Below are 63,988 nucleotides of genomic sequence, written 5' to 3'. Positions count from 1 at the left end.
GCTGTCCGACGGCTACGGGCCGATGATGGGGATGGTGGCGCAGAGCTGCCGCAGGGTCAAACAGGAGGGCGAGGCCTCGTGCGCAATGGCTTTCGAGCAGCAGCCACGGCTCGCCGTGTCCCCGCAAGGCGCCGGGAGCATGACGCCGCCGCTCAGCCCGGACGACAGAGCGCACGGCCAAGCGCGCCTCTGCCACATGTTCCCGCAGAGTTACTACCCCCCCGCGTACCCACAGTGCGTGCCCCAGCAGTACACACAGCCCCAGCACGCGCAGCAGCAGTTCGTGCCGTTCGAGGAGGGGCTCGCGCTACAGAGAGGTCCCGCGCACGGCGCGCTCCTCACGCCTCCTTCCTCCCCCCTCGAGATGCTCGAGGCCAAGCCCAAGCGAGGGAGACGTGCGTGGCCCAGGAAACGCGCCGCCACGCACACCTGCACGTTCGCCGGGTGCGGCAAGACGTACACGAAGAGCTCGCACCTCAAAGCACATCACCGCACTCACACAGGTAAGAACTTCCACAAGTACTTTAAAAACATCTCCTCACTCTCAGAATTACAGTGTGCAGTTTCACAGAACACGTCTGTGGTCCAGCAGCGTTTATTCTTAATGAGCAAGTGTTGATTGAACACACAGTGGTGTGTGTGTGTGTGTGTGTTAATTCTGTGCCTCTGAATTAATTCAACTCAGAAAAAGAGCTACGCTTTTAAAGATTTAAAGCATCAGATGTTTACAACTAATAAAGTATTAAGAAGTTACTTTGTGACGGGTTAAAAACAGTTTCTGGTTGTGTATGGAATAATGTGCAGTTCCATTTTCCTGAAGCATAATAAACAAAATTAATTAGGGTAACGAGGCAAAGAAATATGTATATATTTCTCTATACACACAAACACACACCTAAAAGACATAGAAATCACACTGTAGGTGTTCACTATGTCAGCAGACTCTTGTTGTAAGCACCCTGTATCTCCTGAATCCTGGCCTAAAGCTGTATCCTCTTTTCATTTTCCTCTGACAGGAGAGAAGCCGTACCACTGTAACTGGGAAGGCTGCGGCTGGAAGTTCGCTCGCTCCGACGAACTCACCCGTCATTTCCGCAAACACACCGGCCACCGGCCATTCCAGTGCCACCTGTGCGAGCGCGCCTTCTCCAGGTCTGACCACCTGGCCCTGCACATGAAGAGGCACATGTAATAGAGGAGAGAGAGAGAGAGAGCAAGACATACCAAAATAACCATCATTACCGCCTTATTTATGTACTCTGTTAAAGACCAAAAGACTGTTTTCGATAAAGATTTATATTGTTCTTATACTTATTTTGTAACAATGTAGCTGGTACTACGGATCCACAGAGCCGTTCTTTTAAAGGCCGCATGAACTGTTTTGGGGCAAACAGCAACCTTCAGGGCTGGTCCTAAATATAGATTTGTTGAAACTGGAAATAGTGTGCAGGTTTATAAAAAAAAAACAGTGCCTTTATGGTGACGCGCTGCCAGACGAGTGCAAGCCTGACGACTAGCAAAACCTGGGAAAAATTGACAAAGAATCAAAGCCAAGAGGGAAAACAACCCTAGAGACTGTTCGTGTATACGCAGCATGTGCAGTATGTGCATATGGAGTATGCACAGCGACAATGTTTTGCTCTTAAAACTGCCTCCAAATTGTTTTTCGACCAGAACTGTAATGCATTTTGATACACAATTTGACATGTTCTACAGCCATTGTTTTGAATTGTATGGAAATATTTGTATTTGTATTCCAACTTGTTGTATCATGAAGGTACAATAACCTGTTCAGGCCCCGTTGTACATTAGCACATACGCCAGGGCTAGATGTCCTGAGTGGTTTTTTTGGTTTGTTTTTTGTACAGACGTTTTATATTGTAAGTACTGTATTTATTGTACATATTAAACTAAATTTGACTATATTCCCGTTGCCTCGTTTCTGATGTTCTTCTTCTTCTAAACCTACGCAGAGAACGTTCCTAAAAAGGCCCGCATATTAAAGCTCGGCACACGAACGCCAGCCTCTTATTATGGGCTACTTTGAAGTTTCTTTGGAAAACGAAGTCCCCAGAAACTCAAGCTGCAACACACAAGGCTGGTCACGGTAACCATGGGCCATTACACGGCGTTTTGGTTAAGTCGAGGGTATGAGGCTGCTATTCCTGAACCCCCACTCAGGCTTATGGGAGTCGGGTATTATAGTCCGGGCCAAGATGCTTTCCAGCTGCTGCGGCTTCTGCCTATAAATACAAACATTACATTTACATAATTACAGAGAGAGAATTTAGATATGTCTGGACGGAGGGGCGCTGAAGATCCCAGCGCTGCAGGGATAAAGCTGAATGATGGCACGTTTACAGAAGCCTTTGATGGAGGCTTGTTGCAACAGACGTCTCAGTGTCTTTTCGCTGCTGATGAAATTTAGAAATCCGTTTCAACAGTGACGTCAACTTAAAGCTTTACAGTCAAATTATTACCACAAAGATTTACTCTCGTTCGTACTAAAAGTTACAACAGAGAAAAACCGCCTGCTCATTAAATAACCTTTAAAAGTCCTACACCGGTGACAGCTTTCACAGCCAAGAACATAACACCCAAGCCAAGGTTTAAGGTTCACTCTCTTCTGACGCAGGCAGTCAGTTGGGCTCACACATGACCCGCTCTCGAGTAGCGGCACATGAGCTGAAGTTATCCATGTTCTATGTTAAGTGTCGGCTTGAGTGTGTAACACGTCCCAGCACTGGACTGTGGAGCACCGTCCACTACTTTTGGGACAAGTTGAAGAGGTGTTCGTTAACCAGAACTAATCACCCAACATCAGCACCTGACTTCACCACTGCTCTGTAGCTGAATGTGATCAAATCCTCACAGCAATGTTGCAATATCGAGCAGAAAACCTTCCCAGAAGAGTAAAGGCTGTTAGAGCAACGACTCATTCACAGCGTCCACAGACTTTTGGCAATAGTTTCTACTTTAACAGCGCTGGACATGTACAGAATATTGAGGCTTTTATTGAGGATACATGTAGCGCATTGGGAACTGAAAATAGAATAAAAAAAAGAAAGTGTGTGAAATAGTCCACTGCAAAATCAAGATGCAACTTTCTGCACCGAAATTTCATCAGCTTGCTGAAAATCTTCAGTTTTCTCTGGTTGCGCAAGGTGCCATACGTGTGAAAACGAGGTCACACTCGCTGCTGGTCAACGCAAATTCTCATATGAGAAAAAAAGAAGAAATGCAAGTGGTGCTATTATTAGCAAACTAGCGAGGTGTAAAAGTCTCATTTCACTTTTTCTGTTCTGAGGATAGTAACTTCTACTACCAGGGCACGCATCAGCAACAATATAAACTTCTCATTTTTCAAGATCCTCTAAATCCACATTGAGATACGAGCACGCTTTTAAATAATGACCCCGGGTGCTGCTAATGTAGATGTGGTTTTGAGCCATTCGTCTTCTGTAACAGCTTTTGTCCCGATCAGTGTCACAGAGGGTTCAGAGTCTATTTGGAATAATTGGGCGTAAGGCACGATCACACCCCAGTCTGAGCACTAGTTCATCACAGGGTTAACACTGACAATAATATAGCAACACAATTCACAGTGAGATCAAGCAATAGCATTGGTCCAGTCAAAATGCCCATAAAGTACATCTGAGATTCGATTTAAAACAAACCCATTAGGAAGGAAACTGTCCTCATTAACCGTCAGCACTTAAAGCTTCCATCTGTGAGAAACAGAAGAAAAATCAAGCTTTCCTTATGCTCCAGACGCAAAAAGATCTACAGGTGTTCATGCCCATTCTTCCACTGTGAGAAAAGAACCCAACACTGGGTCTGAAAGGATATGTAGATGTTAAGGAGCAGTTACAGAGAAAAGGATATGGACAAAATAGAAGGAAATATGTAAATATGTAGCGTTTTGAGAAACGAACCAGCCGCCCCAGAGCCCACACCGCCGTATCACTGAATGTGTTTGAGATTACCTGGATGCTAAAAGTCAGAAAATTAACTTCCCAAAATGAAGGGAAGACGGGATTTATGGATAAAGCAAACATTTATTCGTCATGGCCACTTTTATTTTGGCGTCTGACTTCTGCACTGTAACGGAACAGCTGAAACGATTGAATCATTCATTGTCTGTAACCTCTTATCCAGGGCAGGGTCGCGGTGGGTCCTATCTGGAATCATTGGGAGCAAGGCAGGAACACACCCTGGAGGGGGCACCAGTCCTTCACAGGGCGTGACACACTCACACCTCTGGACACTTGAGTAGCCAATCCACCTACCAACGTGTGTTTTTTGGACCGTGGGAGGAAACCGGAGCACCCAGAGTAAACCCACGCGGACACAGGGAGAACACACCTCCTCACAGACAGTCACCTGGAGGAAACCCAAGCGGACACAGGGAGAACACACCTCCTCACAGACAGTCACCCGGAGGAAACCCAAGCGGACACAGGGAGAACACACCTCCTCACAGACAGTCACCTGGAGGAAACCCAAGCGGACACAGGGAGAACACACCTCCTCACAGACAGTCACCTGGAGGAAACCCAAGCGGACACAGGGAGAACACACCTCCTCACAGACAGTCACCTGGAGGAAACCCAAGCGGACACAGGGAGAACACACCTCCTCACAGACAGTCACCTGGAGGAAACCCAAGCGGACACAGGGAGAACACACCTCCTCACAGACAGTCACCTGGAGGAAACCCAAGCGGACACAGGGAGAACACACCTCCTCACAGACAGTCACCCGGAGGAAACCCAAGCGGACACAGGGAGAACACACCTCCTCACAGACAGTCACCTGGAGGAAACCCAAGCGGACACAGGGAGAACACACCTCCTCACAGACAGTCACACGGAGGAAACCCACACAGACACAGGGAGAACACACCACACTCCTCACAGAGAGTCACCTGGAGCTGACCTTGAACCCACAACCAGGTCCCTGGAGCTGTGTGACTGCGACACTACCTGCTGCACCACCCTGCCACACCACGATTGATTAAAGAGAAGAAAAATAAATAAAAGATGACCAATCGTCCAGCTCCATAAACATGCAACAAAAAAATAACGTGGCCACAAAGGGGGATTTGAAATCAAAACCTGAGAAAACTCCTAGAGAAATGTCTGAACTCATATCAGAAAACTGTCCAGTACGAAAATATGAAGCTCCACAGCAATCACAGAAGACAGGCTCTTATTAGCCCACTTGATACCGGAGCCGAAGCGTAAAAGTGGACAAGAATGTGGCCGAGCAGCGCAGTAAATTAGCCGCACATGTGGCGGCTCAAAGCAGAAGGGCGTCGCTGAACGAGAAAAATAGCAAAAAAGAAGAAAAAGAATTTGAGCCCGTGTTGCTGTGTCACCTGAGGCTGCTGCTCATTTGTCCTTGTTATGGAGAATCTTTAATTCCAGCCCTTCACCGACTTTTGTAAATAAAAAACTCACTCAAGGAATTTCCTGTTATTTCAAATGGCTGTAATTGACATACCAAACCACAAACTCATGCAGCTGCTAAACTATTTTCACACTCAGATCCCAATCTTTCCAAGATGGATTCATTTTCGACCCACTCAGCCTGGGCTCGGCTTACCAGCCGATCCAGAACGATAACAATAACAATGAGTGGATATGAGGGGTTTCTGAGGAGGAACGTGTCTTTTTTTTCTAGCCTCTGGGTTATTAATCACATACAGAGTGGCTCAGAGAGGTTCTAGGTTCCAAAACTGATCAGAGGTCATTTTCCGTCCCCTTTAGTAGCTCATCTGGAAAGGCTTCACACTAGCGTTGGGATCACGGCAGGGTAGTGTCACTGCAAAACTTCTCCAGGGTCTTGGGGTCCTGGGTTCCATCCCCACTTCGGATCACTGTCTGTGAGGATTTTGACATGTTCTTCCTGTGACTGCAAATGGGTTGCCTGCAGGTGTGTGTGAGTGGAATGTTTAGAAGAACACAGCAAATATCTACGGGTCATGGCTGAAAAAAGAACAAAAAAAAAAAAATTGTCTGTGTGTCACTGAAGGAACGTTTAAGAAACACTGCCCCAGACGACTCTGAGGAAAGCTATGCCACGTGTTACGGCAGTAAAGCTCTTGCATCATCATCATCATCATCATCACTACTGCAATTACCATCATTTTTGAAGGTGCTGAAGTGCTCACTCATGCTGCATGGTCTTTAGTTGAGCTAAGATTTCAGGTGCTCTAAATCAGGAGGAACAAAGGAGAAGGTGGCCTATGACTCACAGTGAAGTGATAACATAATAACCGTCTTCTTTTCAAAGTGTGGTTCTGTAAAAGGTACTTACCTCAATTGTGGGTGATGCTTCATTTCTAACACACTCTTGCTCTCTTATATTCAAACCCACGACCTGCAGAACACTGTCTGTGACCTTGCATGACCCACAAACTGGCAGGGTTTAACTGTAGGGGCCACCTGGCGTTAGTGAAATACATGACAGCCAGGTCAACTGGAGTTCAGAAACGCTCACAGGTGATAAGGGACGATCGACTCGGTGGCAAGAATTTAATAATTGCAGCCGGTTTGAACGTAGGGTAAAAGGTCAAAATACGAACACGAAGGCCCAGTCCAGCTGTGCAGCTGAAGATGCCTGTAACAGAGGGATGACGACAAACTTAGAACTGGGTCCATTCATGTGTTCAGTTCCCCAATGATTATTAAGTGTTCACAGAAAGAATGGTAATATTATTCATTGGTAAATGGTCCCAGAAAGCAGACATCTGGGCCAAATCTGTGTCATTTTTGGCATTTACAGCACCGGCAAAACTGTGTGGACCGGATGTGGGTCAAGTGTCATGAGCTGGGATTGACCCGAGGTTTGTCACCGTATTGTGTGTCAGACACGAGCCAAATGTAACTGTTTGGCCGAGGTTTTTTTCCACAACAGACCTCACATACGGTTCATAAGGTGGCCTTGTGGTTGATTCAAGAAAACCAGATCCACCTGGGGTCAACAGCGTCATTCAAGGCCAAACGTGAGCCATAAGAGAACTGCAGATGTACCACATTTTTGCCAAATCTGGAACTTTTTTCAGGATGTTGTGCAGACATTTGGAATAAAAGTATATGTCTGTATTACTAGCATTTCACGGTGTGTCCAAACTCGCTTGCATCTGGGGTTTCTAAGGTGGCAAAGTTCAGTCTTGTTCATGAATGAGTTCATAAAGCAGAATAAAGCTAAAGGGGAAAATCAGCCATCTCCAGCGTAAAGACTGTTAGTGCTCTCTCATGGTGACTGAGATCAAAATGGAGAACTTCACACGAAGTATCTTTTCTGAGAGGGATCCAACCGAGAGACTCCATGTAATAAAACAGGTCTGAGAACTGCAATTACAGACAATAATGAAGACTACTATAATAACTCTGGAAAAGATGTGAATAAGACGTCTGCACAAAACAATCCTATCACAGTCTGCACAATTCCATGATTAAAGGGTCTGTAGCCTACATTATTGTCTTTTACTTTTCCTCTACTGAGGTTTTAGGCTGCTATTTTCAGCTTCGACGTTTCTAGGACTTCAAAGTATATGGAATATTTCTGTAAAGATCTGATGGACTCAGTCACAAGTTCATTAGTGAGGTTACTTCTGGATCATAAAATGTCACCAGCTAATCTCAAAATGAAGAAATAGAGCTCCATCACTCAAGAAAACCGTTCCACTGCTGCACGACCCAACGTTGGTGGATTTCTTCCCCTGCAGCCAACACTTGGTTTTGAACATGTAGAGAGAAGGCTTATGTGTGACTGGTCCAGATCGTCCCATTTCATGCTATGGAAATTAGTCAAGCTTTATGAGCACAAATTAAATCATAATTTTGTAAATATAAGGCATATAAAGTAATTGATAACTTAAAGGAACACTAGGTAAGATTATTTACACAAAATACCTCTTTTACCCGGACATGTCCTCTTTTTTAGACTTAAAAAAATGTCCGGGCGGAATTTCACAAACATCCGGGAGTTTGTTTTTCTACAGCTTACATAGAACTTCGAGAAGTTTCGTTCACAAACTAGTCCCGCCCTCCCCTACTCCGATTGGTTCGCTTGAGTGAGAAGGGGGCGTGGTGAAGTAGCCTAAAATCTTCTGATTGGACGGTCTGACTGTAGAGCTACCGTTATTGGTCGATATCCTTCTCTGTAAACATTTAATTGGTCAGTCATTACGTCAGTGGTCCTTGTTTACCTCAGGCAAAGCTCAGGTACCTACCCTCATCTCGAGCAGCAATGCCGAAAAGTAAATGTAAGTTCTCGGATGAATTAAAAAAGAAATTCCCATGTTTTGTGTAGCAAATAAAGGTGTAAAGGACCTGAATGCACACATAGGTTCAGCTAATAACACAACGAGGGGCGAGAGCTCATCATCCTTTTTCTGCTTCTCAGATTTGGTCACCCTAGATTAGGTATTTTAGCTCTTGGCCTCCCCCTACAGTTGCAGAGTGCGATTCACTTTAACACTGCTGTCTTGCAATTAACCAGAGGGGAAGAGAGTTGATTTCCTATTCTCCTCCATAAGTGACATAGTGCCGTTTCTACAGAGGCTCTGTTCTCCGTACTACAGCTCACTGAAGCATCCCAATGATTTTGAAGTTGTAATTTAATGATTAAAATGCTACCTAGGCTCGGTTTAATTTACATTTGTAATTTCATGAACTGAAGAGTGCACAATGAAAGAGTTTATAGCATTTTAAAAAAGCAAATGAAAAAAAACAAACATGAACCCTGTAAATCATGTGTAAATTACCAAATCCTAATGCTCTGATTATATGCAGATTTCACACAAGTGATGGTCATTAGTAAAGAACTTGGCATCTCAGGTCCATAGTAATTCTGGCAAAAGATCTGTTGAATTCTTAACAAAACAGATAAATTCAATTTAACTGGAAGTACAAGGTTTACTGGTTGTTTTGGTTTAATGTCAAAACTATGCAAATACAATCCATTTCCACCAATCCATTATTGAGATTTCGGAGATATGAGACATTCACAAAAGCAGAAGAAGCCACAGAAGTGATTCAATCTACACCAAACTCCAGTATAAATAAGCATCTGTAAGCCATATAGATATAATCTGTAAACAGCAGAAGGTAGTGTACATAAGAGCAATAAATAGAAGAAAACATAAAAACGTAACAACATATACAGTATAAGGCAACGGCAGAACATCCTAAAACCACAATAAAACCTCAGCTCTCCTGAGGGCAATGAATCAATGTGCTGCACTTGGGAATGCAAAAAATGTATTTTAAAAGTCTCTAAACCGTTTGTGCGCTAGTGCTAGGTCTGCAGCATTTATGGGACACGTCTTTAGATGTTTTATAGTAAAAGCAAAGAGATCAGCTTAAAGGGTCCACTGCAATCCAGCACAGTTTTTGGTACGTTAGTGAAAGTGTTACTTCATATATTCTCCCTGCTCTACTTCATTTCCCCAGGTATTTATCAAGTCCTATAAATATGCAAGGCACAGGGTCCCATAAACTGAGCCTGAGAAGCAAATCTTTAAACATTTACACTGAATTTCTGCTGGTTATGCTCATGTCTAGCTCTGATTTATAGTTTTAACCTTTAAATAGCTGCATGCAAACCTCCATTGCAAACCTTTAATTCTAATAACATAAAAGTAATAGGACTTTCCTTGTATCCAATAAACCTGAGTGCATCATTGTGTTGTCGGTTGTGTTTTTGTCTAAGGGAAAAAGAATTACAGATTCATTCAAGAGAATGGAGAGGAAGGGAGGTTACGACATAGCAGTTGGGAAGAGCACAAAACGCTAGACATAGCACTTGGTCATTAAGTGGAAATCCAACACTGCAAATCATTTTTCATTACCACACACACGCTAGCTACCAGTTAATTGAATTCACTCGGTTATATAAAGGCACATCTAAAAGTAACTACACAGCACAACTGCTCAGTCACTCTGAATGGCTTAGTTTATATCAAGTTAAATAGGCGTAATTACTGCGAAATTCTCCATTAACAGCTATATCATTTAAATATTGCTGTTTTTCTGGGTATTCATATATTGCATATGTATAACCTTCCTTCACCAGCTCTGAGAAGAGAACTCAGTATTCTTTGGTGGCTGAGAAACTTGTGCTTGGGTTAAATTCAGTTATAAACCATGCTGTTTTAAACGGAAGCACTGATGAATGAGCTCTGTTTTATGAAGTGGGATTCTTCTAATGCAGCGGTCTTTAGATGAAATATAGTGCATTCAGAGGCCTTCATCAACCCTGTATTTACATCCTATGAAAGAAGGGATTGTATGTGGTGGGTTTAGGAGAATGGAGTAAGAAAAGGCTGGGGCTTATTCTTGGTCATCAAGTGGAAAGCCAACACTGGCCAAATTTAGCTGACATCCTAAAAGCACAGCGATGTCACCAATGCTGTGTGAAGCCCTTGTGAAGCATTAGATAAGTATCTGGTGAGAAACTAGTGCAAACGTGGTGTGCTATTCCTGCAAGTTCGCTGTGGGTGGTTCCTGCCACCAATGTGGCCATGAACCTGTCACCTTACACAGCATTTAAAAAGAAAGTAGAGGTTACTCGGGACTGAAATTAAAACGAAGACATAGAGCAGTGTACTTTGTAAGGCACCAGAAAAGTGACCATGGTACCCTGGGATATACGAAACAAGGGTGGGCAATATGCTGATATTTATCAATATCTTGATATATTATGTCTCAAAATTTACTGTAGCAGTTTCTTATTGAATTTCCAAGTTTCATTAAAAAGAGTATAATCTTTTTGTGTAATCTAATGTGTAAATTCGCAAAAGACTTCTATGCAAATGAGCTTTCGATATAACCACTCTAAGCGCTAATGCATTTTCTTGTGGTGAGGCTAACTGGCATATTACTGAGATGTGGATAATATTTTGTAAGTCATAGAGTATAGGAAAATGTATCAGTGAAATCACACCCGTGAGTTTCATCTGCAATTTTTCAAAACAGTTTGACTAAGGCATAGGAGGAGAGTGTGAAATGTTTAGCAGCAGAAACTACTGAACGACACAAGGCTCATAGTTCAGGGGAATTTTGTACTGAGAGTCTCAGTGCATCCCTTATTGTAGGTCTTTGCTTAGCACAGGAGGAAGAGGTGTTCTTATATATGTTTTCTTTCATTTTGCAGTGTTGGGCGTTGACGTGAAGGAGGAGTGGGGACTCATCTCACGTTCTGGACATGTCAGCCCTGCTGAGAGCCAGTGCCAGCTCCAGGTCCTTCTGCTCCTGGAGGCGGAGCCTCCTAAGACGCTCCGCCTCCTCCCTCTTGCTCTCTCGCTTGGCCCACTCCATCTGGTCTACCTCACTTCCGAACTGAGAGGGACAGAAAATGAGACAGAACATGAGAGACAGGTTTACAGTAGACTTGTGACTTAATATTTGAATGTCCCCAGCCCAGTAACAAGCTTTGCTGTGTTTTTTTTAAAATTGAAAATAAGTTAGCGCCTCCACTGCAAGGAACAAAATTAAAATTAAACTGTCGGCACAGGTCCAACTGTATGTTAAATGTGTATCCCCAAATAAAATATATTTAACAAGTAAACAACAGTTGTGACCTTATACGTTTAGACATGCGCCGTCTATAGGGGAGGTGCACTATTCCATACCGGGACATCAACAAAACTTGTCAATTCTAAAAGGGTGGCAAAAAACATTTATATGGCTGTATGTACAGTGCCTTGCGAAAGTATTCGGCCCCCTTGAACTGTTCAACCTTTTGCCACATTTCAGGCTTCAAACATAAAGATATAAAACTTTTATTTTTTGTGAAGAATCAACAACAAGTGGGACACAGTCGTGAAGTGGAATGAAATTTATTGGATTGTGTCAAACTTTAACAAATAAAAAACTGAAAAGTGGGGCATGCGTTATTATTCGGCCCCTTGCGTTAATACTTTGTAGCACCACCTTTTGCTGCAATTACAGCTGCAAGTCGCTTGGGGTATGTCTCTATCAGTTTTGCACATCGAGAGACTGAAATTCTTGCCCATTCTTCCTTGCAAAACAGCTCGAGCTCAGTGAGGTTGGATGGAGAGCATTTGTCAACAGCAGTCTTCAGCTCTTTCCACAGATTCTCAATTGGATTCAGATCTGGACGTTGACTTGGCCGTTCCAACACCTGGATACGTTTATTTGTGAACCATTCCATTGTAGATTTGGCTTTATGTTTTGGATCATTGTCTTGCAGACTCCAACAGGTTTTCTTCCAGAATGGTCCTGCATTTGGCCCCATCCATCTTCCCATCAATTTTGACCATCTTCCCTGTCCCTGCTGATGAAAAGCAGGCCCAAACCATGATGCTGCCACCACCATGTTTGGGGATGGTGTGTTCAGTGTGATGAGCTGTGTTGCTTTTACGCCAAGCATATCGTTTTCCATTGTGGCCAAACAGTTTGATTTTGGTTTCGTCTGACCAGAGCACCTTCTTCCACATGTTTGGTGTGTCTCCCAGTGGCTTGTGGCAAACTTTAAGCGAGACTTTTTATGGATATCTTTGAGAAATGGCTTTCTTCTTGTCACTCTTCCATTAAGGCCAGATTTGTGCAGTGTATGACTGATTGTTGTCCTATGAACAGACTCTCCCACCTCAGCTGTAGATCTCTGCAGTTCATCCAGAGTGATCATGGGCCTCTTGGCTGCATCTTTGATCAGTCTTCTCCTTGTTTGAGATGAAAGTTTAGAGGGACGGCCGGGTCTTGGTAGATTTGCAGTGGTCTGATACTCCTTCCATTTCAATATGATCGCTTGCACAGTGCTACTTGGGATGTTTAAAGCTTGGGAAATCCGGCTTTAAAACTTCTCCACAACAGTATCTCGGACCTGCCTGGTGTGTTCCTTGGTCTTCATGATGCTCTCTGCACTTTGAATAGAACCCTGAGACTATCACAGGGCAGGTGCATTTATACGGAGACTTGACTACACACAGGTGGATTCTATTTATCATCACCAGTCATTTGGGACAACACTGGATCATTCAGAGATCCTCACTGAACTTCTGGAGTGAGTTTGCTGCACTGAAAGTAAAGAGGCCAAATAATATCGCACGCCGCACTTTTCAGTTTATTTGTTAAAAACGTTTGACACATCCAATAAATTTCACTTCACGATTGTTTCCGACTTGTCGTTGATTCTTCACAAAAAAAATTTAATTTGACATCTTTATGTTTGAAGCCTAAAATGTAGCAAAAGGTTGAACAGTTCAAGAGGGCCAAATACTTTCGCAAGGCACTGTACACAAAAACCCCACCCACATTTTCCTAAACATTTAAGATCATGACGATTGTGGATTCGAGTAATCAGAATCAAAACGAGATCAGAATGACATGTTCATTCCACAGTCTGATTCCTTTCAGCAACTCCAGAATCAAACACAGCTGTGCTGCCACCCAAGCGCAAAGCTTATGCTTCAATGCAATTTAAACCTTCATCTCAATATTCTCTTCTCTATTTTAATATCAGAGCTGCTAGTACAAAGTGATTTCATTAAAGTAACTTCATTAAAATTAGTAGAAAAAAAATCATATTTTGAATGATTTGTGAAAAATTCATAGTGAAAATCTACTATCATGTGTGAATGTAACTGACCTGAACCCCAACTCACAGCACTAAATCTCAGACCAGCGCTTTATTAACTGGCTTTAGAAAAAAACAATGGTCTATTGTACTATTCAGACACTAATGAATCCCCATGATAAAGGGAGCATGTCTGAAAATTTGAAATAATTCATTACATTTACATAACATCTAATATAATACACAGACAGGGATAAAATCCCTGAGAAACATATATAATTATGATATTATCCCACATTCCCATGTAGGACTAGTCCTGTTTGAAGAGTACTATATTACTGTACAGCTAGTGTTGTGCCTTATAACCTAGTCAAGACTGTATTACAGTTTCTGGGGTGAAATAATTCCACCCCCAGTTATCATCTTTATTCAAATGCATATTTGCAGTAATCTCCAGGGCAAAAGGAAGATGTATTGATCAGCACTGGTTTGAAAGCCATGGTTAGGGGCAGTGGTCATACATCGGTCAGCAGGAAAACTGCCTTTTTCCAATGCTCATATCTTTGATTTGACACTGTATGAACTGAAAGAAAAATCTGTTTTCAGAGTGAGGGCTGAGAGAAGTGGATTTTGACTGTTCACTGGGTGGAGTAGGTGCTCACTGCGGTTAACACACCACACACACACACACACAAGCAGTGAGCTAAGTTGTGGTTACAGAACCCATGCTGCCTTACCTTTGAGCGTTCAGGGCCTGGGAAATAAACACATTATAACACAGTTCTAGAGTAAACAACACAAAACAAAGCAAGGTGCAAGCTACCGTGAATATTGAGAATGTGCAAATGCATGCAAACACTTCAAACATTAAAACAATGGCATGCAAAGCTGGAGCTATAAGCTAAAGACAATGATATGGATGTGAGGTGTAGACTACAGTGTAAATATGACTACTACATTACTATCAATTCAACGTCATTCTGTTTCCTTTAATTTGCCTACTGCATGAGTAAAACACATAGCATCAATGAAACAGCTTACATAAGCAACCACACATGGTCATTTTGTGAACTAACTGTGTATTAGGCTTAATTTTCTTCTTTGGTTATAACGGTGCTGTAATTTCATGTTGTTTTCATCTTCCCTGCATTTTGCAGATCTTCCTCAGTCTCAGGTTTGTAACTGACAAAACCTATAATTATTGTTACAAATATTGACATTATTACATGGTGCACCATGAAAAGTCCAAGGGCTAGACGCCTAACACGGTATTAGCCTTCCTTTGTGGCATTTGTGCCAAATACTAGGAATATAAACGTTAAGTGTTGTTATTACTAAATTCACAGAAGTAAATAAACCTAAAATCATCACCCAGCACTTTGGCTCAATATCTTTCTTGCTCATTTTTTTTTTAAACCTTTCTAAGAACACACTATCTATCCATCCCCAATGCAGCTTTAATTTCCACTGAAAAACAGCTGAAGGAACTGCACAAGCAGCTTTTGAAGTGATTTCCAAAACAGAATTGAGAAAACACAGAGGTGGCACATTCGGATGTGAGCCTTCACCAATAGCTGCTTGAAAACAGGAAGTGCACTTGGTAAACCACCCACTCATCCTGACCTCACCTTTGTGTCAACCAGAGGTCTACAAGTCAAGTTTTCAGTAGATGCAAAATTATGACCAATTCTGCAGAACATGCTAAATTTGCACGTCGGGTCAAATGTTATACGTAGCTGATTTTCTAAATGTAAATAATTACAAAGAACATACTCATGTTTTTTTAACTTCATATTTTCTGAATTTAACATATTGTCAGTATCAAATGAAATTGCTGAATAATGCCATATGTGCCTTATTTTCATTTCAATAAAACACTCATCTGACTAAAGCTGTTCAAACCTTTCCCAACGACTTTAAAAATGTGTGTTGACCCTAACACCCTGTATATCAAATTTATGCATTTAAAAATATGACTATTCTTCCCTGATGGACCAGCTGACCTCAGCACTTATGTCTGATTCCACTCTGCCATTTCCACTGATATTCAGAGGGTAGACGTTTGACAGCTCAGGGGCAGCTCAAGCAAAGCCAAGGATACACAACAATGGGCTGGATGCAGGGTGAGCACATCATGACATTTTGGACTAGTTGTATCCTTTAGGGATTGAAAAATGAGAGTTAGCCACAAGATGAAAAATTAGCATGCCAGAGCTACAGCTACAACGAGACACAAGCAAAAGGAAAAAAACGTCTGAAGCTACAGAGACAACAAAAACTTGGCAAAAGCAACAAGTGCACAATAAAACACAGACGTCGCCTGCTAGCTAAGCCGAACCGGGCGGAATGACTGGATCCAACTTACAGCTCTAAAGTCTGCGAATGCAGGGGAGGCCGTTCTATTGGCAGATCTATTGGACAGGGACGAGGAGAAAGAGGACTCGTGTGGCTTTCGTATGAGAGGGGCACCTAGTGGTTGGCTATGAGCAGAAAGCCCTGTATGAGCTCCTGCTGAACTCGTGCCTAAAACAGTTCAGAGAAAACAGCTATTACCATCACAGTAGAAATGCACATTGTTGCAGGTAGCCCCAAGTAACATGAGTACAGAGCCTGAGTACTTGTTAAACCATAAAATTAAGCCTCCAAAAAAAGCACTGTAATTGTAATCACAAGGGAAATCCAGAGAATTACTGCAGGGCTGGTAAACAGATCATAGGTTTGGTTTAGAAGAGCTCCGATTTATTATTTTTCAATAAGAACGGACTGATTTTGGGCCAAAATTAAATCTTTTGGCTCTTAAATGTAAATATTTGTGTTATTTACCTTGTAAATAATTTCTTCATTCAGGATAAAAAATTAAATATAAAAAGTTGAGGACCTGAATTGCTTCCTACTACAAATCTATTTTAAAGGCTACATGACACTTATATAATCATGACAACTGACACAACCATTCATAAACATTTATAAATGCTTATTCCAAAAGGCATCAACTGTCATAAAGGCCAGTTTGTGTCATTCTGTAAAGTGAGTAACATTTTACCCTTTTTAACCTTCTTTGAATTTTAATTCAAATACCATGACGCTCTAAAATAAACAAATATTTGAAAATTACCATAAAGTCAATTGTATAAACATTGCATTCAATGCCATGACACCAAGGGTCTATGTCACCTTGACATCAAAGTTGAAAAACTCAGCCTTTATGACATTTGACGTGTTGTGGAATGAACATCTATAAATGTTCCTTTGTGTCAGTTGTGAAGGGCTGAGGTAGAACTCGTGTAGCCTTCAAAACAGTGCCCTACACTAAAGGTTTACCAAAATATTTCACTAAATACGGGAACTCTATTGCCCAGATGTAAATACCTGACCTCTGAGAAACTCAATATGGGAGTTTATTAAAAAGCTGGCTTGCGGTACACCAAAACCAGATCAACGGTTTCATTTCTGCAAATGCAAAGAAAAACTTTCAATACTCATTACAACGCCCAAAAGCAACTGAGGGAACTGTTGACAAACAAAAACAAAAGACAACAGTTTGAGGCTTGTATATACAGATGCTGAAACAGAACAAAAGTACAGAGTTCAAATCTGCAGCATCTTTTCTGAGGTATAAGAACCTTGGCCTGCTGATGTGTTTTGAAGCGGCTTGAAGGAAGGTGAAGCATGTCTCTCTAAGATCATGTACAGATGCATGTTGAGTGCAAAAGGTCAGATAAGAGTCGCTCTGAGCACTTGAAGGCCGTCCTAAGATTTCTCACGACCAAAACAGAACGAGAAAGAGGGGCGTTATTTACCGAAAGTAAGAGAGGAAATGGAAAGCAGAGAGAGAGAGAGACAGAGAGAGAGAGAGAGAGAGAGAGAGAGAGAGAGAGGAGAGAGTGTACGCTGGCATGGACGCTTTTAGCCAGCCGTGGGAACCTCACACTGAGTACTGCTCTGGAGGGTGTGAAGTGTGTACTTCGGTCAATCTCTCACACTCTCTCTCTCTCTTGCGCTCTCTCTCTCTCCCCTGCTCCACCAACACATTTCCTTCAACTCTAAGAGCACAGCACCGCTCGGACCCCACCCATGTTTAAACTGATACCACAAAACCACCAAAAAACAATCTGCTGAACACGGCCTGTGGCCAACATTGGTAACAAGTAAGACAATGACTTTTTGGGGTTTATAACAACACGGCCTTTGTAGTATCTATCCAAGGAAGGGCCGAGGAGTTGGGGTGAAACATACTCTTAAACTATTTTACAATACAGGGATGTCATGTGTGTGAGAAAGTATATTTCATACATAAATGTGCTACAGAAAATGTGACTCATAACAACTGCGCAAGACCTGTGACACCACCAAAATTCTCACCTTCAGCTAAGAAGTGATAGAACACACACACACACACACACATATATTAATCTATATCTAAAGAAAATGAATTCTTGTGACTCCATTGGGCCAATGCTTTAAGCCATGACCCCATCGTCTGGAGATTGCAGATTCAATCCCACGAGACAGTGCTAGTCAGGATGGGCTTCTGTAACCTGATGTGCCGGACCTGGGCATTCAGCGCTCTCCAAGCAGCTTCATGGTCTTGGGTGTTTCTCCAACTAAGGAAACCCAAGAGCTGAAAAGTGATTTTCAAAGGCATTTTAAAAAAAAACTTACATATCTGAATTGTTCCATACAGAGGAGATCACATTGTTATATTTGTATTAGAAACACATTTAAACCGAAGGCATTACATGAGAATATTTTAACATTATTTTAAAAAGCTCCATATGTTCAGTCAGGTGTGTGCAAGCTTTTTTGCACTGCTGCTCTTTATAAACATGCGTTTTCATATACTTGAGCACACACGTATACTCTCATGGGTTTGAGGTGCGATAAGTTGCCAAAACTTTGGTCGTAAGGGGCCGTCCCGCTGACTTTAAAAAGGGGAAATATTGCCTGGCAATTTGTTCAGAGAGAAACACCTGGATTTTCTTCAAGAAGATTCACATTCTACTGGAAAAGAGAACCAGATCACATTGTGCTCATATCAAGTTTAAAGGTCAACTGAGTGAACTTGTTGGATACGGTGTGAAAGACCACAAACACATTAAAGAAACCACTTCTTGTAAGTGCTTGCACGTCACATGATTCTTGTGGCTCAGTGGGTTGCCAGCTAGTACGATGCCAGTGTAAACCTTGGGTGGGGAACAGAGCTTGCTGACTAAGAACAAGAAGGTTGTAGTTTCTAGTGTCCTGCCCTTCCTCTCCAGCAAAACGCTTCACCATGAGTTTTTTTCTAGAGGCAGCACCTTTGTGGCACTAGTGCCGTTTAAAAAACTGACAATGCTGATTGAACTGCTTCAATTTTTTGTACATATTTCTAAACGCTAAAAATAAAACGATGCACATTAGATGTTTCTTTTATTTTGTCCACGCCTTTCTAAAGTAATGATGAATTACTGTGCATTTGGCAAATTATTTATAACTGTAATTAGTTTAATGATATCCTGCATTTTATATTGGACACAAACATATGGCAGACCTTTTCAAATTTATATTAAAACTATAATAATATAATAATAATAATAATAATAATAAGGCATCGTGGTGCAGCAGGTAGTGTCACAGTCACACAGCTCCAGGGACCTGGAGGTTGTGGGTTCGATTCCTGCTCTGGGTGACTGTCTGTGAGGAGTGTGGTGTGTTCTCCCTGTGTCTGCATGGGTTTCCTCCGGGTGACTGTCTGTGAGGAGTTGGTGTGTTCTCCCTGTGTCTGCATGGGTTTCCTCCGGGTGACTGTCTGTGAGGAGTGTGGTGTGTTTTCCCTGTGTCTGCATGGGTTTCCTCCGGGTGACTGTCTGTGAGGAGTGTGGTGTGTTCTCCCTGTGTCTGTGTGGGTTTCCTCCGGGTGACTGTCTGTGAGGAGTTGGTGTGTTCTCCCTTTGTCTGCGTGGGTTTCCTCCGGGTGACTGTCTGTGAGGAGTGTGGTGTGTTCTCCCTGTGTCTGCGTGGGTTTCCTCCGGGTGACTGTCTGTGAGGAGTTGGTGTGTTCTCCCTGTGTCTGCGTGGGTTTCCTCCGGGTGACTGTCTGTGAAGAGTTGGTGTGTTCTCCCTGTGTCTGCGTGGGTTTCCTCCGGGTGACTGTCTGTGAGGAGTTGGTGTGTTCTCCCTGTGTCTGCGTGGGTTTCCTCCGGGTGACTGTCTGTGAGGAGTGTGGTGTGTTCTCCCTGTGTCTGCGTGGGTTTCCTCCGGGTGCTCCGGTTTCCTCCCACAGTCCAAAAACACGTTGGTAGGTGGATTGGCGACTCAAAAGTGAATGTGTGAGTGTGTGTGTGTCACCCTATGAAGGACAGGCGCCCCCTCCAGGGTGTATTCCTGCCTTGCGCCCAATGATTTCAGGTAGACTCACAGCGACCCTTAACTGGATAAGGGTTACAGATAATGAATGAATAATCATAATAATAATTAGGTGCTGGCCCAAGCATCATGAAATCATTCAGAGGCCAGAAGTCCAAGCTGGATATAAAATTGGATTTAAAATTTAAAAAAGCTCCAAATGTACTGTTCCTCTTCTCTACCAATACTTTATACTGCACTAAATTTATAACAGACTGCATAAAATGCATGTGGAACACTGCATGCTACTCTGCATTGTTGTATACACATCAACGTGGACAAGTGACACCCTGTGCTTCATGATCACCTTCTAAATCCCTTTTCAACTTTGTAATCTGAATCTTTGTAATGTCATGTCAAAAGCCCCATGCCAGAAAAAGCAGTTCATTTTCCACAACGTTGCTACACTTTGAGTATATGGCTGACAGTCACACAGTTAGTCTACCAAGCACATGCTTATCTGAGTCCTACAGTTGCTCAGCTATGTGCAGTGACCTGAAGATGTAGATACCCCCCCTCCTAAAAGGGGAAGTGCTTTTACTTTCAGCTATCAGATGGAGCCCAGCATCAGCTGGTGGGGTGGATCTCTGATCGCAGATATGGGTCGAGGAAAATGAACCTGAAAGGGCCGGGTCTAAAGATCTAGTATGAAATCACTTTCACTAATTTCACTTGAAAAGAATTTTAGTTTTGGGCTACGATGAACAAGAAATTAAAGTGTAGCATTATGTAAATTGTAAAATTCTGGTTGTTAATATTTTAGTAAAGTTTTATCACTGTAGCCATTTTTTGCCCATTTTCTTTAAAATCCCCTTTTACACATGTATGGTAACTCCATTATGAAGTTTACCCAGTAAAATCTGGGTCAGTGCATGTGAGAAAAGTGCCACTAAAGTTCAGGTGTATTTCCACCACACGCTGCACTTGTGTCATCCCATGCCTAAAGCACAAGGCACATTTCCCACCATGAGAATGCATCTGACAAAAAAATTCCCACTGTGTAGTACATGTGAAGTGACCACTCCAGCAACTCTGTGGACCTGATACTCCAGGGTTTCGGTAGAAATTCTCCAGGATTCATTTATGAAAGGGGCTATAGATAGATGTCATATAGCATGAAAGACTCGTAGTATAAAAGACAGCTTCACAGGTAAAAGCTTCAATTACATGTTAGATGTGCTTACTGGTAAAGACACAAAAACAGCTTTCCACCAACATTTACACAATAATATCTCTATTAAACATACACACAGGAATGCAGTAACATGCAGGTCTACCACTTTCCAAATCTTTGAGATTATTCTAGGGACACTACTCTTTTAATTTGGTTCCGCTGTAATTCTGTTAATGATGTACTGCACTACTTTGAAGAAAATAGTTTTAGAACACTAAACACCTTAGAAGTGTACAGATACAGAATATATCTATTACACAGTTACACACACACACACACACACACACAAACACACACACACACAACTCACCATATGGTGGTGGTGCTGGTCTGGCTGGGACAGGTTTTTTGGGAAGGGGCAGAGGGTAGGTCGGTTTTCGGCCTATAGCATGCCCACCGGAGCCCTTCAGGGACAAATATTAATGCAGTCAGAATACTACATCATATGGGTAATCAGAAAATAAGTGTCTTATAATAAAGCCATATATCCAAACCTCTCAGAGCAGAGACTGATAACACACAAGAGTGAAGATAAGGGTTGACAACACAGGAATGTATGTTCTGATTTATTATGATAGAAACCAGTTGGATATTCAGTAAATGGATAAACATAAGGCTGTGACTTGTTCTTAGACACACTCTCAGTAAAACTGTCTCTACGGTGGTGCCCTCATGGGACCAAAGTTGTGCCATATTCTGTATTAATTGTAGATTTTTAAGTCGTATTGATTTTATACCACCATTTTAACTTCCAGAACTTAAACTATTTTATTTTTCACTGTAGGTGAAATGAAGGGAAAGCTTAAGAAAAACTGACACAACAACACTCTCATCTTGTACAAGAGGCCTATTTTCCTCAGTGAACCATGTCCCAGCATGTTAGCTTGTTAGTAATATCTTCTAAATGCATCTGGGCATAGTTAAGATTGGCTAGCTTAGATTTCCCATTTGGTAAAGACGACATGTAAAAACAGTCAGCGCAAATCTGTTTAACTTCTTGTAGCCTACATCACCCAACATTGTTTACAGGAATATTTAATTACTAATGACAAAAAATGTTACTCTGAGACAACACTTCATCAAAAGGCTCCTAAATATTAATGTTGATACATTATGATTCCATCTAATGCCACAGTGGGCTGTTCAGAGCGATGGCAGTTACAAAGAGGTGCGTAACTGCTGCTGGTTCTGAGTGTACTTGTGCTTTCCTGTGGTCAGATGAATGAATAGTCCATTTCAGCAGTGACCTCCCTCCTACCTTTGACATATTTCCAAAGTCTGCAAAGCCACTCTTCCCGCCAAAAGAGTCGCTGCCGAAAGGGTCCGTTGTAGCAAAGGGATCTAGAGAGAGAGAAAGAGAGAGAGAGAGAGAGAGAGAGAGAGAGAGAGAAACACAGTATTTTATAAATTCTTACAAAGGTAGAGTGGCATTTTTCTGTACGATTTTTCTCCATTATGGAAACATCCACAAATGCAGCCATAGCGTCAGTTGAGCGCTGCACACAGCAGCTGTGCAGCTATTTTAGGACCTTCACTGAGGCTGCACTGTTTAGTTTTCCATGACTTTTTCTCCTGAAAACTCTGCTTTCTGTTCTCTGTGCAATGCTCATGACGTACGTTTCTAATTAACTCATTATGGTGTTAAGTGGGGGCAGTGTTCGATGGACCATGCCTTTATCTAACACTGTGGTGTGCAGGTTATGACTTCATTAACTTACTTGCAAATGAACAGGGGGAAAAAAAACAACAAAAATCACAGTAACACAATGCTGTGGTTGTTGTAACAACCACAGGAGTCACATTCAGAGCAGGCTTTTTAAAATATACCAGAAAGCTGTGTGTGTGGGTGTGTGTGTCTATTTCAATTCAGGCCACATGCCAAGGATATGAGAAGGTGTTTAAAAATTTGAAGGTGGTACTGAATCGTTAAGCAGTATGACATTTGAATTATCTACACAATTTACAGTAAAGGGAAAGTATAAGGACTGAAAAATAAACATATGAGACAACAAGGAAAAGGACCGTCTAAAAACTGTGCAAGATGTAAACAGAACTTAATGGAACACTATGTAAAATGTTGGTATTGTTTATCCTGGGCTCCCCCTACAGCTGCGTAGAGTGTAATTCACTTTTACAGCATTGTACTGACAGCAAGGTGTGGGGTGTTTGTGGTTTCCTATTCTCCTCCAAACACTACACAGTGCAGCTTCTGCAACGGCACGGGCAGTGGTGCATCACGATGATTTTGAAGCTGGAAAGCTTTCTCATATATATATATATATTTGCAAATGCATTTCCTTTGGACACCTACAACTTGTGTTTTATTACAGCACATCAAAATGGCTACAGCAGATTATTGAAAAAAACTAAACCAAAAAGTGCACACCTCACATATATAAAGTACCCTGAAATCCAGCACCACACACACTTCCCTCTTTCTCTGCTTTATGCTAAAAAACACAGAACACACACACACACACACACTAGTGTTCATAATAAACAAGGTATTTCTGGAGTGTGTATGATTGTGTGTTTCTCATAAATTGACCCTACTTCCTCAGTAAGGAAATAGAAAGATAGTACCTGTTAATTATGTAGTGTATGAGATAAAGAGGACAGAGAGAGAGAGGTCTGTGTGTGTGTGTGTGAGAGACAGAGAGAGTGTGTAAGAGTGGTGTGTGTGTGTGAGAGAGAGAGAGAGAGAGAGAGAGAGAGAGGTGAGAGAGAGAGTGTGAGAGTGGTGTGAGAGAAAGAGAGAGAGAGGTCTGTGTGTGTGTGTGAGAGACAGAGAGTGTGTAAGAGTGGTGTGTGTGTGTGAGAGAGAGAGAGGTGAGAGAGAGAGAGAAAGAGAGAGAGAGAAAGAGAGAGAGAAAGAGAGAGAGAGAGAGAGAGAGAGAGAGAGAGAGAGAGAGAGACTGTTCCTCCTGGAGAGCTTTTCTGCCACAACACGTTAACACCACTTCGCCAAGGTTTTCCGTTCTGTTTGGCCACAAAGCCAAGACTGTTTTTGCTGATGCTATTTTAGGAAGAGCGGGAGTTATTTGTGCAGGTAAAAGCTCTATAAATAGCCTCAAGCCACAGGAAAAAGTGAAGCTATGCAGGTAAAAATGACAGACCACCACAGTTTAAAATGAAGACTATGAACTCTACACTTGTATGAACCTTAAAAAAGTGAGGGGTGTTCCATCGGTGGAAACTCCTTGCTCCATATTACGTACATTTTAAAAATAATGAGGCTACAAAAGATTCTTTGAGCAATGTCACAGTGGAACCACTTTTTGGTTCCATGAGCCATACTTGCTAATATATTTAAATGGGTAAAGAACCTTAAGACTGTGGCACTGGTCGGGACAAACTTATTCTCGACATTGGGACAAAACCGTGTACTTTTTTTTCCTGACTCAATATGAAAATTCCAACTGCCCTTCATTTTGTCCAAATTTCATGAAAAATAGATCAATAGAAACGTGCCAACATTACTTTCCCACTCTTCTGAATCCACTGAAATTTAAGTTTTTAAAATTTGAATTTTTAATTTATCAAATTGATCATTTTGGAGATACAGATTTTTTTCTGAAAGTGACATTATATTATAAAACTAATATGTTACACTTTCTGATGTTCACTTACGTCAGTGGCTTTTTTAGCCACTGTTTGATGCAATCAGGTTGTTTGTTTTGTTACTCAGGCTTTAAAAAGGGCCCATATCTTACTCACTACACTACACACAACAAGTGGTCATGTAGCATGGGGACACACTTTGTGTGTGGGTGTGTGGGTGTTTGAAAGAAAGAATGTGTGTGTTACATTTTGTTATGAAACTCTGAGTGTTTTATCTGAGATCTTGTTCTGAAACATCACCTCATTACGCAGAAAGCATCAGAGCTTCCCCTAACGGACAACTCTGTGAATCCTCACTACAGACTTGCCTTGTGTTGTAAAAGACAGATGACCAGTAACAAACTGCAGCAATAAAAAATTAAAAAAAAAGGAAGCTTATCGTTATATTCATCTGTTTTCCTTTTATATTAAAATGAGAGGTCAAAAGGTCTCACATGACTTCAAAGTAATAGTGTGTGCAGAATTCGCTGGCCAGCTTAAAATATACAGTCTGCTAAATCTGTCTCACACCTTGGAAAGTTTACCCTGAAAGACCAAAAAGTTGACACAAAAACTCAGTAAAAAGGACAGCACCTTCCCATTAACTTTTACGTTTTGAGCCAATGGGATTTCTGCTATTTTATGAAGTACAGAGAAACCATCTGTAAATATTTCTCATAGCAATAGGCCATGTTACACACACACACACACACTGCAAACAGAGACTGCAGAATACTGGTGTTTTCCTTTCAGATTCATCAAGAGTGATGTTGATCAAGGAATACAATACCTGAGACTCTGAAATTTGAAGAACTAGATGCAAGACTCCCCTGCCTTGTAAACGGGCTGGTCTGCACACACAGAGAGAGAGAGAGAGAGAGAGAGAGAGAGAGAGAGAGAGAGAGAGAGAGAGAGAAGAGAGAGAGAGAGAGAGAGAGAGAGGTAACAATTTTATGCTTCAAAGAATACAAACCGTAAGTCTGGTAGTTCCCCCAGATGAGTTTTCAAACAAAAAGAAAATATATTTTATTTTATGCAAATTATTTCACATTTCCCAATAACCCTGCCACCTGACCCGAGACAATCTACAATCGGTAGAAACATTTTTAATCATTAAAAAATATAATCAATGTATCCAGTAAAACTAAATCAACACTGTCCATGTATTAACTTTTAGGAATATGTATTTGGGCCATTTCTAATGATTTTTTACCAATATGTCTGCATGGAAATCACTCCCGATTCAGTAAAATATGCACTTACATTATACTACAGCATGTAATCAGCATCCTTATTTAGAATACTCCGATGTAATTACTTTGCCATATATACCGCAATGTTATGACAAGTGTTATATAGTATTACAGTTACACTGAAATACATTATCTGAGCAACAACCTGAAAAACCATGACCTAGCTCATAGTGCAGATTTAGAACTAGATTAAGATGTTTCCACATGTGTTTTAAGAACTTCTTCTTTCTTAGAATGCCTCACGAAATGAAATGACTGGGCATAAGTGGAAAGGGAAAGAAAAACAGGCATCTGAGATGATTGAGCATTATCGGAGTATAAAAATACAATTCAAAGCCATGTAGTTGTAAACTTCCAATCTTACATCACACAGGTTTAAATAAAATGATCAGCGTCCTTATTTACAACATTCATTCATTATCTGTAACCCTTATCCAGTTCAGGGTCACGGTGGGTCCAGAACCTACCTGGAATCATTGGGCGCAAGGCGGGAATATACCCTGGAGGGGGCGCCAGTCCTTCACAGGGCAACACACACACCTACGGACACCTAGTGTTTTTGGACTGTGGGAGGAAACCCACGCAAACACAGGGAGAACACACCACACTCCTCACAGACAGTCACCCAGAGGAAACCACACAAACACAGGGAGAACACACTCCTCACAGACAGTCACCCAGAGGAAACACACGCAGACACAGGGAGAACACACCACACTCCTCACAGACAGTCACGCGGAGGAAACCCACGCAGACAGAGGGAGAACACACCACACTCCTCACAGACAGTCACCCAGAGGAAACCCACGCACACACAGGGAGAACACACCACACTCCTCACAGACAGTCACCCAGAGGAAACCCACTCCTCACAGACAGTCACCCAGAGGAAACACACGCAGACGCAGGGAGAACACACCACACTCCTCACAGACAGTCACCCGGAGGAAACCCACGCAGACACAGGGAGAACACACCACACTCCTCACAGACAGTCACCCAGAGGAAACCCACGCACACACAGGGAGAACACACCACACTCCTCACAGACAGTCACCCGGAGCGGGAATTGAACCCACAACCTCCAGGACCCTGGAGCTGTGTGACTGCAACACTACCCTCTGCACCACCATGCCGCCCTTTTATTTACAACAATTACATTAAAATCACTTAATCTCATTGTCATATCAGTTCACCAGCAGCAAAATAAATACACTGTATTAACTAAAACTTACGATTTAGACCTAGATTAAAGTGTTTTCTCAGCAGGTCCAAGCATGTCCAAGAATGTCACAGTGGTTATTAGTAATAAATAAGAATAACAATAACAGAACCTGCCATGTTTACCTTTTGATCTTTAGCGAATGGATCCGAGTTGCTGAAGGGGTCTTTGAAAGTATCATTCTGTTTGAAGGGATCACCACCAAATGGATCAGCTAAAAGAGGGAACAAAAAATTTGAAAAAAAATGTTTGACTTTATTGTTCTTTGGGTTGTTTTTGATGAAGTATTATTTTTACTGGGGTTTCACCCTTAACAACATGACTTTTTCTAGCATTAACCCTCAGATATGATGTTTAAACAATTAACTATATTCTATACTCAGAGTCTTTCCAATCCAAACTTTTACCCCATGTCACCAATAAGCACTTGACAGTTTCTCCTGGATCCTGAAACACTCAAATGTGACTGCTTTGGACCACATTTTGTATGCTTTTCTGCAAGTGATTATCTTGGCCAAACAGACATCTGACATTGATCAGGAGAACTAAATCTGATCTTAGTTAAGCAGGCTGCTTATAGTGACTCTCATCCAAGACTGCAGCGTTACCTGAATGGCTTTTAACACATACAACATTATATTTTCACTGTATGAACAAAACCTGGTAATTTTTTACCTGTTTTTATTTTGTTTGAGAAAGTCTGCTTCCTACATAACATACTAGGGTTCAGTTCCCAGCTTAGACAGGAACAGCACAATATCAATTCAACTCCTCATTCAAAATAGCTTACCACTGTAACTGTACATTTCTATCATAGCCCCAGAGCAAAAATAAAGCCAGTTTTAGACACAAAACAGGTGTTAGCTCTTGTAAATGTATTTACTTGCAAACTATCAAGGTTGCAAATACAGCAAAAAACAAAATCATAATAAAAGTCCCACAAAACTAATGACTGAATCTCAGTTAAGCACAGCAGTGCATTTTTGACTGCAATAAACATAGCTGGACCACAACACATAGACAGTGAAGTATGTTACAGCACCTTTACTGAAGGGGTCACTTTTGAAGGGGTCCTCGGTGTGGAAGGGGTCTGCACTGAGGTCCTGAGTGGTGCTGGTGTTAAACATGGCCAGCTTCGACCTGAAAGAGTCCTCCTGAAACAGACACACCATTCAGAGATGTTGTTTATTCTCCTGCTCAGTGCTGAGAAAAATATTATCATTGTAATGAGAAGGAGGAGAATAGCACGTGGCTCAATTAACCTTGCTGCCTGCGTCACAAACACAGGCCTCAACCACTCATTTCCTGAGCTAGATAGGGGAGAGTTTATGAAAGAAGCAACGTCAGAAGGTGTGTACTTTCAGAAGGAAAAAAGCCCAGTTTACACTGGGCCACTGTGTGCTGTACCACACAGCCGTGCCGGTACACACTATGATTAATTAATTATTAATAGTGATGCACTGAAATGAAACTGCTCTGAATTTTCCCAGGCACCAGTACGTCACTGTTGCTCTATTTCCAGTGGAATGGAAAATCTGAATAAAAACAAGCAAACACAAACTCAAAAACACTGACTAGAGCTGGAGGGGGAAAAAACAAAACAAACAAAGCGAGCATTATGTCACTATTATGACATATTTAGTCTGTTATTTTCTGTCAAAATGATTTGCCTTTATTTGACTGAAAAACAAAAGTACCCTTTTTGACCACAGAGTCACAAAACATTGTAAAGGCATCTATTAAACAACTCCTGAGTGGCCCAGCGGTCTTGTGTTGGCCCTATCATCAGGAAATCAAGCCATCCAAGGCCAGGAGTCATAAACTATTTTTCAAAAATGACCTCGGGAATCAGGTCAGACATTTTCTAGAGTTATCTTTCATGCATGGAGCATACAGCTGGAGATGGTCCATGTCTAATGCGTTCTCACTACAGGGAAACGTTCTGCATGGTTTAGACACTGTGTACAGAAGGCACGACATGAGTTCACTGTGACTTATATGGAAAATAATCTGCTATACATTGTACTGAGGGCTGGTGAAGTAATATCGGGTACAAATAATTCAAACATTTGTATTCACACATAAATACAGCTCCCCTGGGTAATGTCCAGAAACCTTCTGGGTTAAAGTGCATGTTTAAAAAGGGCTCTAGAAAGAACAGCTGGCCTTGCTTTCTGGGCGAGTAGGATGGCCATTGTCTGGTACATTAACACTCTCCTGTGGTGATGTGTTCAGCAGCGGATCAAAAAGAAGCAATGGTTGGCTTCTCATGCCTTGGACAAACCAAATGCTAGCTCTTACGTTCCTGGGAGACTAGCTAGCGGGCTGAGATGGCGACAACAATTAATTAGTGTGAAAAAAAAAAAAAAAAAAAAAAAATTAAACATTAAAACCACATGTTAACAGTAAAAAGCCATTTATTTCACTTCAGATAAACAGCAGAATGTGTTAATATAAATATTTCTGCATGTTCACAAATACCCTCACTTAGACTATCACAGCACCATTAATTAACAGTACATTTCTCACCGTATGGGTGTTACCGGTACTGGGTGTTAAGGTCTCTTCACTGAGGAGCTGGTCGATCTCGGCCAGGTTGCTCATGCTGCCGCTGAGAACTTTGTTGAAGCGATCAATGGTTTTATTCAGCTCCTTGTGGCTCTCCTGGATTTCAGAGAGTTCACTCTCTCGTGTCTGTAAAGATACCCCAGAGAAACAATACTGTCATATAACACTAATAAAATGCAAAGTACTGCATTTGAGTTTTAAATAAATAAAAAAATGTAGTTAATAGTAATGTAATACAGTTCCTTCATGTGTGTTTTTTTTTACAACAAGCACAATAAGGCAGGGAGGTGCTTTTTGGTTCTAAATACAGGGGGTCCTCGACTGATCTGTTCCTACGTCGCGTCGTAAACCGTTTTTCGGTGTAAGTCGGAACATACGTACATACTGTACATAAATAACATACTGTAAGCACTTATTGTATCCTAACACCTATCCTCCTCAGTCCCGAGCCGCGTAACCGTGTATTCTTCCGCCGCGCACACCACACACGAAGTTCGCGTTACGACGTTTACGACGCAAAACCACTTACGTCGAAACAAGGCTTTATACAGTAAATGGGAGATGTGTCGTAACCACGAAACATCGTAACTCAGGACTGACGTAACCCGAGGACCTCCTGTAGTGGCAAATGCACATCTACAGTTCTATATAATCATAAAAGCACAATTTTTCAAGTGACAGTTCCTATGGGAAATGAAAGCCACTTTCACACATGAATTCTGGAGAATTTCTAGAGAAACTCCCAAATGTCTGTACAGAGATGTTCCGGAATGTTCATTCACACATACAACGCACACAAAATGGAGACTGCCTCAGCCACGCTCTCACTGTGAGAAATAAAACATACAGCTCCTCCGGGTAAACTGGATTATTGTGCATTTGTAAAAGGGGCTTAAGTAATAAACTACAAAATACAATATAGAAGCATTTTTTCAGTAGGTCATGGAAGCCAAAGCTCAGTAAGAATAGCTAGCTGTAGAGAAGGGATGCATAAACACCATTTTATCACCTTTACACTCACTGCTCTCGGGTTCTCCCTGCAGTCCGCTTTGCTTGGGTTGCCATCATAGATTGTGAAATAATTGCAGATCGCTGACATTTTAAATTGCCTGCTCATTAGCGCAGGAACGTGCACCAGGCACAAGGTATCGGATGTTGGTATCGGAGCCTCATTTGCGATTACAAGTACGAGTAAATGAACACGGTATCGGACAAATACCTGATACCAGTATCTGTATTCATGCATCCCTACTTTAAACTGATTGTTAGGGTGTTTTTTTTTTTGTATCACTGATTTTTAGAAGCATGTGAATGTGCCCAATATTGGCTTCATAGCAGATACATTATTCAATAGATTTTGTTATTTATTATTACGGCAACTCCAAACTTTTGAAAAAGTGTATGAGCGTGTGTTCCCTTCCAACCTCATCCATCTCATTCTGGGAGGTTTTCAGCAGTTTAAGGATGCTCTCTAGTTTGGCTTTGCCCTCGCGGAGTTTCTCTTCCAGTAGTTTTTCCTCCTGTTCCAGACAGTACAGGTCTGTTTTGGTTCGGCTCAGCTCCTTTTCTTGCTTTTGCAGATCTGCCTCCTGAGAAAATATCTGTGTCTGCATAGAAGAGATCTACACACACACACACACAAAATGGTGAAGTCGAAATCTATATTCCAGTTCAATCCTCAGGTATTGTTCATTACTGCTATCTCTCCACAATGTTCTCTCTCTCTTACTTTGCTGCTCTCCTCTGTGTACTTGCTCTTAGCTTCGTTCACCACTCCCTCAAGCTTTTTCTTCTGCTGTTCCATGTCCTGCAGTCTGTCCTGAGCAACTTGCTTCTGTTGATCCATGTCTTGCAGGCTGCTGTTTTCATGCTCAAGTTCACTCTGCATATTCTGCCACAAACACACATAATCTTGTTTACATCGGATGGTTTTACACTTAGTAGATAAATATCTCTCCTGTTTTTATTTGGTGTGAAATGTGAAACTCAGTTCCATAACGAGCTTCTTCCCATCCATGTATTATGCATGTTGTGACTAAAGCCAAAATTTATATCACAATATATTTCTTAATGTCAGTCAATATGAATTAATTCTGATATCGATATTGAATTCTGATACCGAGCCCTTTAATGGCCGTCAGTCAGTGACAGACACTGCAAATATTTAAAATGTGTATAAAAATCAATTGTTATGAAAACATTTTATATTGATACTGAATTATTGTCCAGCCCTAGATGTGACATACTGTAGCAGGGGTTTCGGTTGTACTGGACCAGTTTTGATAGTGGTCATACCGAGAGCGGTTGTGGTTGTATTGGGTGGGGTGTTGATTATATTGAGACTGGTTTCGGTTGTTGTGTAACAAACAAGTTAAATGCTTTAAGGGCAAAAACACATCTTAAAGCACCTCCTGAAGTCGTGAAATTAATCAGATTTAAATCTGTTGAGGACATTGCAATCTGAATTTAATCTTCATACTCAAGGCAAATTAAATTTCCAGGAGGAAAATGGCCAAACTAAGTGCTAACCATTTGAACAAAAAACTATAAAATTACAAACAGAAAACAAAGAACATCATAGGTGACTGGTTATGAGCTGGATTTCATGTTTTGTGCCACAAAGAATTTCGCTTTCAATCACATAAATGAAACACACACTTGTGAATAAGTGTAAATACATGTAGTCAAAACTGCAACATTATTCATAATAAATCAATTAAATGTCTGGATGAATCCAAGACTTACATGAACTTGGTTGTTTTTCTGTCGAAGGGCCTCTTCCTTCTGTCTGATCTCCTGCTCTATGCTCCGCTTCTCACTTCCCCAGCAGAGAGATATTCAGGATTTAGAAATCATAACATTTAAAAATTATTAAATTAAATCATTTTCTGTGTTTGTACCAAATGTAAATCAAGAAAACCAACTGCAAATTAAAAATAATAACTCCCACAACACCCATAAAAAAATGTAGACATTTTATGGCCTTGATGGAGACATGGGCTTACAACAAATAAACCTTAAAAAGAAGCTCCTCAACAGCCTTCTGGTATTTACAATAATAAATTTATAAGCTTTATATATATATATATTTCTTATGATAAAGCCTTCAAACTGCTATTTAAAAGATATGGGAACATTAATATAATGAGAATTAAAAAAACAGATTTGACCCTTGTGGCCACTAGATGGCTCTTGTTCCTTCAAAGATGCAGAACATTCATTCATTATCTGTAACTCTTATCCAGTTCAGGGTCGCAGTGGGTCCAGAGCCTACCAGGAATCATTGGGCGCAAGGCGGGAATACACCCTGGAGGGGGCGCCAGTCCTTCACAGGGCAACACACAAACATTCACTCACACCTATGGACACATTTTGAGTCGCCAATCCACCTACCAACGTGTATTTTTGGACTGTGGGAGGAAACCAGAGCACCCAGAGGAAACCCATGCAGACACAGGGAGAACACACCAAACTCCTCACAGACAGTCACCCGGAGGAAACCCACGCAGACACAGGGAGAACACACCACACTCCTCACAGACAGTCACCCGGAGTGGGAATCGAACCCACAGATGTAGAACAAAATACATAAAAGAAAAAGAAAGCAAGAATCCTCCATCTAACCCTTTCTCCATAGTTCATATTTTCCCTCACCTTTGCAACTGTGAGATTTCCTGGTTTATGTTGTCCAGCTCTTTATTTCCTGTCAACTCCACCGGTGCCACCACTGTACTACTGCTCTCCTGTAAAAAAGTGGCTCATTTAATAAATTATGATAATACAAACATAAACAAGTACATAATCAATAATATAGAGCTGTTTATATCTGTGGTATAGAACAGTATATCACTGATTCCCCATGTACTTAACTGTTCATTATCAGGTGCACAATGTAAACAGGCTGCAATGTATAATGCTGTACATGTGTTTAAACACCAGGTGGCGACATCGCGTGCATTTGAACAGACAAAAAAAAAAAAGTCAGTCTAAATCACTTACTCTGGACAGGGTGGGTATAGACAGTCCAGACAATTCAAACCCTACTGAGGAGGAGAAATCTGATGGTGTCGTCTGAAGATGTGAAGGAGCGAAGGCAGGGACGGGAGAGAGGGAGAGCTATAGAGAGAGATGGAGATAGAGAAACAGACACAAAGTGAAGGAATGAAACGGAGAAGGAAGAGGAAGAATAAAATATAATTATTAAGTAAATGTGGTTTGAGCAACAAAAATATTTCACAGAACTCTGAGAGATAAGGAAGTAGGTTAAAGTGCCTTGATATCACTTGCCATGTGAACCTCAATCTCATTTGCATATGGTCTCTGGTGGATTTATAGGAAATCACATGAAAATAGTAAAAACACAAGCTAATAGAGTATTAACCACCAAAGCAAAACAATAATATGAAAATGATGTGGTGATGTGGTTCCTATGAGACATTATTTTTATACAATATACAATATATACTTTTTCTTGCATTTTGTGAGTGTGTGCATATGCTCACGGTAGGGACACTAGAGGGAACAGAGCCCCTTTCTGAAGGGGGAATCATTTCAGGGGTCAGACTCCGTGGAGGCTCAACTCCTTTGACTTTTTCCTGGATGAGGTGCATAGCCAGACAGAACTGCTCTTTGGTCAGCTTGCCTGTAGATTTAGTGTCTGCCAGAGACCTGAGAGAGAAATTCATCAATAATCCCAGGGATAATTCAAAGTACTTTTGAAATGTCATGGATAATAATAAACTAATAATATTCTAATGTATTCTTAAACTGAGCAGAGAAAAGAGCCAAATCTACAACCCTTACGAACTGCATTGCACTTACAAACCGGATTCCAAAAAAGTTGGGACACTAAACAAATTGTGAATAAAAACTGAATGCAATGATGTGGAAATGGCAAATGTCAATATTTTCTTCGTAATAGAACATAGAACAATATGTTGATTCAGAATTTCACAGTGTCAACAAATCCCAAAAAAGTTGGGACAAGTAGCAATAAGAGGCTGGAAAAAGGAAATTGAGCATATAACGAACAGCTGGAAGACCAATTAACACTAATTAGGTCAATTGACAACATGATTGTGTATAAAAAGAGCTTCTCAGAGTGTCAGTGTCTCTCTGAAGCCAAGATGGTAAGAGGATCACCAATTCCACCATTGTTGTGCAGAAAGATAGTGCAGCGATACCAGAATGGTGTTACCCAGCGTAAAATTGCAAAGACTTTTCATGTTTTCAAAGTTATCATCATCAAACGTGCATAACATCATCAAAAGATTCAGAGAATCTGGAACAATTGCTGTGCGTAAGGGTCAAGGCCGTAAAACTCTAAGGGCCCGGAGATCACGAGCATCCAGTAAACGTCACTGCACCTCAAACAGGAATGCCAATGTCAAGGAAATAACAGAATGGGCTCAGGAATACTTCCAGAAAGCATTGTCAGTGAACACAATCCACCGTGCCATCCGCCGTTGCCAGCTGAAACTCTACAGTGCAAAGAGGAAGCCATTTCTAAGCAAGCTCCACAAGCTCAGACGTTTGCTCTGGGCCAGGGGTCTTTTAAAATGGAGTGTGGCAAAATGGAAGACTGTTCTGTGGTCAGATGAGTCACGATTTGAAGTTCTTTATGGAACACTGGGACGCCATGTCATCCGGACCAGAGAGGACAAGGATAACCCAAGTTGTTATCAACCCGTTCAGAAGCCTGCATCACTGATGGTATGGGGTTGCATGAGTGCTTGTGGCATGGGCAGCTTGCATGTCTGGAAAGGCACCATTAATGCAGAGAACTATGTTCAGGTTCTAGAACAACATGTGCTCCCATCTAGACGTCATCTCTTTCACTGAAGACCCTGCATTTTTCAACAAGACAATGCCAGACCACATTCTGCAGCAATCACAACATCATGGCTACGTAGGAGAAGGATCCGGGGGCTGAAATGGCAGCCTGCAGTCCAGATCTTTCACCTATAGAGAACATTTGGCGCATCATAAAGAGGAAGGTGCGACAAAGAAGGCCCAAGACGATTGAACAGTGAGAGAGGCCTGTATTAGACATGAATGGGAGAGCATTCCTATTTCTAAACTTGAGAAACTGGTCTCCTCTGTCCCCAGACGTCTGTTGAGTGTTGTAAGAAGGGGGGATGCCACACAGTGGTAAAAAATGGCCTTGTCCCAACTTTTTGGGGATTTGTTGATGCCATGAAATTTTGAAACAACATATTTTTCCCTTAAAATTATGCATTCTCTCAGTTTAAATTTTTGATCTGTGATTTGTGTTCTATTCTGAATAAAATATTAGATGTTGGCACCTCCACAACATTGCATTCAGTTTTTATTCACAATTTGTTTAGTGTCCCGACTTTTTTGGAATCCGGTTTGTATTTATTTGGACAAATCCCTTCATAAGTTCAAGTACCACAATCATGGAGATGTTTCATGTAACATGAGATGTCACAGCTATTTACAGAAAGGCTTTTTTGTTGTGTGTGTGTGTGGGGGGGTGTCATGTCACTGTATACCAGTGTGTCTCACCAGATGTGGGCCAGCACACTCTGGGGCAGTTTTGAGTTCATGAAAATATCCTTAACTTCATCTCCTCCCACCATGCCGTCAAAATCAGAGTCGGCCAACTCAAAGATCACCTCGTACTGCTCCCTGTCGTCCAGAGGCACCACCCAGTTCCCCGAGACCGGCTTCAAAATACACACAAAAAAAAGTTAATCAACCTGTTCATTTGCACTACAAATACTGTCCTACAAACAATTCCTGCATAACAGAAAAGTCCAGAAAAGGCAGAGTCCTTGAGGTGTTGCAATACGTTATGACTACAAAAGGAATGGGGTGGAAGGCCATGAGGAGAATGTGGATAAACTGGTTTAGCTAGAAGTGAAGTGATCAGGTTATGGAAGTTTGAAACAGAAACCCAGGCCCTTTAGAAACGATAATGTAGAAAAAATGGAGACAGCTTACTGAGCAAATAGGACTTATATTTACTCATAATAATCGTGTATATTAATTTGCTCTATGGACAAACAGTTGTGAACACCTTTTAAGAAGTGAATTCAACTACATTGATATGTCAGTGTAAAAGGGACCGCTGTTCAACTGCACACAGCACACTGTAGAAAAGTATTGACAAGTACAACATGGTGCTATGCAAAGCAAGGACTACACATTTGTTTTACAGTTAATATTATTTGCTATATTTTGTTAAGATTTTCTAAAACCTTGGTGAGTCTATAAAATAGAAAAGTGGCTGTTTGAAGGTGACACTTCACTAAAATAATTGCCTATTTTATGACACAAACACTGAAATGTACAATCACAACTCAAATTACAAGCCCTGCATATGACAACTAAGGCTAAATAACTGTGTAAATAAATGTGGCTGCCTATGATATCACTTCAAAGCCAAGATACTTAGGTAAAATAGGACCTAAGCTACTTTACAAAGCCATTTAAAGTCTAGTTGGTCTATGACCATAGCAGCCAAGACCTACATTTTCACCCAGCTTTAGAAACCTGGCACACACACACACACACGACAGGGTGGGAAAGTTTGTCTTCCCTGGGTGGTAAAGTTTGAACAATCACTCAAATACCAATTATTAAATGCTTTGAATACTTTGTGATTCGGTCGCTCTGCATACTTTGTTAGCCTCCTTTCACCCTGTTCCACAAATGGTGTCTTAGTTTGTGCTGTACTGCTAGAATCTGTAAATGCCTCAAAATCATTGCTGGACTGAAAATAATACTGCAAATTATAATATATATAACAAACATGGCCCACAGTGACGACGGACGAAGGACAAGAGGACAACCTAAACAAACTGTGCAATGACAGATGAGCTACACTGACTTTACATCTACATGGATATCAATAAAATAGATGTGTCTAATAAAGTGGGCAGTGTGTGGGCACAGGGTTTAAAAACTCGAGCAGCACTGCTTTGTCTGATTCATTTGAACCTGCACAACACCACCACCTAAGATTAACCACAGTGCGAAGCCACCACTCAATACCTGCGGTTCTGTGGGGGTCCTGCCCATTAAAGAAAAGGGGAAAAGGAGGCTAAAGTTAGGCAGAGAAACAGATGAACTACTGTGTGTAATTTTAGAACCACAAAGAACACCTGCATGATCAGAGAAGCTGATAAAAAAGGAAAATGAGTGTAGAAACAAGGAGTAAATTACTCTCCAAGAGACATATGAGTAATGCAATTAATGTGTTTGTTTTTTATTTGGTAACAGTATGTTAATTCACTATACCGCCTGTGTTTTGTTCTGCATTATCAATAATTGGTGATATGTGAGTGTGTGTACCTGCACAGGCGCTGGGCTGGGGCTTGGACTGGGACTGGAGCTCCTAAATGAGTTTGATGGTGACAGATTTGATGTGGTCAAAGGGCTCTTAGAGAGAGGCAAAGTGGACCGCAGGGCATCCTTCATGAGGAAAGGGCTAGAAGGCAGCACAGGCACAGATCCAGGAAGAGCACTTCCAATCTTCTTTTTTTTGGATGGAGGGATGAGGGAGGTTGGGAGTGTGGAAGGAACAGGTTCCTTCTCTCTGGCTCTGTAAACCAGATGCATCACCTGAGGAGAGCAAAAACAAACGGTTGTACCTAGAAATCATACCAAGTACCAACATGGTCCAAGTCTTTCAGCTTGCAATATATAGTAAACAGAATGGGAAAACAAGGGTTCAAGTACTGTACACAACACCAAACATTTACACACACAGCCCTACTACTTAACAACTGAATGGTAAATTTTCAGGAACTCATTACTATTCTCTAGCAAAAGATGTATCAAATAATAACACCACCATATTTCTAACCACATTGCGAGTTATTTTAGTCCTAACTTTTGATATGGTAAGACAGGCAGAACAACAAAACAAGCCTTAAATAATGGAAATACACATTAACATTGAAACTGATTGTGCATTCATTCATTCATTATCTGTAAGCGCTTATCCAGTGGAGGGTCGCGGTGGGTCCAGAGTCTACCTGGAATCATTGGACGCAAGGCGGGAATACACCCTGGAGGGGGCGCCAGTCCTTCACAGGGCAACACAGACACACACACACACACACATTCACTCACACCTACGGACACTTTTGAGTCGCCATTCCACCTACCAATGTGTGTTTTTGGACTGTGGGAGGAAACCGGAGCACCAGGAGGAAACCCACGCAGACACAGGGAGAACACACCACACTCCTCACAGACAGTCACCCAGAGGAAACCCACGCAGACACAGGAAGAACACACCACACTCCTCACAGACAGTCACCCGGAGTGGGAATTGAACCCACAACCTCCAGGTCCCTGGAGCTGTGTGACTGCAGCAGGTAGTGTCGCAGTCACCGTGCCGCCCACTGATTGTACAGTCGAATTAAATCTTTACCCACAACGCCTTAATCACTTATTTATGTAACCATTTATGCTGTGATTAGTATATATTTAGAGTACTTTTTAGTAGCCATTTTTAATATTAATTCCAGTGAATATCATTGTAGAAAAAGACAAATCTACAGGATTCACTGCAGTTTAATCAGACATTCAACTCACCACTGCAAACTCTTCTTTGTCCAAATGTCCGTCTCTGTCAATGTCACTGAGATTCCAAATCTGACCGAATGAAAAAACATTATCTCAAAACCTGAGCCACATAAGTAACATTCTATTACTTTGGAATTAGTTTTTGAAAAAGGTACAAGCCCTACTTTAACACACAAAACATATGTTGACACAAAATGTGTGGAGTGGTGAAAAACTGAGCTTGAAAGGTGTAGAGGTTGGTCTCTAATATGTTCTAATAGGTCAGAAAAATATACATTTATTTTGGACCCTGAGGGCTGCACTAAATAAAATAACTCACAAAACAAACCTCTGGGACAATGGTAATAACCAACTTGTACAATGTAATAGTTTAAAGTAATAAATATGTTAATACTTACTTTCCCAAGGACATCCAATGGTAGGTTAGAATTAATGAGGACAGGCTTCACCTTATCTCCTGATAGAAGACCATTGACTGGCAAAAGACTCTCAAATATCCCATCATACTTGGCTTTGTCATCAAACTAGATAAAAAAAATAAGAGAAATAGACAAATAATACATTGCCAAATCCCATATAAAAATAACCACCAATGTCAGCAAATTTACTATAAAGGGGACGCAAACACTGCACAAACCTCCCAAACACTACACAAATCACATAAGAGCTGTGGGTGTTTTGATGTATCATCTTTGGTCAAAAGGATACATATCAGTGAAAGCCATATCATGTGAGGGTTTGCTCGTGTTGTTAAAACATACTGCAATTTGTTCATGACGTGCATCTATAAAACCTAGGTTTATGCAAACCAGACCCTGATATGATGCATCGATTCATACCTTCACTATCCAAGCAGAGTCACTGGAAGCTGCAGATATCAGAGATGGACTTGCTGTGTCTCTCTGTAAAATACAAAGCATTTAAAGACTCATCCCTCTACCTGATATATAATAATGGTTAGAAAGCCATTTCCAGTGTAATATTTGGTAATCTCAACAGTTTGACACAGGTGTCAAGAAAATAAAAACAATAAGGTGATTTCTTATTAAGGATTTGAGCCCCACAACTTCAACACCGTCATATGAAGTGGCAGATTTCCGGTTAGTACTTTTCTTTATTCTTTTATTAGACACAGACATAGAACTACTAGCATATACACAAGACGTCTTTTGGAAATACTTACAAATTTAGGGGTAGGGATTGACATTGTCTGGTTCAGACTGGTCTGGCTGATATCATTGCCACTCTGTGCTGAGGCCACTAGCCTGAGTGCCATAAAAAAGCCCTATGAAGAAAAAGAGGATATTTTAAATAAAGACCAAAACAGAAAGAAACTGTCCCAAAAAAAAAACATAATCAAGAGCAACTTTCAAACACGGTGTAATATGTAAATCACCCGTTTGTCCAAGTAGCCTTTTCTTTCCCGGTCGGCCAAATCCCATATCTGAGGGAAGAGAAAGAGGAAGGGAGGGGATTTATTCTCGCTAATAACTTCTATTGTCCAATGCCGCCTTCATTTGGACATTTTCGCCATCATTTAACAGTAGCATAATAATAAGAGGGTTATTACACTATTATGAAGTATTAGCAAAACACATTTAAACTAGGTTTTCACTGGATCAACAACAGTGGCAGACGAAAATTAGCCGTTCTGCTAAATCTGGAACATTAACATTACGAAATTATGATGCTGATTAATGTGTTCTGTCCCTGTTTTTTTAAATACATAAACAACAACAACAACAACTAAAATAATATGAAATATTTTAGGGTACATTTATTGCAGTAACCACCTGCAAACCCATAGCATTACTCGTTTGCAAAATACTAAGATCAGTGATATACCTTGCCCAGAGTACTGTCTGAAAGTCCAGATTTCTTCAAAAACTGAGCTGCTTCAACCGCTCCGACTTTCCCCGTATTTCCTGGATCCACCTGCACCATTCAAGCAAACCGCAGACAGCAGAAGGGAGAGAGAACAGCAAAATATCTGCCTGTTAGATTTGATCTTTCTTAGTTTGAGTTTACAAACATCTACAACTGTTCTATTAATACTTTAGAAAGCTACCCACAAATAAGTAGCTGGGTTTTTTTTCCATAATGTACCAACACAAGGGACTTTACCTGTCTGTAAAAGGTTTCATATGCAGGATTTCCATTTGATATCTACAAAGGCAAAAAAAGAAGTCGTCAACAAAATAAAAAAGGATACATTTCTGACATGGGCATACAGGACTGTGCTAGTATTGTTATGCTGCATTTCTAAGCATTTTGGAAGTTATCTTTCTGGAGGAGTGTTGGCCATGATAACAATCACTATGAATGGAGGAAAACTGTAGAGCTTTTCATCCTAAAAACGCCTGAAACATGGGCAGGGTAGCATTATGTTTTGGGGCTGTTTGGGACTGAAGAACGAAGACTGTTTAGAAATACGAACGCAGACCCCTCAAGTCCTCAGCCAGAAAGGATTCTGAGATTTTGCGCAAGTCTATCTTAAGTTAAGCAAATAAAAGGCCATGCAAGCAAATACATAGAAAGTGTAAGTAAACTCCACTGAAACTCTGATATATAGCACTATGTGGTGGCAAGGTCACAGGGTTGTTCTATAGATGATTGGACACTTTAATAGTTCCTAGAGCAAATAATTTTGTAGTTTGCCACACCATCACTTCAGCGTGAGTTGAAGCTTTTAGAAAAACGTCTCCATATAATATAATATCTGTTGTAAAGCTCTTTTAAAATACAATTATTGTCTTTATTCAGAGGAAAGATTTGTAGCAGCCACCAACATATTTTGGAACATGTTTACAAACAAAGAACGACACAAACTACTGACACCGTTTATATATTTTATATTTTGAAGAAAATTCTGTTTGAATTTTAAATGAACCTTCTTCAATTTTCAGCTGCTGTCGGTGAAAAACAGACAGCTGAGTTTATTTGCTTATTCCGCAGATCGTTTTTGGGAAAAAAGCACTTGCACCTGCCTCCTGTTGAAGGTAGAACGGGAAATTCGAGAGAAAAAAATCTGAATATTCTGAGCACCTTCTCTCGCACAGTAACCTCAGCCTGAAAACAGCAGCTTTAGCAAGTCGCCTGTTTCTCAATTTCTCCCCGTGAGAGCGGCTCTCAGAGCCGAGAGAACTCCGCTTCCCCGCCGCGGAGACCCGTCAGCGGTCGGGACAGCGTTATCCGCGGTTGTCTAAAGGTCCAGAGCGGAGATAAACCCAGAAAAGAAACTTTAATAACATTACCTGACTCAGTGACATGAGCGCCGCCATATTTCCTGCTTCGGTGCGCGTGCACGGCGAGCAACTTTAGAGCGCGCATGGACTTGTCAGACTTTTAAATTAGCATCTCATTACCATAATGATAGATAGATAGATAGATAGATAGATAGATAGATAGATAGATAGATAGATAGATAGATATTTAGTATACAAACAGGGAATTTAAAAATATCTCAAAATTGTATTTATGTTAATAATTGTAGTTATTCTGTGGATGAATCCCAGTGGAGTGAATCTTAACACGGCTCAGTGTGATATGGAGAAAGATTTTTACATGAGTACTAATAAAAATATTTTTTCACTTTAATTTTTGATTGTTTTTCCAGATCTGCACACAGCAGACCGCAATAAAGGGCATCCAGCGCAATAAGAAAAATAAGAAGCTGCTCTTAACGGTTTACCTGGTTAAATAAAGGTTAAATGTCTAAAAGTATTTTTTTAAGATTTTTTAAATCTTAGAACATGTGCCATAGGCCAGGCGAGGACCAGCCACGTCTTAAAATGTTTACCAAATAGACCACATCCGTATGCTATCTTGGACGTTTTGACTAAATTATCAGTATCTTTCACTTGAACCAGGACCTTGCTGACGAAGCCCGTGAACCAAAGCTGCCCCCATGAGGCCGTTTGATTTGGGCGCCAAAAAATCATATTCACTCTTTAAAAGCTAAGCACCACTTAATGGACCTCCATGAATATTTCACATTATTTTAGTTACTGACAGATATAAGTATGAATTAAAATGAAAATAGCAGCTTAATTTGCTTCAAAACTGACAATTTTATTAAATTAACGGAAAAACCCGAGCTCGCTACGGAAATTCTTGAACGCGACCGTGACGTCACTGGTGGACAACAGCTGAACAACGCCGCGGTAAAACACCGTTATGACTGACTGTTATGACAGTATCTAGCTAAATAACCAACATTATTCATGACAATAGCTTAGCAACAAGCTAAACTCAAATGTAGAGGTACCGTTATTCTTGTAAATGTGATCGAAGTGGAACTATCGAGTCCTATTAGAGTTTCCGAACACAACACCGTTGGGGGGGGGGGGGGGGAAACCAACGGTCTTTTAAACCTTATTCATTCAATTAGTAAGAAATAACATGTTTTCTGACTATCAATAAACACAAGTTAGGAACTCAAATTCCACTGTATTTATTTGTTTGACACTTTCATATCGCTGGTGCTTAGCCTTTAAAATATTTAAATATTTCCTCAGTTGTGGCTAGGAATCTTGGAGGCACTTTTGGAATTACTGGAAGTTGTCTTGCTATTGCCCCGAGACAACAGTCATTCAAGTTGTCAAGATTCAAATCAAGCTGTGCTCAGTTTTTGCATTCGGAAATACGGGAGCTCTATAATTAATTAATTTTGACTGGTTAATGGCCGCTAGCTGCCAGTAGGACGAGCGGGCTGACCGTTAACTGCCATTCGACAATGACAACAATTAGTTAGTCAATGACTGACTTTTAGATGCCACCGTGACCTTGTTTTTCAGTTGTTGCTAATTCATTTGAAATGTCTCCCTCTTGTGGGCATATCTGAAAGTGCATAAGCCATCCAAAATTCATTCTAACCAATGGTAGATGACAACGACTGGGTATTGGCCAGTTGGAGTTAGAGCTGCTAATTAAATTGAGTTGCACCTGCCAGTAAATGGCAGCCAGGTGTTTTGTAGAGGTAGCTTGCTCAGGCAAGTTGGTTGCAGGCGGGGTTTATGTGGTGGAAGCTACTATTGACAACTCAGTGTCAGCGCTACTGTTGTTAGTCGCGGCTTTCAGTAGGTAGTACTCCATTACTGTGAAACTGATCTGGATAAACAGTTACAGAAAATTAATGCTTGAATGACATCTCAGTGAAGCCTTAATTATATACCTTAAATTATATGAATATGCCTCCTGATTTCATTAATAAATGTATTTATTAAAACGTTAGCATAAATTATAATCAAAAATAAGTAAGGACACATATTTAAAAAATATAGGGGATCAAGGACAACAAAACCCAACTGATAACAACAGAACCTGTTGCAACACTATTTTCATTAACTCAAACCTGTTCCGATTTTGTTAATCTTGTAAAAAAAAAACTTAATGGATGATATTTTGGATTGGAGGGGGCGGCACGGTGGCGCAGCAGAGGTAGGTCACACAGCTCAGAGGTAGGTCACACAGCTCCAGGGACCTGGAGGTTGTGGGTTCGATTCCCGCTCCGGTTGACTTTCTGTTTGGAGTTGGTGTGGTGTCCGCGTGGGTTTCCTCCCACGGTCCAAAAACACACAATGGTAGGTGGATTGGTGACTCAAAAGTGTCCGTAGGTGAGAGTGTGTGAGTGAATATATGTGTGTGTCTGGACTGGCGCCCCCTCCAGGGTGTATCCCCTGCCTTGCGCCCAATGATTCCAGGTAGGCTCTGGACCCACCGCGACCCTGAACTGGATAAGGGTTACAGATAATGAATGATGAATGAAATATTTCACAGACCGTCCATTTACTAAGTCATACACCACCAGGTGGCACTCTTTGGGGTACTGGCTGCATATTACACTAATTACACGGTTGGGTTCAATAAGAAATCAAGCACAAAATGATTGGTTTCATTATTATTATTAGGGACAATAAAAAAACTGAATGTTCTGAAGGTAGGGTGACCAGATCTGAGATGGTGAAAAATAGGACGCGTCTCGGGGTGGGGTGTGTGTGTGTGTGTGTGTGGGGGGGGGGGGTTATGAGGTCACGCCCCTCGCTGCCGTTGTATGCTTAGCTGAACCTATGTGTGCTTTTAGGGCCTTTTACACGTTTATTTGCTTCACAAAACATGGGAATTTCTTTTTTAATTCATCCGAGAACTTACATTTACGTTTCGGAATAGCTGCTCGAGATGAGGGTAGGTACATGAGCTTTGCCTGACGTAAACAAGAACAAATTGTTTGTAAGATTGACCAATTAAATGTTTACAGAGTTTATCGACCAATAACGGTAGCTCTACAGTCAGACCGTCCAATCAGAAGACGCCCCCTTCTCACTCAAGCGAACCAATCGGAGTAGGGGAGGGCGGGATTAGTTTGTGAACGAAACTTCTCGAAGTTCTACGTAAGCTCTAGAAAAACAAAATCCCGGACATTTTTTTTAAGTCTAAAAAAGAGGACATGTCCTGGTAAAAGAGGACGTCTTGTCACCCCACTGAAGGAGAACGTTAGTTTGCGGTACTCTATACGTACTTTCTGTCTGTGACCCTCCTCAAATTTTAACCCCAAACCCATAGGTCAAAAAGGTAGTTGCTTTCATGTTGTTCAAGTGACCTGTGCACATTCTGAACACCTGGAAATGTTGGAATAATAAGGAAGCAAACACCATTTTTGCAAATATTTACAATTTTGAATTATCATTACAAAACGTTAGGGAAACATTTATTTACTATTCCTCTTTAAGCTGACAAACGGTTTTACATTTGATCACAATTTGACAGCCCACAATACATTAAAGAACCAGTTAAGCACTGACTGATTTATGTACTACTGCAAAAAGATGCAAATAAGCCCTCAACCTTTTTTTTGTTTGTTTTTTAATATATTTACTTAAAAAGTTTTTTCTACTTTTAATATCAATTTGGAGGGAATTCAGTGAAACGAACTTGCATTTGCAGAACTGTTTCGACCTGGTATGTTGCCTAGCCCTCCCCCCCAAAAAAAATAAAAATATGCACGAGGCAGATGGACTTAGTTGTTGAATAGCACCACCTTGCGACCAATTGACGTCAAATTGTACATGCTATTACAGAATATACGTATATACTTTCAAATTCCATGTTTGGATTTATTATTTAAGCCTCTCAAGTGCAGCTTACACATTATTTGACCAAAAACATGTTTTTTTGATTAACCACAATGTCCTTACTAAACTTTTACTAAGGTAACTCACAACTGCCACTGGCAAAATTTAATTTTAGTCGGTCAGTGGCTGAGAAACAGAGTTTCAGATTTGTAGCACCACACACTGTATAATTCACATGAAGTTTGGACAAGTTCTAAACAACCATGTGTTAAATTTCAGAATCTGTCCAACGATCCCAATCTTTATCCTTTTAAAAGAACTAAGCTCCACACCAGGAGCATTATCTTATACATGGTGGGCATGATGTTTACAAATAAGAACACTATATTTTGATCAGGGGACTCCCCTGAACATTGATTAACATTTTGTTGGGATGTGTTTAAACATCAAGATTGGTCCAAAATTGTGGTTCTGTGGTAGGGGTGACATAGTGGATCTAAAAAAAAAAACAGAGCGCTATTTGTGCATATATCCTGATTAAAACTTTGTGGCATTTTATTCAGTCTAGGTGACACCATAGAATAGATATCAACTAAAAGGCAAAGCATTGCTCTCCTGCACCACCATCAGGTCAATTGTGGTTATTTGTCTTGCCTAAGTCGTGGACAACACCTACCCTCCTAATTTGGTCTTCAGAATATTTGCGGTTTAAGCTCCACAAACTGTTCTAACAGAAAAGAAAATGAATGATTAAATAACAGACTGGTCGTTATTTTTCACAGTGAGTAAAGACTGGGTTTGCAGGTATTTGACTGTAGGACTTCTATCAAAAACAGCCATAAACAGTACAGAACAGAAAGGTTGTCTAAGTTTTGAATGTAAATTAAACGACTGGACAGAAGAGAATTTGTAGAATGTGAAAAACGACACACAAGATTTTCTTTTCAAATAAATATAGCTGGAACAAAATCTCATTTCTGTAAATGATTTAAAAAAAAAAAAAAAAAAAAAATCAGTGCCAAAGTGAAAACTATTTCAAATCCAAATAACACACTGAACCACAGTAGAAATCTCCATAGTCTCAACTCTATTTTTGATGTTTTTGAGGATAATACAATCTTCATTCAAGTGTCACAGTTAACAGAGCCTCTTACTGTGAGCCATGCTGCGACCAGGAGAATCGTGTGTAGGGGTTTAACCAGTAACCAACTTATTTACAATAGAGTAAACCTCAAGGATTTCATCTCAACGTGCGAATACACGCTACTTTTGATGCGTTTATCACACTATGGAACGATATGGATTATAGAATGAAACTGATCTTTGGGGCAAAGCAGTTTGAAAGTGTTAGATTGATCACGTTACGGGACAAAAATAAGAAACATCCCAAGCCATTACCCCCACCCTCCTCCCCCCACACCCAAAAAATGTTTATTTTTCTATTGGATGATCCTCAATTTGGGCTCAAGTTATCATCCTAACTGAGAAATCTACTAGAAAGAGCACAGTTTCCGAGTTGGCATGATAACTTAAGCCCTGCTGTTTTTTCCTGTTGGATGGGCATGAATTCAGGCTCAAATCACCTGACTAAATGAAGAAATCTTGCTCAATGAAAAAACCCACCGCTACTCTCCCTTTCCCTATAAAAAAAAAAAAAAAATAAAGAGTCACATTTTAAATGGCATCCTTATGAAACGGATGCCTTCCATTTGCCCTGGTGATGGCAGAATGTTGTACCACTACAGAGTTTACAGTTCATCTTTAGTAGGAGCCTCGTCCTCATCCGCCTCAGGCTCCTCCTTCTCCCCGTCCTCTTCGTCCTCATCCTCATCTTCCTCTTCTCCCTCCTCTCCTTCCTCATCCTCTGCTGGTGTGTCCTGCTCCTTATTCTTCTCCTCTTCCTCTTTGCGCTTCTTTTCATCCTGCTCCTCCTTCATTTTCTTCTCTGGGCCCTGCAGCAAGACAGAGAGACATTTAGAGGAGTGGAACAGGGTGAACACACAAACTCAAGAAATATACAATTATGCGCACATCTGGTTTTTAGATTCTTTTATAAAGTTGTAATTCTGAACACCCATGGGTGAGCGTAGCGTTCGGCATCTTGCCCACGGACACTTATTGGGAACATGGCCGACAACACTGATAGTAGTACTGTTAGCTAACAAACAAAATACTTTAAACGCAACTTATCATTACCTTAGTAACGCCCCACGTTTCTTCTGCAAATTCCTCTGCTGCCTTTACATCATCTGTGATAAGGAAGTTGTCGAAAATGGTTCCAGATTTGACCTGAATTCATAAAAACAGAATTAGTTGGAGACGGCTTTCTATGCAAATGGTTATTACAGTTCCTATAAACAGCAGCAGTAGAAATGTTGTCATATGTAAATGTTAAATAACTTAAGGCACTGCAAAATAGTAATTGCAATACTGCATTTACAAAACTGACAACAATTATGTAAAATTGCCCTGTGACCAATGAAATTAATCCAGTTAATACCAGCTGTTAGAAATAAATATTTTGTCAAGCCCTTCCCAAATTCATCTCCACATACGGGCATTAATCAGTTTCAAACTGAGTCACTTACCTGCCACAGATCCAGCCCAAGCACACCAATGCTGTCAAACTTGTAAATCTCAGCATCAGCGCTGTACTCGGGGTTGTCAATCTCAGGGTGGACCCACACTCCTTTGTAGTTGGGGTTATCGATTTGCTTAGGTTTCCACTCTCCCTGCAAAGATTAATAATATAAACATTTCTAATATAAAAAAGAGAACATAAATATCTTTACAGCTACTAAAATGTTGATGGCAATTGTAATTTAGTAGTGACCTACTAGGGTCTACTAGGGCAAACCAATAACTTAAAAATTCAATAAATTGATATGATCTTCCCCATCTTAATGCAAGTGAAGCCCATACCTTGTACTCTGGGTTGGGGATCATCGGTGGCTCCCATTCTCCGTCCATGTCCTCGTCCCAGTCTTCAGGTTTCTTAGCATCTGGGTCTGGAATATTCTCGGGTTTGTCCCAATCCTGAGGGGAAAATGTGTCAGTTACAAACCGTTGGAGTAGAGAATTTGTTATGGGTCTGTACTTTCAAGGGAGATTTTGGATGTTTTGTTCATATTCTGGCCACAGCTTTAACCTGCTCAATAATCAAGTACCACATTGCTATTATCTATTTATATAAGATATCTTTCAGTTATGAACCTAAAGATCTGACTGCCATAAGGCATTGGGTTTATTTATTTAAGTAATGCATCAATTTAAAATCACTCATAGGTATGATCATTAATTTAAAATATACACAATAAATGTAAAAAAGGCTTTTAAATATCTCTCGATAGCTCAATGCTTAATTGTTTTCCCCACTCTCTTAAACCTCTTCATACCTTTCAGCTTGGATCTAAAAATACCAACTGAGATTTAAAAGTGAAAATCAAGAAACAGCTCAAGCAGCTTGAACAGCTGTGTAGGACTGAGCTACTATACAGGTCACACTAAAGACATGAACCCATGGGGTTTTCTTTTACAGCGCTTGCTTGTACCTCAGGCTTGGTGTCTGTCTCGTCGTCGATTTTGGCACGGTCATCCCAGTCCTCTGGCTTTTTGGCCTCGGGGTCTTTGATCTTCTTTGGGGGCAGGAAGTCCCAGTCCTCCTCCAGAGAGCCTGACTCCACCTTCTCATTATCAATCTTCACTTCGTATGTTTGATCTGGCTTCAGGATCAGTGTGTACAGGTGAGTCAGCTCATCGTCCTGAAAGCAAACAAATTGCAGAAAATAGAGAAGACAGCGTTAGACGCTACTGAGGCTAAAAAGCTACTGAGGCTAAAATGCTACTCAACTTCTGAATCCTAGAGTAGTCACTTACATGGAGGCTATGAACCTCTATAAGCACATTTACAACAGATGGATCCTTAGGCACATAAGATATGTTGCCATGACTGTGAGAAACTGAAGAAAGATATACATAAAGATACAGAGATAAATGAACACTTACTTTACATTTGACATCCTTCTTGATGAGGTGGTTCTTGCCTTTATAGTTGAAGATGACATGAACCTTTTTGGTGCTGTAGCCACAAATATCAGGCCCTGTTTAAATGATATTAAAATGTTGTATCAGAAATATTCACCAGGCTACTCCACAAAGAGTTTGTTAAAGTGTCTTTTAGACATCAACCTCAAGCCTGTGTTAAGGACCTACCAAACATGATGTAGTACTGGGAGTCTCCATGCATGTCGGCCTGGTTGAGGTCAGAGGGGAAGACTTTGACGTAACCGCCACCACAGTCGATCTTCTGCTCGTGTTTGACGGTGAACTGGATCACCAGGGATTTGCCCTCGTTGCTGAAGGGCTCGAATCGGGCGGACGTGGCGTAAAAGCGAGCATCTTGGCTGGTTTGCAGACCTAAAAGCAACAATGCAAGAAATGGTGAATAGAAAGGAAGCACAACTTTAGCGTTAATTCTCTAAAGAGTATTCTACAGTGGGGTATTCTTCTCTTACAAATGTGTATGGTGTGGGATGGAAAAAAACAACCCATGTAGAATGTTCCTCTGGGACTGGGAATACATAACACCATCTTAGATAACAATACAGGAGGGAATACACTTGTAATTTTTTACATAATTAAATCATTGAGAGTGATCCCATATGAAGGGCATCATTTGACAGAAATGCATTCATTTATTTATTTGTTACACTCACAACACGTATAGTGTTAATAGTTCTAAAAATTCTAGAAGACTATAAGCAGTCAGTCCCATGAATGAGCATCTTCTGCTTTTAGACTGTCAGGGATTCTTTCATCAAATCTGAGAAAGAAAACCCATCATATTGTTTCACAAGGCTTTCGAACTGCAGGCAAGCAGCAAAGGGGTTAGCAAACAGAGGCTGGAGCCAACTGCATATTCATAGATCTGTGTGCACTGAATGAATGTGAAGGTAGAGGGTCACAAGAAGCCACCTTTAATCATTTTTCTGAACAGATGGGGGTTTAGGGGCTTAATTAATGAAAAGAAAGGTACCGTAAGATGTCTGTTTCCTGCAACTTTCATTGTGAACATTAAACTTTTAATGAAACTATTCATTTCACATCAAATCTCTCTAAATTAATTATTTCCCCCACTTCTTAAAGGGAAAATGAGTGGGATCCACATTTAAAGGTGAGGTTTAGAAATGCTACCTGGTGGCTCACAAGCCTCTTTGGCATGTTTGCTTAGTAGATAACTACAACGTGATTTACCCTTGTCTTTCTCCACATCACCGTAGAAGTTTCCAGAGGTGAGTTTAAACTGGCCGTAGTCAGACTTGTGCTCCGAGTTCACCCATCGACTCTTCCATGCATCTGAAAAAACAGAAAATGGTCAATTCACCTGCACATAATTCATTCTTTTCAATCAAGAGAACGAAATGTGAAACACCGGTTTATCACAACTGCAAAGCAGTGAAAGGAAATTTAAATTCAGTATTTAAAATCACACGTGATTGGGTAAATGTAGACACCCCTGAAGCGGCAGACAACCACCTCAGAGCCCAGGCAGTATGTGAAGGGCCCTTCAACCATGGATTTTGAGGGAGGAGAATTTGCTACTCCATCACCATTCACCCCCTTCACACACTCACTTCCTTCTTCTCCTGCCGGTCCAGGGGATCATTTATGACAAATATTACAGGTCATAAAGAAACTAACAGGCTAGATGACATTCCAATCTTCTTGTAGAGGAAATGGAAGGACATTTCTGCTGTCCTGCACTGTCTGTGGTAACAGGGCAAGAAACTTCCTCCTTGAGAACACAGTCTCTTCGTGCCATACCCAAGGCTGAGTCACGAATGGCTGCATGCTCCCTATATAGTGCACTATTTAAGGTCATGAATAGGTGGTCTTCGAAACCTAAATAGCGTAGTAAATGTTCGATTAATGGCGATAAATCTATTGACTAAATAAAAAGCGCTGTCTATTCAATAAACAGTACAGTATTTCGGAGCAGAGTGCGCAATTTCACGGCCTGATTAATACACTTTAAAGGGAACATGGAGGATTTTGAGATTCGGCCACAATGAAGTACTGCGGGATATAACCCCTTTTACTTTCAGTTCTGTATGTGCTCGGGTTGAGCCAAGATTTTGAGATCTTGGATGTTTATTTTTCTTTAGAGCAGAAGTTAAAGGCCCAATTTATATGATGTTTAGGGGAAGTACTGACAAATAATTTGGATCGTGCATGCATAGTTTTGAATAAAGTTATTTTGTAAAGCGCCTGCGTGGAAATTACTGCTTTGAGCAAAGCACATAATCTCATGTGAAAGGCCACTGTTTGGGAAAGATGTAGAAATCCCCAAGAATAAAAGGTATAAAGAGGTAAAGACACATACCAAACATAAAACTGCTGATAAATGAACAGAAACCTTAAATAAAACCCTAGACTAACACTGAACTCACCCTTTAAGACCCTTGGTTTTGCACTGCTATTAAGTCTCACTACCAAAGTTAACGTTAACCAAATCTATCTTACGTTAGAGAGACTGGAGATACTCAGAATAAGAAAATGTCAGCCAGCTTACCACCGTCGAGGAACTGCTCCTTAAAGTAAACAGTCGCGTCGACATAAAACGTCGACGCTAGGCAAAGTATCGTAAGGAATGCGAGTTTTTGCATCTTTTAATTAAGATGTGTTCTTCCCTGGCTCTCCCCCGTGGTCTGTGCACCTCAGGGCTAGAAGAGTGAGGTTTATCGTTACTTTCAGACGAGCATGGGCGAACAGATGGCCGTCTCTGATTGGTTCACACGCAGAGCCTCCCACCAATCAGAGGAGCCCACGAAGCGCCTATGGATCCGCCCACAGGCGTTTCTCTTCAGTCAGGTTAGTATGATGAGTCAACTCACAGGAGCCGTGGGCTCGGGCTCGGTCTCAAATACCCTCAGCGGCTAGTGCCCTATTTCGGCCAACAAGCCATAACCCGGATGTCACTACCTGATATCGTTGTTTCACGTTCTATCTAGTGCACTACATAGGGATTATTGGGCCATGTAAACGCGCCCATTAGTTTACAGGAAAAGTGAATGTATGAAGTGCAATACATTCAAACCAGAAGCTGCTGGAGGGTTGAAATTACATAAAACCATGCAAACTAAAACTTTAAGGGAGTTCTAAAGGTACCAAGACTTCGTGACATCACAGACTAAAATGAAACGAATCTTAAAATATGAAAGACTGATTCATAAGTTGTGATATTATAATATTCCTCACCAAAAATATATTTGAATAAATAAACACCACATCATCAGCTCTTGTTTGACTTTCCTGAGCCAGGTGCCCTATCCTCATAATTAACTAATTCCTTATCTTTTTGGCCATCTTTATGACTTGTTTCATGAACTATATCCTGTTGTATCCTGCTTTACTCTCAGAAAATCAAGGACAACCAGAAGAACATTAATGGGGTTAGCTTTTTAAACCCCAAACATAAAAACTGCGAACGCGGTAATGATGACGAAAAATGAATGAATCAAATTTCTTTGTAATCCTCGAATTAACCAAAATGCTCCATGGAGAGGGCCCTCCACACGGGGGGAGGCTATGTTTAAAATAGGTCTAGTACTTGATACCTCTAGGCCACTGGGTGTCAGTATAAGTCTAAGGTGAAGGTTTGAGATGTAAACATTTGTAATAGAGCTGTATAAACTACAGGTGTAGGTCCCAGGCTGTGTTGTTGTTGTTTTTTTGAAGGAGCTAATCTGGTTGTGTACAGTGGCTCAGTACAGACTTTAAGCATAAACAAATGCATTTATATTTGCATGCCCTTTTCTCTACCAAGTTAGTCAGACAGCCCTATTCAAACAATTCATTCAATGGTTCCCACCTGTATCCCAAGGAATTTGAGTACAGGCCTCTGCTGAGTCGGCCTTGTAGACCTCACTGAGGAACACATTAAAGCTGCTTGTGAGCACCCATTTGATTATCAGAATGAGAAATGGTACACTGTAACGCCCCATGGTCCTGGAGCCATTTGGGACAGGGCTTTTAATGAAGTAATGCATAAGAGCAAACAAATCAATTTGAACTTTTGATCTTCAAAAGCATATCATGACATAAAATTTGCAGGTAACCTGCAATTCTTTCATCTTCAGGTATTTCCCCTTTAAAAGAAGCTCTCTGTACAGTCTAACACCACTGTTCAAATGACATGTTTTTTTGAAGCTCTGAGTGATATGTTTGAAAAAAAAAAATGCTATCCTGCTTAATTTTCTGCATAATTTACTGTAAAAAAGTGTCATTATTTTTGCATGGGCCATATTTTGTATATTTATTTTATTTAGTAAAGCTGCAGTTCATCTTTCCTACCTGTAGATGTACCCTTTGCATTTTGTTCCTTTTAGAAAATAATTAATCCCCAACTGAGCTTCAGTCACTCCATCTCAGTAGGTGGCAGTAGAGTGCGGGGTAAAAGGACCAACTGAAACTTTTAGTGAGTGGATTTTATGTATTAAATATTAGATCACACAGAATAATGTGTTTTAATTTGTTATTATTTTGTCATGCCATCTACAGTACTACTGGAGTTTAAATAAACAAGTACAAGAAAAAGGCTTTAGAGAGAGAGAGAGAGAGAGAGAGAGAGAGAACTCTGGACTGGCTGCTCCTGATCCTGGACCTCAATATCTTTTAATATTTTTATATTTAATGTATTGGGAATGTACCCACCCATAATCTTTGTGCACAAGTTAGGAATACACTTTGGACAGCAGGGCGCCAGTCCATCACAGCACACCACACACCACACACACACACCCACACACACACAGATAGAGAGAGAGAGAGAGAGAGAGAGAGAGAGAGAGAGAGAGAGAGAGAGAGAGAGTCAGCAAACAAAGCAAGGTTGGATAATGGTATGTAGAAATGTAGAAATGAGCAGACTATGTGGAAGCACGGAAATGGCCTCAGAGTGGACACTACAGGAAAGCAAAATCTGAAAGTAATGTGAGGTATGGGCAAAACCTCAGCAAGAAAGAATTGGGGTTGGGTGTGGAGGGGGTAGATCTCATCAGCCCAAACTGATGGCTGATGATGTCACGTGCGGAGGCTGTAGAAATCAAACCCGATTACTTCCGCTCACTTCCCGTATTATTCCCACCATAAAACATGTCCTCCTAATCAGCGTGTTAACCACAGCTCCCTCCATAGAGAGGCCATCAAACAAGCTCACACAATCAATTCATTCTTATCAGGCCTCCATCCGAGTGAGAAAACGAAATAAGGCTTTTAGTCTTTTCCAGCGACAGCAGGAAAACGGCTTAGAAAAGTGGAGGAGGCTTTTCTTAACTTGTGCATGTAATGGAGATTAAGTTTGTGAGAGGGGTTTATTTAGTTATATCTTAAAGAAGCAGTATGTCAACTTTATCATCAAAAAATAGCAAAAGAATATTAATTCCTCATTTGTTGTTTTACAGTTACTTCTATAAAATCTAATGTGAGATGAAGAAACAAACTGATTTGTAGTCACTTAATGAAGCAGTTTATAATCCAGAGAATGGGTCTCCTATATGGGGGTGGCCATTTTAAAAATAGGTTTAATATTTTGGGTGGCATGTTGCTGCAGGTAGTGTCACTCCCACACAGCTCCAGGGTCCTGTTCTCCCTGTGTCTTTGTGGGTATCCCCCGGAGATCCCCAGAGGCACATGGTCAATATGTAATGTCATGCAGTGGAATGACACCCTGTCCAGTGTGTATTCCTTGTTCCTGCCCTGTACCCGGTGATTCTGGGTAGGCTCCAGACACGTTGCGACACTGAACGGGATAAAAAGGTTAAAGAAGACAGAATCTCAATTAAATCTATGCAACCATGTGTAAGTATAATGGGTGTTTTATAATCTGCAGAGATTTCACTGAAGAAAAGACTGCTCTTTTGGAAAGTATTGCTCATTGACCAGTGTAAGTGGTGACCTCAGTTACAGCATGGCAGGCTGTGCAGATTCATTTAATAAAACAATTGAAAAACTCTTTTTGAATTTAGTTCTTCTTCAAATTTGGGCTTTAATTTTTTAGGCTCTGTGTAAAAAACAAAACAGCATTGTACTAATTAAGGGGTTAATAACACTCAACTGGGATTAACACTAGAGTTAAGTCCTTGCTACTTTTACATCCTCCTGAAATGCTCAGTGGTCAGTCTTTGCTGGAGAGGCGCTGACCCACAGGTCACTCTTCTGTTGACCCTGTTCTGACCCTGGCCTGACGCTCCATCAGGGCTAACTCATACAAACAGTCTCCGTTGCTTGTAGTCATGTGTCACTGGTTTATATAAAAGTTATGATATTGATTTAGATTTTTTTTGCATTATTTCACATTTATTTGTATATATTTGTTGCAAGTGTTCAGACCAATATCAGATAATTAAATAATACTTTAAAAAGTCCAATAAACTCAAATAAATAACCTTAAATTGTATACTTAAGGCACTTGGCAAACACATATCAAGACGACCTCTCAATTTTGAATGCTACACATGTAGGCGGATGTAAAATTAGCTTATGCCCAATGACATGTGGTTACCTGAGTATGGAATATGAACATGCGATGTGTATTTGTCTTGGGCATTCTTTCTTCTCAGTGAGCCCTATGTATTTTCAGCTGCGGAAGTAACCTGCAGCGAGGGGGATCTCCAGCTGGACCAGAGGGCAGTTTGGGCATGGCCTTTAGGGGGAGAGAAGCAGCCCCCTCCCTCCTGTCTCCCCTGGGGAGGGCTGATGGAGTGGAGGCTCATCTCTCTAACGGCCTGGCAGTGTGCCATCAACCAGGCAGCAGCACACAGGAGGAGTGGGGAGGGGGGGGGGCGCAAGGACAGGTCACTACACACTCACAACGGTCAGCCCCACTACACACAGGGCTGCTAATGATGTACCGAGGGGCCAGGAGTTTCACACAGTTAGGTTTAATATATACAGCTTTTTAAACTAGTACCATGTTCGTCTACTGCGTCAACCTGAGTTTTTAAGAGAACCCAATCATTATTTGTCACTGACAGAGTTACAGATTATGCAGTTATAGCGTCCTAATTGAGTTGTTCTTCATAACAATGGCAGAAATTAGTATTTACTTACTTTATATCCAGTCAAAATGGTCATTAAGGACAAGCTATTCATTTTCACATATTTAACTCACAATGAGAAGCGATGTTCATGATGGTATTAAAAAAAAAAAAACACTTTTTTTATAAAACCCAGAGGATGTTTCCCCACCATTTGCTGCTCTGAAGTCTGTTTGCAAGCTTTAAACCAGTCTGATGTGTTTACGAAGCCCTAGTGTCTGTGAATGAGGCAAAAAACAAATGGCCTCTGTCCGCTAATTTAAGTTGTCTCTCTCTCTGATTACTTTTAGACAGAGGGAACCCCAAACATTGAAAAGCACACACTGAGATGAGGATTTGCTCTATTCCTGTTCCATAGGTAGGTAATACTGACCTGTTATTGCTATTTCTCATCACTTAATGTGGAAATGTCTCCAAACCCAGCTAGCTAACGCAGCTAACTGCATTAGCAAAAGTGCTACAAAACTAAATAGCTCCAGTTACTAATGTGTTTCTGTGGTAATTCAAACAGTGAATAAAATCTTACAGGCAAGTTCAAATCCAGCCATGTACAAACAACAGTCATTTTTTCCTCAAAACAAACCATTCCACCTTAAAAGACACAGAGCTTCTGAATGTAAACAACCAGATAAAACTGTTTCCCTGCAATGGTAGGAGTTCCCTTTAAGATGTGTTGTTAATCCCAATGAAATATATGAAGGGTGGTCTCTGACTTTTGTGTCATACTCTATAAACATGATACAGTCATAAACTTGAACCAACTATCTTTATTGCAATTGTTAGTGCAAAATATTCACAACAATTTCTCTAAAGACAGAATATGACAAAATGACCAGTGTAGGTAAAGTTAACACAACTGTAGGATATAATCGATCCAATACAGATCCAAAGATCTAATGTCTACATCTTCACATTTAAACACATTTCTATTTGTTTACAGAACACTATAATCTTTGGCTTCTTTGTTGCTTCTTCATTGTTCATAGGAAACCATACAATGTGCATTGACAGAGGGACATCTGCAGTTGAAAACGCTCCAGAAAAGGGACTTGGTACATGATTGGACTACATTCATTTTTATTATACAGTTACGTCATAGTTTATCTTTCTCATGGACCATTTTACCAATGATAAAAATCATAATATATTTACTCACCCAGGTCTTTGACTACATTTATCCACCCAAAACGCTCAGTGAAATTATATGCAACACCTGAGTGCTTTGTTTAGTTTTATTTTCATGGAAAGCAAGGAACATACCACAGAAATTTCCAACTTTCTGCGTCATTCAGTTTTAAAGATTTAAACAAAGTTGTTTTGACAGCTTTGATATTAAATTGTGCACTTTAGAGGCATTTAAAAGCTTCTTAAATGCAAAGTCACTTATTCCCACTAACATATTCAGTCAATACTGGTGTCAATGTGCTATCCCTCACTCAGATTTTCAAACTAATCCTCAAGTGGGTGCTATGTAGTCCTTTGTTTTCTTACATTGGTGGTGTCATAAAGTCACAGCACACAAGTGTAGCCATTTCAGTTTCGGTTGCTATTCAGCAAACATGATCACTGGACCTACACCTATCTTCTGAGTTTTAAATGTATATTTAATGGTTGTAAAAGTGTGCTAAATGCATTAAATTTGTATTATTTTGGGAACAACTTGCTTCATGACACACTTCATATACTTCTTTTTAGTTTTATTACGTAACAGGCCTTTCAAACGGTCATAAAACATGACAGTGAATCTATATCTACAGGGATGTTTTTAGACTTTAAGAGTATTATGTTTTGGAGTTCCTGTTAATATCACCACCCCTGTGAACAATACCGACTTGTTAAAAAAATCTCAAAAATGGAGCAGTTCACACAAACGCAATGATTCTGAACGTGTACATATTGTATATTTATATAAGCCGATCATTTGATAGACGTTTGAAATTTCACAACTTCCCTTTAACTGAGCTCTTGCTGAAGTAATGCCTCATTCCCAGTACACAGCAGTGACGACTATTCATCAGGACTTTGTCTGTTCGTTTCAGAGGTTGAGACAAAGAAAAGCGATCAATAATGTGGAGCGATGAATGGACAGAGGGGGTGGGGGTTTTCATTATAAACGTCTCTCCCTCTGCGTGTCCACACGCGCTCGCTATGACAGCTACACAATCAGTTAATGACCTCATACTCTCCTACAACTCCTGGTGGCCTGAGCATATTTCTGCAAAACAACAATGAATCCAATCACTGTCTCTTTAAGAAACACTGGAGATACGTTGGAGTTAACATCTTTTTTTAAAGTTGGAAAGTAGCATAAAGAGCTTACAGAGATGCCATAAACAAAACCTTACATAAAGAACCTTCAAAGTTGTAGTTGAAGAACTGATACACAGAGCAACAACATATTATAAGGTCCTATGGTGGTTAAAGAGGAATAAAGGGCATTTTTCAGTCGCAATGTACACAAAGTCATTTACATTGATTTGTAGCCAAATGAACTGCTGTACCTCATCACATGGGTGGTGATAAGAACCAAACATCTGTAACCGTTAGTGTTTTAAAATGCAGTCTTATGGAATACAGTTATAGGAAATGCTTAGTTTTGAGATAACATTTTCACTTTCCATGCTTTTTGGAGCAGTATCTTTACGATGAAAAGTAGTCCTTAAAATGAATTTTTTTACAGTGTTTTAACATTATCAGTATTATTTCAGTTCACTGATTTTTTTTACTGTAAATATAATGGCTGAATGTGAGTTGTAGACATGTTGACCCCTGGAATCTATCACCACAACTGTAAGGAAATGGGTGTCTATAGAATGCACCATTTCACATCAGAATCCTAATCCATGACTCCACCCTTGAGCAACGCTCCCAACCTCCAACCTACGGGTGCCGAGCTGGCTGCCTGCCACTCCGAGTGTGTATGAACACTGCCCCTAATCACTAGTGTGTGTGTGTGTGTGTGCGTTAGTGTGTTTACTGCTACAGGTCAAATTCAACAATCACATTTTGTTGCATTGCTGTGCAATGATGACTAAAGCACCTTTCAAGCTTTACGGCTTTGTTGTGGTTAATCCTTGAATGTTTTATGTGTGTGTGTAATGGCTGTTGCGCAGTGTTGTGTATATTATTTATCAACAAGCAAATTCAACCAATTCATTAATCAATCTAACCTGTAGTAATTAGATGGAATGGTCTCCTGCCATGGCTTTAACAGTCAGTGACCATGCAGGAGGAGAGCTGCTCCATGGTAAAATACTTTTTGTGATATATTGCAGTAGTCCCAAACCTAGCTAGAGAGTCAATACCTTTTACATGTTGTGAGCCAAATGGAGTCATCCTCTTTTGCAAATTTTAACCTATTGTGGACTAGAATGACAATGTTTTCTTCCATATGCTGGACACCAGCCCAGAGGGACACCTGATGGTGACTCAGGGACAAGCATTAACCTGTATAAAAGAAGTTAATGAGGTGTTAAGTCTGCCCATTTTAGCCACCATGCCAGACCTGATACCTGATCCCCTGAGCTGCCTTTAACAGATGGTTAAAAGCTCCTGGCAGTGACCAAGGAAGAAAATCAGCTCAGAAAAAGAGCTCCAAAATCCCAGAACCCTTGTTTCTTAGAAAGTCAAACTAATTCGAAGCCAGGTAGGAGACTCCTTGCTAACATGTGTTAGGTCTGTCACAGCTATTACAAGCTCACCTCATCACAGATGTTACCAGATTCTCATAGATATTTGAATAGCTTGGATAGCAGAGGGGGTAAGAATGCTGGCCTTTGTGGATTGATCCCTTGGGCAAGTGTCTTTCCAGTAAGAACCCTTAGGCAAGACTCCTAATGCTACCTACCTTTATAATGTAACCCCTGGGTAATAACATCTGCCAAATGCTATAAATACAGTGTTGTAATCTTTTTAAGGAAACCACTGCTGGGAATCCAAACTCCTGACAAGTTTCTATTACATATGAGGTCCTTAGATTTCTTTGTGTAGTAGTACAAAATGAGTTCAGATTTATCCTTGCTGAGACATTGCTACTCTAACAATGACAGCTAACAGGTAACCCTACAGTCTTTGTTGATGAGCTTCAGGTAACAAAATTTGTGAATCCAAATGTGCAGATGTTGATGACATCCAGCGCTTTAGAGGGAAGTTCAATCCTCCAAAGATCACCACCTTCCACGATTGAGTATTTGTTGTCCTTCCTCAGCTCTGTCAGGTTCTATGAGATGTTATACTTTTTACATTTTCCAATCCAATCCTTGCATCACATGGGTTGCCAGGTTTTGTCCATGGACTGGATGTGTTCCTTGGCCTTCATCCTCAGAGTGGCGATGCTGGAACTGCGGTCCACATCATCTAGCGGGTATTTGTCGTTGAAAGCCGGTGGACACTGGTATGGTGGAGGGGGCATGGGCTGCATGCCCTGGACCATGCCTGGAGAGGAGTTGAGGAATCCTGGATGGCTTGGGTAGGCGGGCTGTAGGCTTTGGCCTGGGCCCATGAAGCCTGGGATGCTGTGCATAGGAGTGGCGCTGGAAAGTGGGGATGATAGCCAGGGATCTAAAGGCAGTGAGTTGCTCATGGGACCCACGTTGGAGGGCATCGGGGGCCGGTTGAAGGACAGCATGGGTGAATCATGGAGTTTCATTGTGCTGGTGTCCATCTTCTCTTGGCGCCGCCATTTTGCTCGTCTGTTCTGGAACCACACCTAGAAAAAGAATAACGAAGAGGTGGATTAACTTTTAGAACACATGGGCAGAGAATAACTTCTGAACGATACACACCCTTACGTGGATGTTTGTCAAATTTGAAAGTGAAACTGAGATGTAAAAAAGTGCTTTAACTGAGCCAAAATTTGATTTCCAGTGGCATCCCTCCAAATAGCACCTGGGTGGTATTTGTTAAGGATTTCAAGGAGTGGTCCTGACTTTGACTTCCTAAAAGGATGGGCAGGAAAACTCCAAAGCTTCTGGATTAGAGACCTCAAAGGGCCTTAAACTGTCAATTAAAAAAAGCTCCTCGAACAAGGCCACACTGTTTACACTAATCAATAGTCGTCCCATTATCACATTATCTCCGCAGTTTAACACCATTACCTGGTGCTATTGGTTCTGTTCGACCTAAGCCCCATGCAGACAGTGCCTATATCAGCAAAGTAAGAAAATTAACAATGCTTACTTGCACCTTTACCCAACAGAGTAATGACATTAACTCAACCAGCTTTCTACTGCCCCGCCACGACACATTATTCCAAGCTTACCTGCACGCGCACTTCTGGGAGATTGACTTTCATGGCCAGCTCCTCCCGGCTGTAAACATCAGGGTAATGGGATTTCTCAAAGGCCCGCTCCAGCTCGTGCAGCTGGTAGGTGGTGAAGGTAGTCCGGTTGCGCCGATGTTTCTTTTTAGGTTGGTCTTCTTCAGGGGGTTCCGGGGACCTGCTGTCACTCTCTACACCTCCACGGTGAAGATCTCCAAGGTCCCCATCACACTTATCACTGGAGAAGAGCCCTGTGTCTAGAAAGAGAAGGAATGTAGATCAAGTTTTAACAAAACAAATATTCATTCTCAAGAAGTGTGTAATAAAGATGTCTGTGTTAGTAACTGTGTTGAAATGTATAGTATGTTTTCTTCTGGCAAGTCGATTAGCTAGAACCACCCTAATCACACAGTTATATCAGTAGATTGCTCAACATACTTGGAGGAGAACACTCACTGGCAAGTTCTGTTAAGTCCGCAAAAAAGTATAATAACTGTTGCTAAATAAATGTAGATTTGGGACTGGAAAATTGCAGCTTCACTCCCATCAACCAACAGGATAACTGTGGGCAAGTGAAAGAACAATGTTGTCTTCTCCCTTAATATCCACAGTTGAGGTGCCTTTGACCAAGACCAGTTATGCTCTCTTGGCCTCCTGGTCACCAGCAAACCCAAGACCTCCTGACGATAGACAGGAAGGCACTATTTTGACAGCAAAGCCCACAAATCCTGGAGATCACAACTGGGATGAAATGATGAGATAACGTAAGACAAGGATCAAACCCTGAGAACCAGTTCCAAGTATCAGGAATTTGAAAATCACAATAGACCAGAGGGCTTAAAATCCAAACCTTAGATCTAGGTTTCAGGCTAGGGTTTTACAATGGGTGACCGGTATCAGTGTTAAATTATGCAGTTGATATTGATTTTATTTTTAGTTTCATTTTAATGATTTATTTATTGTTAGATTTAGTCTAGTCTCAGTCTACAAAAACTAAAAATATTTTTGTCTACTTTCAGTCCATTAAATTAAACTTTAACAAGTATTTTAAGAGGCTTGGCCAATTTAAAGGTATTGTTTATTACTACATTTCATAAACAATAGACTTAAAGTTGTGTTGGAAGGAATATGGCCACTTTATTTCTTATTTATTTATTCCAATACAGTTTGCATTTATTTATCATGAGCATTTTAAGCTCAAAGTGCTGGAGAAGGTACTTGCAAATCGACTCCTATCGAATCATAGTGTTTG

The 63,988-nt window shown here is 40.8% G+C and overlaps 4 protein-coding genes across 7 annotated transcripts in view; 1 reads left to right on the top strand and 3 right to left on the bottom strand.

The window, feature by feature from the left end:
• The window catches only part of LOC136675789 (Krueppel-like factor 2), a 3,234-nt gene extending 1,318 nt beyond the window's left edge, over positions 1-1,916 (top strand). The window contains exons 2-3 of the mRNA XM_066652539.1: positions 1-503; positions 1,017-1,916. The exon at positions 1-503 is cut by the window's left edge and continues 374 nt beyond it. Of these exons, the coding sequence (XP_066508636.1) occupies positions 1-503; positions 1,017-1,192 (679 nt within the window). The 3' untranslated portion in view covers positions 1,193-1,916. The remainder of the gene's footprint in view (positions 504-1,016) is intronic.
• Positions 1,917-8,917: 7,001 nt separating this feature from the next.
• LOC136675654 (epidermal growth factor receptor substrate 15-like 1) lies at positions 8,918-42,608 on the bottom strand. Of its 4 annotated transcripts, XM_066652335.1 has the most exons (24): positions 42,568-42,608; positions 41,438-41,479; positions 41,159-41,248; positions 40,710-40,757; positions 40,497-40,598; positions 40,153-40,215; positions 39,712-39,837; positions 39,323-39,382; positions 38,072-38,341; positions 36,281-36,441; positions 34,255-34,420; positions 33,752-33,868; positions 33,407-33,495; positions 32,498-32,570; positions 31,482-31,643; positions 31,177-31,374; positions 29,714-29,878; positions 28,227-28,338; positions 27,310-27,398; positions 25,500-25,560; positions 22,368-22,450; positions 21,420-21,513; positions 14,289-14,305; positions 8,918-11,351 (listed from the first exon to the last, which is right to left on the bottom strand). In XM_066652335.1, the coding sequence occupies exons 1-24, from the start codon at positions 42,592-42,594 to the stop codon at positions 11,205-11,207; spliced, it is 2,562 nt and encodes an 853-aa protein (XP_066508432.1). In that variant the 5' UTR covers positions 42,595-42,608; the 3' UTR covers positions 8,918-11,204. The 4 variants fall into 4 exon arrangements, with proteins under 4 accessions (XP_066508432.1, XP_066508435.1, XP_066508433.1 ...); XM_066652338.1 differs by lacking the exon at positions 14,289-14,305 and having other exon boundaries at positions 11,209-11,351; XM_066652336.1 differs by lacking the exons at positions 8,918-11,351; positions 14,289-14,305 and adding an exon at positions 16,966-18,155.
• A 3,399-nt stretch (positions 42,609-46,007) lies between these two features.
• On the bottom strand, positions 46,008-53,127 carry LOC136675636 (calreticulin-like). The gene is made up of 9 exons (XM_066652291.1): positions 52,955-53,127; positions 51,637-51,738; positions 50,596-50,799; positions 50,389-50,483; positions 49,935-50,144; positions 49,306-49,419; positions 48,972-49,115; positions 48,580-48,672; positions 46,008-48,335 (listed from the first exon to the last, which is right to left on the bottom strand). Exons 1-9 carry the CDS (start codon positions 53,046-53,048, stop codon positions 48,132-48,134), a joined length of 1,260 nt encoding a protein of 419 aa, XP_066508388.1. The 5' UTR covers positions 53,049-53,127; the 3' UTR covers positions 46,008-48,131.
• Positions 53,128-61,740: 8,613 nt separating this feature from the next.
• The window catches only part of LOC136676092 (retinal homeobox protein Rx2-like), a 5,283-nt gene continuing 3,035 nt past the window's right edge, over positions 61,741-63,988 (bottom strand). The window contains exons 2-3 of the mRNA XM_066652949.1: positions 62,737-62,993; positions 61,741-62,184 (exon numbers count right to left, since the gene is read on the bottom strand). Coding sequence (XP_066509046.1) covers positions 61,741-62,184; positions 62,737-62,993 — 701 coding nt within the window. The remainder of the gene's footprint in view (positions 62,185-62,736; positions 62,994-63,988) is intronic.

The sequence above is a fragment of the Hoplias malabaricus genome, chromosome X1, assembly GCF_029633855.1.
Source record: "Hoplias malabaricus isolate fHopMal1 chromosome X1, fHopMal1.hap1, whole genome shotgun sequence".
Classification (NCBI taxonomy): domain Eukaryota; kingdom Metazoa; phylum Chordata; class Actinopteri; order Characiformes; family Erythrinidae; genus Hoplias; species Hoplias malabaricus.
This window is presented reverse-complemented; position numbering and strand designations above follow the sequence as displayed.

Excerpts from the sequence above, each read along its gene's own strand:
- LOC136675654 (XM_066652335.1), bottom strand. The coding sequence starts at position 42,594 with ATGGCGGCGCTCATGTCACTGAGTCAG. Across the intron at positions 41,249-41,437 it reads ATGAAACCTTTTACAGACAG|GTGGATCCAGGAAATACGGG; the intron begins GTAAAGTCCCTT and ends TGAATGGTGCAG. Across the intron at positions 33,496-33,751 it reads CTATACCCACCCTGTCCAGA|GAGAGCAGTAGTACAGTGGT; the intron begins GTAAGTGATTTA and ends ACTTTTTTACAG.
- LOC136675636 (XM_066652291.1), bottom strand. The coding sequence starts at position 53,048 with ATGCAAAAACTCGCATTCCTTACGATACTTTGCCTAGCGTCGACGTTT. Across the intron at positions 50,484-50,595 it reads CCAGTACTACATCATGTTTG|GGCCTGATATTTGTGGCTAC; the intron begins GTAGGTCCTTAA and ends TCATTTAAACAG. Across the intron at positions 48,673-48,971 it reads TTGGGCTGGATCTGTGGCAG|GTCAAATCTGGAACCATTTT; the intron begins GTAAGTGACTCA and ends TTATGAATTCAG.